A 71760-nucleotide genomic window follows, 5' to 3' on the forward strand; every position below is an offset into this window, starting at 1 on the left:
CTAGTAAATGGCAATGGTAATGGTAAAATCCTTAGTTGTGGTGCTGAGTCCACATGCCCCATTTAAAAGATGATGGAGGAAGGAGGAAGATGATGTACCTAAGGGCATGTTAATAGGAATTTGAGACCAAAAGTCCAAATTTAAGAGTCTTCTCCCAGGCACACATGTGGTTTTCCAAACATTTCTTTCCAGAATATGAGAGTATTATGACAGGACATTTCTATCCACAATATACCCCATCCAAACAGAGTGCCATTGTCCCTACGGCACAACATCCCACGATAAAACTTGGTCCCATTTTCCTTCCCTGGAAGTTTTTCAGGCAGTACAATGGAAAGTTTTGCTTTCAGATTTGTAGAACTTGGGTCCAAATCTCAGTTCTTGATATGATCTATGTGAGTTTGGAAAAGTCACTTCACTTCCATGGGCCTCAGTTTCCTCAGTTATAAAATGAGAGGATTGAACAACTTGGACTCTGAGGATGCTTCAGCTTGTATCTGTGCATCTGTGAAAAGCGGAATGGGCTGGCTCCACAGAGGAGAGTTCTCCCACTCTGGAGATCTTTAAGTGGAGAGTGGCTGGCCATTGGCTTGGATTGGGGTAGAAAGGTTTAGGGTTTTGGTGTAGATTCTCCTGGATAGCTTCTGAAAATACTTCCACTTCTAGATTTAGAACACAAATTCCCTGAGAAATCTGGTTCCCAAGATGCTTGGACAAGTTGCTAAAGTAGCAGAGGGCCGTCTCTTTGGGCCAGCCTGGAGTGGGAAGGGAGGGTTATCCTCATTTGATTTGTCCTAACTGTTGTGTTCACTTCCTGGAGAAGCAAGTGAAGACATTGAGTCAGAAAACCTGGGCACTGGTCTTCTGGTCCTCAGTTTTCTCATCTATAAAATGGAGAGTCATCAGGGTTGTGTCTTTCTCTCAGACTTTTGAGAAATGAGGAGTCACCCCCAGAACAAAGCGTGAGAAGTCCCCTTCTGCTGTCCGTGCTTCCATTCTAGGCAGTGTGCAAAACATCTGACATGCAGCAGCAGTGCATTTATCATCAGCTGGGGCTAGATTGCAGGCCAGTAGAACAGGCCAGATCAGCAGGAGTGGGCGAGGCAGCCGTTCTTCCCACCTAGCTTGGTTATCAGTAGAAAGAATGTCCTGGGTCAGCAACAATGAGTCAATTCATTTATTAAGTGAAGTTTTTGGCGTCAGGGCACTTGGGTAAAACTCCCAGCGTTTCCCCTCATGTAGTGAGGGTGAGTAGTGGATAGAACCATCCAAACCCCATCTCCAACACTTCCTAGCTGTGTAACCCTGAGCAAGTGAATTCTTCTGAGCCTCCACTCCCTCATCTGATAAATGAAGGCACTGAATGGAATGAACTCCAAAGTTTCTTTCAGCTTAGGATATAGGATCTCACAACCTTGTTATCATTCACTCAGTTCAGTTGTACCTGAATCTTCATGACCCATTTGAAGTTTTCTTTTTTTTCCCCCCCCTTTTCTGAGGCTGGGGTTAAGTGACTTGCCCAGGGTCACACAGCTAGGAAGTGTTAAGTGTCTGAGACCAGATTTGAACTCGGGTCCTCTATCCACTGCGCCACCTAGCTGCCCCCATTTGAAGTTTTCTTGCAGATGCTGGAAGTTTGCCATTTCCTCCTCTAGCTCATTTCACAGATGAGTAAACTGAGGCAAAATGGGTGAAGTGACTTGTCCAGGATCACCCCCCTGGTCAGTGTCTGAGGCTAGTTTTCAACTCAGAAGATTGTCTTCTTGATTCCAGACCCTGCATTCTCTCCACAATCTCAGGACATTGGGCAGATGATTTCTCTCTGGTTCTTAATTTCTTATGTGCAAAAAAAAGGAGATCGGACTGGAGAACTTCCAACATGGCTCTCCTCCATCTAGAGATTGATGATCTTACTGTAGGTATAATGGAACGTCCTTCAGTTTTGATTCAAAATTTAAATTACACAAATACAAAATTTTAAAGACTTGTCTTCAGAGCATCCAATGAACAAAGACCCAGGACTTTTAGTTGACCAATAGTATGATCTCGAGTGACGGTGCCTTATAACAAAGCCTTCTAGATATGGACAAGGGAGATCGTGATATCATTATTCTGCCAATTCTGAATTTCCGAACTTGACCACATCCTTATGACATAATGAAACGGGCGGGGGGGGGGGAGGTCTTTGGGCCATGTACTCCCCACATCAAAATAACAAGCATCAGTCATCTGGTGCTTCTGCCTGAAAACACCAAATGGCTCATGAAACATTCGTTTTCCTTCCTCTTCTTTGGCTACTATCAAAACCATCTCAATTTACTAATGGCTGGATTTCTCTGGATGCCAAAGGCCGTGTCCAGCTGGACTAAATGAAGGAATTGGGGGTGCTTGGACTGAAGGGGAAACAGGAGAGTGTCTTCAATGACTGAAGGACAGGTGCATGGAAGAGGGATTGTTCTGTTTGGCCCAGGAGGACAGAACACCCAATGGGTAGAAGCTAAAGAGAGACAGACTTGGGTTTGAGGGGAGGAGAAACTTCCCAACACTGAGCTGGGACTGGGACTGCCTTTGGAGATATTGGATCCTTCCTTCACAGGAAACTACCACTAAGCTACCATTCAACTCTAAGATTCTATGACAGCTCCAGGTAGACCCAGACAGACCTTGGCATCCCATCTTCCTCTATATCTTATCTTTAATCACTGTGGCAAAGTTCACTTGTCTGTGACCCGACGAGAGCTCATTAGCAACTATCTAAATGCATCAGTGCTTGTTAAATAGTCGGCAAGGATTCAAATTTCGGCAGTGTGACAAGTGATACGACGAGCTCGTATTAGCCATGTATTAGGTACCTTCTAGGTCCCGGCCACTCTGCTGGGCACTGGGGACATGGAAATATAGGGAAAATTGTCTCTGCCCTCAAGGAGATTGCATCTGCTGGGAACGCTGCAAGCAAAGAGATAAGTAAATATGAAATAATTCTGGGAGGCTGGGAATGGCACTGCTTGGAGAAATAATAAAATCACTGAGAATATCTCAAGTTTTGAATCCTAGGTAATACTTTAAAATGCTTGCTTTATAAAACTTTCTTTCATTGAGTAATTATCTGCTTTTTGGTGGGTTCTTGCCTGAAAGGGAAACGATTGAAATCATTATTATTTTTAGATTTCCTATCATGAGGAGATTGCCTAGTGCAAGGTAAATATCACTCACTTGCCTGGGATGCCTGGATTCAAATTCTAGCTCTGTTAAAATGAGCTTTGTGTCATTGGGTAAATCATTGGCCCGCTTCAAGTCACAATCATCTCATTATTAGAAAGGGTCTGGGGATTGGGATTGTCTCTAAAGTCTCCTCTGTCTCTGACACCATGTGCTCAGCATTCTTGGTATTGGAGAGGCACAAATAGCATGCTGGCCTTGGAATGATGAAGATGTTTATTTGAAGTCACTTCTCATGAATATTATCCATGTGATCATGGCGGGGTTATTTAATTTCTTCAAACCTCAGTTTCTTCAACTGTAGAATGGGACTAATAGCCTACACTAACTACTTCACAGTTGCTTGTGAAGCTCAAATGTGATAATGTACGTGAAGCACTTTGCCAACCTTATATCACTTCAAAAGTTGGTGGTAATTTCTTTTTTGTTTTGTTTTTCTTTTCTTTTCTTTTTTTTTTTCTTTTTTTTCTTTTTCTTTTTTTTTTTTTTTTTTTTTGGTAATCTCTTAATGAGGAAAAAATATACAAAATAGAGAATAAATACAAAGTCATCTTATAAGGAAATGATCCCAAAGGAGGTCTTTGTAAACTTAGGTTCAGATCCGCTGGGTAAGAGTGACTAATATTTTATTGTCTGTATCCAATTTGAGGGAAGTCCTAAGCAAAGGTCAGCTCTTTCCCCCAGCATTCCCTCCCAATGCTAGTCTATCCAGGTATCTAAGCTGCTATTTTGTTACCCAAATCTTCCCAGGAAACTGAAGTTTGCCTCAACTACAAAGAAGCTAAATGTAGCTAGAGATAGCTACAAATTAAAATGAGGTAGGAAAGTCTATCCTCTGTCAAAATGTTACAGAGTTTCCTAACTGGGGGCTCAGAGCTATTGTGACTGTTTCTATAACTGCTTGTCTAAAATAAAGTCCCTAGAGTCAAAGAGTAGGCGAGCACATGGACTTTAAGGGCCATTCCATTGCTCATTCCTTCTGTCTCAAAATGGGTTAATTATCATTGCAGAGTGTTGCATTACCGATTACTAGTAACAAACAAAATTATGGGATCATGTGGTCATGGAGCTGGAGCTAAAGCACATGTGACTCAATCTCTTCATTTTATAGGTGAAAAAAAATTGAGTTTTGGATGGAGTTGACTTCCTCATTGTCACATAAGCAGGATTTGCACCAGGTGCTCTAGCTCCGCAGCAAGTACACCTCCCTCCCCTTCTCCCCATCATATTCCTCGGCTTCCTGACCACGAGAATGTTTTGAGGAATTCTGATTGGACCCTTGAGGATTTGGGTCCCCATGCAAGCACCCCAAGCAACTGGGTTATTCATTTGGCAAGCACAAGTTCTCTGGCAAGGCTTCTGATCATTCCAGTTTCAGGCTGGCTCCTTCCAGAGCAGCATTCCAGAGGCAGAGCTAGCATGTCAGCACACCTACTCCTGGCCTAGGCTTGTTGACAAGAGGTCCTCCTAGATTGTTGTAAGATAAATACACCCCAAATGGGAGCTGTCTCTCCTCTTTAGTATTGACTACCTTCCTCAAGGAAAGCACACACACACACACACACACACACACACACACACACACACACACACACAGACCATCTAAAATTTAGTCCATGATCCTTGAAAGTTATTCACCAAGACATTTCCCAGGGATTCATTGTGGAGAGGTGTTCCAGAGATTACCCAGAATGCTCTTCAGAGGATCAACACTCAACCCTGTTCCCTACTTTCCAGCTTGCTAGTCCCAACAGGATACTGGCAGAGAAGCCTGATAAGGCATTGGAAGTGGTCTCTACCTACTATCTGCATTTTGTCTTCTCTTCAAATTTAAGCTCCTGGAGGGTAGGAGCTCTTTTTGCTTTTGTGTGTATTTGAAGCACTTAGAATGGTTGGTGTATAGTAGGAGCTTAATAAATGCTCATTGATTGGATTAATTTTACGTGTTTTGATCAGTCATTGAGAATTTATTAAGAGTCTACAATGTATCAAAGATCTGCTAGGTAGTGTAGTGGATGTGGTGCCAGGTTTTGAATCAGAAAGACTCATCTTTTTGAGTTCAAATATGATCTAGGACACTGACTAGTTGTAGGACCCTGGACAAGTCACTTTACCCTGTTTGCTTCCATTTCTCTGAAGAAATGGCAAATCATTCTGGTATCTTTGCTAAGAAAATCTTCAATGAGGTCACAAAGAGTCAGACACAAGTGAATTAAATAAACAACAACAAATAACTTGGCAGGGATTTGTATCCCTAAGGATACACAGAAAAGCAATACAGTCCCTGGTCTCAGGGAGTTTATATTTTATCAGAGGAGACCTAGTGTGCAAACAAAATACATGAAAAACAAATCAAAGGGGGCAGCTAGGTGGTGCAGTGGATAGAGCACCAGCCCTGAAGTCAGGAGGATCTGAATTCAAATCTGATCTCAGACACTTAGCACTTCCTAGCTGTGTGACCTTGGGCAAGTCATTTAATCCTAATTGCCTCAACAAAAAACAAACAAACAAAAATGAGTAAGAAATAAATTAAAGGTAAATGTTGGGAGAAGGGAGGCACTTGTGGTTGGGAAATCAAGGAAAATATTCCTACCAGAAGTGGCTTTTGAAGAAAACAAGGGTTTCTAAGAGGTGGAAGGGAAGAGAGAAAGCATTCTCAGTATGGGGGTGAATCTCAAGGTTAGAAGCTGCCTCCATGGATAGTCATCCTACTGTGACTGAGACCCTCAGGAACCTGGCTGCTCTGAGTGACTCATTCAGGGTCACGTAAGGAGTGTGTGTGTGTCAATGGTCAGATTCTGGTCTCGGTGTCTTGGCCGGCGATTGTGACCCAGCCTGTCTGGTAGAGGACTACTCCAGGAACATTCCATTAAATGTACTCAGACGTAAAGGACTCCCGGGGCGAGAGAATTCTCCCACTGCCCACTGCATCCGATGGTTCAGATGCTTGAAATCACCAGCATCACAACGGGCCGACCGAGCTATCCCAGGCTCCCTAATAATCAGTAGCCTCCAGCTGATTTTTCTGACATAGGTCAGCCAGTTCAGCTGTCCCACTTTTCAAAGAGGTAAACTGAGGCCCCAAAATGAGGGATGATTTGACCAACATCTGGCATATGGGCAGATCAAAGACAAGGTTTTGAACCTGTCCCTAGACCCTCAGCTTTCTCCAGGAGTCCATGAAAGGTCACAGAAGATGCAGAATGTAAATAGCTGGTCAACAAGCATTAATTAGCCACTTACTGTGTGACTGTGCTAATTGTGAGGGCTGCAAAGAAAAGAAAAACAACAGTGACTGATGTCTGATGGGAGATGATGGGGGAATTATACAGAGCCATAGTCTGAGGGAGGAAGGCATCAACAGTTGGGGTGGGGGCAGGAAAAATCTGTCTGTAGAGGGTGAAGTTTGAGCTGAGCATTTTTCCTTTGGCAAGACATGTGGTTTAGTGAAGTACTGGACTTCATCAGCAAGACCTGAGTTTGAATCCTGCCCTCAGACACATGATAAACAGCTCAGAGTCTCAATTTCCAAATCTGTGAAATGGGAATTAGAAGAGTGCTGTCTCTTCAGAACTGTTGTGAGGCTGAAAGGAGAGAGCATATAGAAAGAACTGTAAGGGACTTCAGGGGTCATTTAGTCCGTTCCCCTTCGTCATACATGAGGAAACTGAGACCAAGTTCAAGTGATTCACTCAAAACCACAAAGATCATAGGTCTTGGATCTCCCAGGTAGAGCTGTGTGCTCCCCTCCTCCCCCCCCCCCCACCCCGGTCTTCTCCTGCCTAAGCTGCTCAAAGCATGTTGCAGAACCTTAAGGTGTCCTAGAATGTCACTGTTAATCTGAGTCCTGGATTTCCAGAAAGGACAATAAGATGGGAGAGGTTAGTGTGAGGGAGCGAGCTCTTCCCAGAAGGAGAGGGGAGGGCCAGGCACCGGCTTTATGGGTTGGGTACCAAACCAAGACTCCAGGTGACATCAAAGCTGCTCTCTCCGCCCACCCGCTGATGGCTTGGGGACTGCGGGGGAGACAGCCAAGCCTGACCTAGAAAAGCCTCTGACTCACTCTGCTTCTCACTCCCTTCAGCTCAGTTTCTCCTGAAGCAAGCAACCCCAGCACGAGTTTTGTCTCCAAGATCTGGCTTTGGAAGCCTGCTGAGCTGCCATCTCTCTCCAAGAAAAATCAGTTAGTGCTTTACACAAAAGATCTCTCTCTAAAGCCAAGATTGGGGTCAGATGCTGCGCTAGCCTGGAGCTCTGCTCTGGACAGTGGATAGCTTGGCTCCCTGGGACTAAGATGTGGAGGCTCATTGCTGTGGCCTGGCTGCTCCAAGGACATGCAGAAGCCAGGCTCATCGGGCCCAAGGCCGTGGACCCCGAGGCTTTCATGAACATCGTAAGTTGGACTTGTCCATGATATTCGGGGCAGAGTGAGGGGTTGGGGGCCTTTCTATGTATGTCTGTCTTCTTTGATGCTTGTGAGTGTGTGTGTGTGTGTGTGTGTGTGTGTGTGTGTGTGTGTGTGTATCCGAGGGAGAGAAGAAGAAAGGACAAGAAGAAAGACAAGAACAACAACAAGAAGAAAAAGAAGAAAGAAGAAAGAGGAAGAAGAAGAAGAAGAAGAAGAAGAAGAAGAAGAAGAAGAAGAAGAAGAAGAAGAAGAAGAAGAAGAAGAAGAAGAAGAAGAAGAAGAAGAAGAAGAAGAAGAAGAAGAAGAAGAAGAAGAAGAAGAAGAATAGGAGGAGGAGGAGGAAGAGGAGGAGGAGGAGGAGGAGGAGGAGGAGGAGGAGGAGGAGGAGGAGGAGGAGGAGGAGGAGGAGGAGGAAAAGGGTCCTTTATGACTCCTCTCAACAATAAGATACTCAGGCCAGTTCCAATGATCTTGTGATAGGGAGAGCCATCTGCACCCAGAGAGAGAGCTGTGGGGGCTGAGTGTGGATCACAACATAGCATTTTGCTTGCATTTTGTTTTCTTTTTCATTTTTTCCCTTTTGGATCTAATTTTTTTTGTGCAACACAATAATTGTGAATATATATATGTGTGTATGTATATATATATATATATACATACACATATATAAATCACAAATAAATTGCATTACTTGCTATCTAGGAGAGGGGGTGGGGGAAAGGGGGAAAATTTGGAACACAAGGTTTTGCAAGGGTCAATATTAAAAAATTATCCATGCATATGTTGTGATAATAAAAAAGCTTTAATTAAAAAAAGAAAGGGGTCCTTGTTCATATAAGGGCATTTTTCCAAGGGCACCAGGCCTTTTTAAAGTTTTTAACTAGTTCCCCTAAAATGTTTCACGTCTTCTGCCTTCCTGCTTGATCAGTGCTCCTCCATTCTCACTAGAAATCAGAAGATGTGGGTTGGGATACTGGCTATCTCTGCAGTGCTGGGCAGGCAACATGCCCTCTCTAAGCCCTTGTTCCCCCTCTTTCAAAAACTGTGAGACTAGATGATCCCCAAGGTCCCTCAGCTCCAGGATCCTCCACTCCAGCTCATCTTTTAGGCACATTTGCTATTTCCAGATGCACATGGACTAAGCCCAGGCAAGTGATGCTTATTTCATTCCCAGAATTACTCTAGAATGGTCCAACAGGAAGTTACTGTTTTGTGCTCACAGCCCTGGGGCTAAAGCTCCAACTCTGTTAATCTACACTCTATGACTTGAGGTAAACCTTAAATCTCTGAGTGTTATTGTGAGCTCCATGAGAGCAGGGAGCAGAATGGTTCCCCCCCTTTTTTGTCCCCAGCAAATAGCAAAGTGCTTGGCAAATGTTTCTATTCAATCTTTTTAGTCATATATTGTTCTTTTTTAAAAAAAAATTATCATTTTTATTACACCTTTTTATTTTCAAAACATATACATGGATAATTTTTTTAACACTGACCCTTGCAAAACCTTGTGTTCCAAATTTTTCCCTTCCTCCCCCCCCCCCCTACATGGCAGGTAGTCCAATACATGTTAAACATAGTTTTTAAATGTCCTATCTTATTCTTCATGATCCCAGTTGGAGATACGGGAGGGGTTGGTCATTTTCTTCTCCAGCTCATTTTAAGGTGAAGAAAGTGAGGCAAACAGGGTAAAGTGACTTAACCCACAGTTAGGAAGTTACAGCTAATATGTCTGAGGCAAAAATATACTTGTGCCCTTTATAACTCATGATAGTTTAAAAAAAGCAGCATTATTTTCAAGTATTTCAAGAAATTTATAATTTCTAGGGTTGAGCTTTGGGGTTTTTTAAGATTTGTCTGGTAAACTTAAGATTATAAATCTCAAAGTCCCCCTTCCTACATTTGATGTCACTCCAGTGTCCAGTAGTCATATATATATCATATATATAGATATAGATATAGATGTAGATGTAGATACTTGAACTTTGGATTATGAATCTCTTTGCCTCCAGGACCAGCACTGTATCCACTGTGTCAATTAGTTGCCTTTGGCAAATAGCAATGATAAACTCGGTTTATTCATTCACTCTCATTTAGTGGAGAAAGCTCTGGAGGCAGAAAGATCTCAGTTCAGATTCAATGAGTTTGTGTGTGTGTATGTGTGTGTGTGTGTGTGTGTGTGTGTGTGTGTGTGTCTGTCTGTCTGTCTGTCTGAGAGAGAGGATAAGAAAAAGAAAGAGGAGGAGGAGGAAGAAGAGGTGGTGGAGGAGAAGGAGAAGGAGGAGAAGCAGGAGGAGGAGGAGGAAAAGCAGGAGGAGGAGGTAATGAAGGAGAAGGAGGAAGAGGAGAAGCAGGAGGAGGAGGATGAGAAGAAGGAGGAAGAAGAGGAGGAGGAGGAAGAAAAGAAGAATGGAAGCAGAGAAAGAGAGCCTCAGTTTCCTCTTCTGCAAACTGGGTTCAATAATAGTAATAATCTCATAGCATTCCTGTATAGCCCAGTATAATGTATACACAGTGCTCTGCAGAACTTATGGTGCCATATAATGTAAGCTGTAATTATTAGCCGTGAAATGAGGATCTGTCCAGGGTGATCTCTACTGCTCCCTCAAGGTCTGTCCTAGGACCCGTCTTCTTCCTCCTATTTCTAAAACATTTTACATTTAATAACCCGTGGGCAATCCGATGGCCAAGATGGTTAGAACATTGTCTAAAATCATTGTCCAGGATTTTAATTAGTCTGCAATCCCACAGAGAACAAATGGCCAAGGCTAAACTCAAGTCCACGTCCACTGGCCCTAACGCCAATACACTTTCCCCCTGGCCGGACTTCATCCACAATGGAGACTCAGCCCCAGTTAGAAATGCTGGTGGGGGTTGAAACAAATGCACGGGCACACTCACACACACACACACACATACACACACTCACACACACACACATACACTCTCACACACACTCACACACACATACACTCTCACACACACTCACACACACACATACACTCTCACACACACTCATACACACACACATACACATGTACACACACCAGGGTTGGATTTGGAATGCTACCTGCCACATACAAGCTTCCTATTTTAACTACTCACTGTTGCTAAGTTGCCAACCTTGGGATTTTTAAACACTGACAAAATCTCCTAAATCTAGGACCCTTAAGACAAAGTGCAGATTACCCAACCTTAGTTACAACTCTGAAAAAAAAGAAAGTCAGTTTAATAGCCAGAAAGGAACACAGAGATGTAGTTCAATTTTCCCATTTTGCAGAAGGAGAAACTGAGGCCCAAGAAAGGAAAAGAGCTTCCATAAGGCAGGCAATTCTACCTGGCAAAGGGCAGACCTGTGTCCTCTGCTTTTGAGGGGCATGGGAAAGGTAATTTACAACAAGCCTTAGTGGAAAGTCCTGCTTTCTTTCCACAGAGTGAGATTATCCAGCACCATGGCTACCCCTGGAAAGAGTATGAGGTAGCCACAGAAGACGGCTATATCCTGACGGTCAACAGGATTCCTTGGGGCAAAGACACTCCTGAGGACCCAGGTAGGAGACGCCTCAGATGGTGCCGCTGGGGATGCTGGAGGATGTGAGCTGAGTGAACCGGAGTGTGCTCCCAGAGTTTTACAGAACCAGACAGGGCCGCATCTCAGACCCTTGATGGAGGACATTTAGTCACTGACCACTCTTGCTAAGTGGCATCTTAATGGAGATAGGCCTGGGTCTGGAGGCAGAAAATCTGAATTCAAATCCAACTTCATTGTATCCTGGGGAGAGGAGAGGAATTCACCTAATCCTCTCTACTTCAGTTTCCCCATCTGTAAAAAGGAGCTAGTACCTATCTCCCAAGGTTGTTGTGAGGATCAAAGTAGATATCTATGAAATGTGTAGCATAATGTCTGATACCTAGCAGGTGTTTAACAAATTCTTGTTTCTTTTCTTCCTCCATACTAGGATGGCATCCTTCAATCATTTTGAGTATGTTTGAAAAATATACTTGCGCCCTTTATAACTCATGATAGTTTAAAAAAAAAAAGCAGCATTATTTTCAAGTATTTCAAGAAATTTACAATTTCTAGGGTTGAGCTTTGGGGTTTTTTAAGATTTGTCTGGTAAACCTAAGATTATAAATCTCAAAGTCCCCCTTCCTACATTTGATGTCACTCCAGTGTCCAGTAGTCATATATATATATATAGATATAGATATAGATATAGATATAGATGTAGATGTAGATATAGATTTTTTTTGAAATCAAATTTCACAGGAGTAAATTTAAGTCTCAATCAAGTTCAAAGTCCCAAGTTGGGCTACAATGCCCCTGGAACAGCTAAGAAAAATCAGCTGGATTCAGTTAGGAGTTGTTATTCCTGTTTTTGTTTTTGTTTGTTTGTTTGTTTGTTTGTTTGTCCCATGAAGACACAATCTTGATTCATTTCCCTAAGATTTAAGATGACCTGAATTGCCAGACAGAGTGCACCACAGGCTAAACCAGTAGGGCTTTCAAACTGCAAATTCTAGAGTCGCTTGTCTTGTGGCCCAGCATCATTTCTCAGTTCTCTCATGAGACCGTGAGACTCAACCCTCCCTTACATCCTCCAATATGGTGGCCATTGGTGGCATCTGAACTTCTTTCTCTCCCCTTCTAGGGCCGAGGCCCGTGGTCTTACTGCAACATGGTTTGCTTGGTGATGCAAGCAACTGGATCCTGAATCTCCCCAACAACAGCCTGGGCTTCATCCTGGCGGATGCCGGATATGACGTATGGATGGCGAACAGCCGAGGAAACACCTGGTCTTGCAAGCACAAGACCCTCTCGGTCGAGCAAGATGAGTTTTGGGCTTTCAGGTAGATGGGGATGTTGGGAATAATGGTGGAACATTGGGAATAATGGCAGAATATTGGGAGTAATGGCAGAACATTGTGAATAATGACACAACAACCTACTGGGGAAGGAGCCGGCTAGCTAGCCAAGAGTCAAGCAAGGATCATTGACTTCTCACTTGAAACATTTATATGGGTAGTCCTCATAACCCTACATCAACCATAGTGACTAATAATTTCTATTACCATCTTCTGCCCTCAAGGAGTGTGCATTCTAATGGGGTAATGGTATGCAAATAACTCTACAAACTATGCCTACCCAAAATGAGAAGTCATCTCAGAGGGAAATGAGGGAGGGGCAGTGGAGAGGGTCTCCCCAAGAAGGTGGAATTTGAAGAAGCCAGGGAAGCAGGAGATGAAGATGAAAATGTTCTAGATATGGAGGACTCTATGGCAAGAGTCTTCAACTCAAACAAAATAAGTCATCCTAATTCTAACCTTCAAGTGCCCTAAGAACTTGATGAGTCTGGAAATTACAGAGAAGTTATAGGACAGGGGATTCATGTAGGGTCTGTGAATTTATTTATTTTTGATATTTTGATAGCATCTTCAATAGAATTTTATATCTTATTTTATGCATTTAAAAACGCTATTCAAAGATGGGGTTTCACATGCTTTTCTAGAATAGGACTTCTTAGGCAGCTAGATGTTGCTTTGGGTAGACTGCTGGTCCTGAGTTCAAATCTAACCTCAGATACTTACCACTTCCTAGCTTTGTGACCCCAATTGCCTCAGAAAAAAAAAAATCGAGTAGGACTTCTTAAACTTTGTCTACTTAGGACCCCATCTGTTTCTGGCACTGTTCATGTGTACAAAGTGCTCAGGTTGTATATTCAGAACTAAGGCTCCAGTGAAGCTGTGCAATGCAACATGGGCAAGCACTGCCAAAACCACTTTAGATTCATCACATATTTGGTTTTGATTTAATTTGGGGGAGTTGCATTGTGAAACCTTTTATTGTTGCTAAATTTTTCGCTCCCATTCAGTTACACAACCAGATATGTTTAAGACCCCATGCTGGGTCTTTAATTTAAGAAGCTTTATTGTAGAATACCAAAGGTCTCCCCAGCAGCCATGTGAAAGGCTAAGAACTCTCAGAATATGGAATGTCCTCACCTGTAAACCAAGGAAATTGGTGACCCAGACCCTAGCCCCAGCCCTTATAGTAACAGTCACTACAACAACGCTTTTAGTGACTCTACAGAACATGGGCCTACATCCCAAACAACCAAAAAACAGTCATTTCATCTCAGCCACAAAGTTTGTAGAACATTAAATAATTCTTCATAGTAAGAATTCTGTGACTTATCTTCAGGCTATTTCTTTCTAGACACTTCCAAAAAGATAGGAAAGACAGGACAACAATAACAGCATCCATTTGACATTTTAAGACAATGATATACTCCAGTCAAAATAAGAGCCACAAGAAGAGGTGCTTCCTACCTCGGGGGGGGGGGGGGTATGGTGTGCGCTGTGTAAAAAGTGTCACTGACAATTCATCTTAGAAACTGAGACAAGTTGGGATCTTGGTCAGTTCTGTAGATGGAGCCAGATGCCTGTTCGCTTGGGCCATCAGTTGAGATGCTTCAGTGACTAAGAGCCAGGTCCAGTCCATGAGAACTGACCTGTTCTCTCGTCAATGTGCCTATAAATATCGCTTGTGTTTTGTGTTTAATGATGCTCTGTTCCCAATGCAGGAATGGTAATCTTTACATAAAACTTTCTTTCCCCTTGTAGTTATGATGAGATGGCTAGGTTTGACCTTCCAGCAGTGATAAACTTTATTTTGCAGAAAACGGGCCAGGAAAAAATATTTTATGTCGGCTATTCACAAGGAACCACAATGGGTATGTTGAATGGGGAGCCGGTCTGTAAGTTAACCACCTCCATAGACACATGAACATATCTCTTCTCCTGCCTCATCTCTCCACTCCTTCCTTATGCTCCCCAGTCCATCCTACACAAACCTGTTATTTCCTTAAATAGAGAGGGAGGACAGAAACTTTGTGCAATTCTGCCTGACTTTAATGCAATTCACACACAAGTCAAGGTATCAACCAGTGATATCATTGATCCTCTTATAAATGAAGAATAAACAAACAAAAAAAAAAAGAAACAAAAAAATATTCTTTAAATATAAATCTGAATGGCCACGCCCCTTACTCAGATATCAGCATATCCCAGAGGCCTTTAGGTTAAAATGCAAAGCCTGGAGTTAAAAGCCCTCTGCTGTTTAGTTCCCCTTTGCTTTTACTGACTGAGATCACTTTACACGCTCTTTCACACACTCTCTGTTCCAGTCAGTCTGACCTACTGGATATTCATAAATGACCTCTTGTTCCTGATCTGTACTCATTCCTTATGGACCCATTGGCTTCTTTGGAAGTACAAACAGCTCCGATACATGTTTATGTCAATATAAATCCTTGGTAGTCGTTTATATTTTGTTCTATACTTTTAAAAAATTATTTTGAGGAGTCCATAGAATTCAGCAGACCATCAGGGGGTCTTGCTTACCTAGACCATCACTGCCCCCATTTAACAGATCTACAAACTGAAGCTCTGTGTTTTAATAAGTTTTTGGCAGCTCCCCATGGCTTATTGAGTGAAGTCCGACTCCCACATCGATTATCGGAGGCCTTTGATGATTTGTTGCTTCTGAGACTTTCTGTTCTTACCTCAAATTCTCTTGCCAACACCTTCACTTTATCATGGACAGTGTATCTCAGAAAGGGGAATTGGCTTGCCTAAGGTCAGATATCCATCATGGAGTAACAACAGCTGAGGCAACATTTCCCAATCTCCCCTCCCCTTTCTTCAAGCACCAGGGCAGGCACAGCCTGCTGGTGGTCTGTACACCCAGTTGGGGCTGCCCTTCCCAGTTGGGGAGGATTTGATGTCAAGAGCCCAGAAGCAGTCAGCCCCCCAGGGCAGGCCCCGTTCAAAGCCTTTGCAGCTTGGTCAGATTGTCAAGACACTGTCTCATCTGGCCAAAGCTTCCTGGCCCTGAGTCATCTGAATGCCAGGATGAGGCATCGAGGGCTTAGAAAACCCATTCCACAGGAGTTGCCTGAAGCCACAGAGGAAGGCTGACTGAGCTGGGGCTAAAATTTAAGCCCGAGAGCTTCGCAAATCAGGAAACAAATCTTTTTTTATAGGAGACATAGCCCTGGGTGCCTCAAGCAGAGCCAAGTACGTGGATCCTCTTCTAATTAGCCCCTTTCCCCAAACCCAAAAGTGAGTCAAGGCTTTAATCTTCTCTAAATAGCTTTGTGCCTCAGTTTCACAGCCAGAATGATGGGGTCACCTGTGGGCTCTGCTCAGGTGGGCACAGGACCCTTAATCAGGGCACTGTCCCTGCAAGGAATGGTGAGCATCCAATACAACTATCTCAAAAAGACAGGAAGTCATTGGGTCATCAATATGGAACTGGCAATGACCTCAGAAACCATCCAGTTCCTACACCCCTATTTTACAGATGAGAAAAGTGAGGCCCAAATTGGGAGAAGAGCCTGCCCAGGACCACATAACTGGTATCTGAGGCAAGATTCAAAGAGAGGACTTCCTATTTCTAAGCACTGGCCTCCATCTACCCTCCGCCATTCCTGGGACTGTCTTGAAGCTTACAGTCTATTCCTTTCTGTTGTTGATACTGAAGTCAAGAAGGGACAGTTGGGTTTTGTCTTTGTTCTTTGTCTTGGTTTGTATAAAATGAAGTGGGCAAGAGATCCTGGTGTAGGTATGGGAGCCAATTGGACAAAGGTATGGGCCCTTGGCATATTTCCATCAAGATCCTAAGGCCACCATTCCTTTTCATTAAAGGGGATTTTAGAAGCTAATAATTGGCAGGTGACATCACATCTACGGAGTTAGCCTTAGAGTTGGGAAAACTTGGATTTGAGTCTCCTTTCTGCCACATCCCAGCCATGTGACCATGGGAAAAAGACCACCACCCATAATTCTAGATCTTAGGAAGGTGCTTGGCACATAATAGGCGCTTAATAAATGTTTGTTTGTTTGTTTTTTTTGACTGACTGGGTAACTCTAAGATGAGAAGTTGCAAAGGAGTCTCTTTACTTGGTAGGGAAAGTTATTTCTTAGGAGTTCCCATACTGACAAAATCATGTGTCCAATTAAAAATAAAAAGTTAAAAAGTTAAAAACCTTAAGAATTGTTAAATAGGTCAGCTAGGTGGTTCAGTGTATAGAGCACCAGTCCTGAAATCAGGAGGACTTGAGTTCAAATCTACCCTCAAACACTTAATATTTCCTAGCTGTGTGACCTTGGGCAAGTCACTTAACCCCAATTGCCTCAGCAAAAAAAAAAATGTTAAATAAATCTGAGTCTCATTGATGATACATCTGTGATAGAAATTCTACAGATATTCTTAAGCCTTTCTTATAGATGAGGAAACTGAGGCTTAGTGAAATACGAACTGGGGGTCTTCTGGACTCTAAATACAGTTTTTACTCTCTATCTGACATATGATTGGCTGAAACCTTTATTCTAATTTGCTTCCAATTTCAGCCCAGAATCCTTTGTGAAACTTACCCTTTCATCCCAGACAATTGATCAAGCCAGAGAATGCAAGGGGATGCAAGCTAGCTCATCACCCTGGGGCCCTAACTGTGAGGGAGGGATGGGAGAGTGGGAGCTCCCAGTGCAGACAGGCTAACCTCCCAGGGGCTCCAGGAGCTCCCTCCCCTGAGCCTGAGAGGTGGGACAAGGTGATGGGATCCCATGGCTCCTCCTCACTCATCTCTTTTGCCCCCTCAGCCTTCATAGCCTTTTCCACAATGCCTGAGCTGGCCCAGAGAATCAAAATGTATTTTGCTTTAGCTCCGATTGCCTCAGTCAAGCATGCAAAAAGCCCTGGGACCAAATTCTTGCTCCTGCCAGAGATAATGATCAAGGTAAGTGATAACTCGGCCCACAGTCATTAGGAGGGAATTCAGACAGAAGCAGGGAGCGTCCCTCTTGGGGACAATCTCTTCACACCTGCTGAGACCTGTCCAACTAGAAGCAAGTGGGCAGGCGAGTCTGGCAGGATCCCCCCCTTGGGCCTAGCTCCCTGTCCACAAATTTCAAGCTCGTGTTCCTAAAACACCCAGAGGGTTCCTCCCTTCCTCAACAACATCAGTGGCTCTTTGGGACCCCTAGGAAAAAACTGAAAATCCTCAGGCTCCACAATCTCTTTCCAGGCTTGCTTTATTATTTTCCTCTTCATCTGCCCTCAGTTCCCCTTAACTGTTCTCCAGGAAGGGCATCCCTTCCTTCCCCACTAGGTCTTTCTCTGTCCCTCCCATCTAGAAGGAGTCCCTTTTTGTCTCTCCAGTTTGGCACAGTACCAGGCACATAGTAGGTGCTTAATACATGTTTACTGATTGGTTGATTGACTTGTCCCAGAGCGTGTTTGGCAGGAAGGAGTTTCTTCATCAGCACAAGTTTCTCCGGCAGTTTTTCATCCACTTCTGTGGCCAGACCATTCTGGACCAGCTCTGCAGCAACATCATCCTGAGCCTGGGAGGATTCAACATCAACAATCTGAACATGGTAGGAGGCTGGGCTGAACCGGTTGACAGAGAGTTAGAGACAGAAAGGCACAGAAAGACAGAAAGAGAGAGAGACAGAGACAGAGACAGAGACAGAGACAGAGAGACAGGACATGGCCAACACGGTGGGAATCAGGACCAAGCTTTATGCCAAGCAATATGCGAGAGAGGGGAGACACAAGGATCTGTGATAAACAGTCTGGTCCTCAAAAAGCTTTCATTCTGCTAGAGATACGCTAGATACTGAAAAGATTTTACAAAGATAAAAGAGAGAGACACACACAGAAAGAAAGATAGACAGACAGAGACAGAGAAAGACAGACAGAGACAGAGATAGAGACAAAGAGATAGAGAGAGACAGAGACAGAGAGACGGGACATGGTCAACATGGTGGGAATCAGGACCAAGCCTGCATTTACAGAGGCTGGAAAATGGCTTTTACTCCCATTGGGGCAGATGAGGCATTTCCACAACCATTTCTGTAGCACTCTTTCCAATTGAGCCAAAACACTTTGACAATTTAAAAATGGCTGTTTTAATAAAGAACATTATGAATGCATCATTTAAATAATTAGTAGTACAGCATTCAATAATTAATAGCATTGTTATTACAGTATTCAAAAATTAATAGTATTAAATATTATTTTCAGTGGATCATTCTAGATAGGAAATATAATAAGAAGAGGGAGAAAGAAGAAAAAAAAAAAGAAAAAAAAATCTCATCCTCACTGGCTGGGTGCCCCTGGGCTAGTTCTTTAATTTCTCAACCTTTTGGAGAGATCTGTAAGACTTTAAATTGAAGAGGCCGTATTGGCTGGCAAGGAGAAGGGAGTTTCTCAATCTGGGAGTTGCCTCTATTGATGAAGTCATAAATCTGGTCTCTAATCCAATCATATTTAAGGCATTTACAATCATTATCTTGTCTGTTCCTCTTACACCCCTGCCCTTCCCCATGAGGAATGGGTTGCGGATATTATTCTCCCCATTTCATAGATGAGAAAGCTGAGTTTCAAAGAATGAGAGATGCTTTGCTCAGGGTATACCAACCAGTTCTTGCTAGGGGTAGACTTTGCTTGGAGATCTTTCCAGATTCCAAATCTAGGGCCTTTCCCACCATGTTATACCATTATGCAGCTGGGAGGTGCCACAATGCTCAGAGTACTTGGACTTAGGAAGACCTGAGTTCAAATCTTACCTTTGACCGTTATTAGCTATGTGACTTTGGGCAAGCAATTTAAGATCCTTGACAAACGAGCACTGGAGGACTTCCCCATCTTCAGGGGATGGCTTCTCCATGTGGAGCCTGCCCAGGGTATTCCCAATAGGGTGGCAAACCCCTCAGGTCATCACATGATCCCACAATCTGGCCCCCATTTATGCCTCCCTTGATATTTATAACCCTTGATTGTTAAACAATGGCGTCTCTTTGGGTGCGGTGACCCAGAAATCTGGTACAAACTCAATGGGTAATTAGGACTCCTTGTGGGAAGAGAAATGTTGATACACACTTTGCTGTCCTGAATCAAATGGCTTTTTGCGATCCACAAACAAGAGGCACAAAGGATTGTACGTGTTCCTAGAGAGCACTGCAGGACAAGCAGAAAACAGACTTTGGAGATGTTCAGCATCATGGTAGAGATAAGGAGGCTCAGAGGAGGACTCTGCATGTGAGCATACACACAACATGGAGCAAATTAATCCAAAAAGCCTTCTGTAAAGACTTGCTGTGCTGTGCTAAGCACTAGTGCCATCAAACCACCAATTAAGTTATCCTTTTGCTCAAGGAACTTGGATTCTATCAGGGGTTACCACCTTGTGGAGAGATGTATCTAAAAGTTTTGTCATTCCAGATCTCCGGGGTCTATTCCAACAGCCTCCAAAGCTGCAGCTGGCATTTCCATGCAGAATGGCTGTTGTGAATCAAAATATTCATTATCTACTCATTAAGGATCACAAATTTGGGCCTTGAAGGAACCTCAAAATCTTTCCAGCTCAAATATCATATTTTCCATATGAGGAAACCAAGACACATGGAGAATAAGGGACGATCAAAGGAAGCAAGAATCAAAACATTAAGAACAAAAAGTTTTCATCATCAAAAGTTAGAGAAAGTGAAATAAAAATTGTGAAATCATTTAAAAAAATTGTTCTTAGGCTCTAAAATAGAGGTTCTTTAGACTGAGGTCCAGAAACATGTTCTTCAAAAATATTTTGACAACTGTATTTCAGTGTAATTGGTTTCCTTCATAATCCTTTGCATTTTATCATAAGCAATATGCATGTAATATGTGAAAAATATTACATATTTATTATACTTTGGACCATTATTCCATGAAGATTTCCTGAGGCTCCAGTGCCTAAGATCCCCAGGGGTCCAGGACATATCAAAAAAAAAAAAAAAAAAAAAAGGATAAAAAGCCCTTTGATTTAGGGGGCCTCTTTTACTAATGATTTTCCTCATTTTTCTTTTTGTTTCCCTCTACTTTGATCTATTGCTTCTATTCCTTACCTGGGGAGAGCCTTTCCATACATGGAGATCCTCCTAAGGAGAAAAGAGTAGACCCAGAGATCTAAGGGGCAGGGCCCTTGGCAGAGAGGATCCAGCCCAGCTTCCTGTGCTTGTAGCCAATTAGTCACTTGATGATCTAGCCTTCCTTCCTGCTTCCTTGCAGAGTCGAGCCAATGTCTATGTTGCCCATACTCCAGCTGGAACATCTGTACAGAACATACTGCACTGGAGCCAGGTAAGACTGCCAAAGTCTCCATCACTGCCCCAGGGCTCTGCATAGGCTCTGATGAATGTGTAGGGGATTGAATCAAATGATGGCCTTTGGAGAGCCTGAATATTTACGTATTTCGTATTTCTGTGGACATCCAAAGGAGATGGAAGACACACCCACCATCACATGGCATTAACCTTAGAGTTTTGCCTGGTACAAAGTAATTGCTTACTAAATGCTTAATGCAGATTAAGAGAAGCCTTGTCTCCAGGATGAGAGATGTGTCCATCCACCAGACCCTGCCCTCCGCAGATCCCATGTGGGCCAGGATGACCATTTCTGAGTACCATAGTTTTAGGACATTCTTAGGCCAGAGTATCCAAATGACAGCAGCCATATTGTCGAAAGACCTTGAATTCAGGTTGTACAACATGTCATGGGCATTTAATAAAAACTTGTTGATTGATTAACTGGCTGATTAACCAGTGGTTGCAGCCGGGGCTTTTAGCCCAGAAAAGAAAAGACTCAAGAGAGATGTGATCTCTGTCTATTTGAAAAGCAGTTCAACTGGTTCTGTTTGACCCCAAATGAGAGACTCAGGAGCAGCAATGGAAGGACGCGTTAGAGCAGTCCAAGCCAAGGGGGATGGACTATCTGGAGAGGCAGTAAGTCTCCCTGATTGGAATCTTCACACAAAAACTGGAAAACCAGACAATTGGGTTCCTTTAGCTGGAGGAGTATTTTTGACAAATGGGTTGGCTATTGAGCTTCTATGTGCTAGGAGAGTGGAGCTGGATGTGGTGGGAATGGCCCATGACATGATCCATACATTGGTCTAGAATTGGTTGTTCTAAGACTGGCTCTGTGCCCAGCCCCAGTCCCCTTGCCTTGAATACATTCATGTGAGCTCACTAAGAGTGCCTTGGTAGCCAGCCAGCCATGAAGTACAGCCCGGGACAGTGTGAGGGCCTTTATGGGGGAAGCAATTGTGTGTCTTTGCAGTTCCCATAGAGATGTTAACAAGTACACAATAGTTTTGTACTTGAGCTCCTTTTTTAAATTGTGTTTGCTTCTCAGGCTTCTTTGTTCTCAGTGGTCACTTCGGGTGGTTTCAGCAGCTCAGATTAAGATCTCATGGATCAACAATAGCCTCCCCAGGAGCGCCCTTCCAAAATCAGTGAGAGCCATCAGACCCACTAACATCACTGCCTCTCCAGCCTGTCTTTAAGACTAAAAACATTATTTAACAACAGTAAATTATTAGACACTCTCAATGTCCCTTTCAACCATGAAAAAAAAAGTTGAAATTCCAGCCGATTTTCCATGCAGGTCCTAGCCTGGAACAGAAGGGCTCTGGGACCAAGAGGAGCCCAGGAAGCCCATCCTGTTTGGCCCACTCTAGAATGGTGACCACTGTCAAATTCCCATCTCACTTCTGAAGCACAGTAGGCTTTCTAAAAAAAAAAATAAATACCCATGCAGTGGATAGAGCATTAGCCCTGAAGTCAGGAGGACCTGAGTTCAAATCTGATTTCAGACACTTAATACTTCCTAGCTGTGTGACCCTGTGCAAGTCATTTAACCCCAATAGTCTCAGCAAAAAGAAAGGAAGGAAGGAAGGAAGGAAGAAAGGAAGGAAGGAAGGAAGGAAGGAAGGAAGGAAGGAAGGAAGGAAGGAAGGAAGGAAGGAAGAAAGAAAGAAAGAAAGAAAGAAAGAAAGAAAGAAAGAAAGAAAGAAAGAAAGAAAGAAAGAAAGAAAGAAAGAAAGAAAGAAAGAAAGAAAGAAAGAAAGAAAGAAAGAAAGAAAGAAAGAAAGAAAGAAAGAAAGAAAGAAAGAAAGAAAGAAAGAAAGAAAGAAAGAAAGAAAGAAAGATCCAAGTCATCTTCCTTCCAGGGTTGTGACAAGGCCTCTGAAAGCTCAGGTAACTATCATTCTACTAAACTTCACTAACAAGTGATGGCGAGAGCTCCAAAGTTTGGAGAAGGTTCTATGTGTGTATATTTTGTTCTGTTTTGTTTTCACTTGGCCTCAGATAGGCTCAGGGGATGGGGAGTCAACTTTGGGGGCAGGAAGAGCAGAATTCATGACCCATCACTGATACGTACAGGGACTGAGTGACCCTGTACAAGCCATTTGAGGTCTCTGTCATTCCAGACAGATCTGCAGTTGCAGAGAAGGGGCTGACTTGCACTGCCAAAGGGAGCATCTTTACAATTCCCTAAACCAATGAAATCAAAGGTCAAGGCCCTAATTGTTTTAGCTTTCCCCCAACTCTGGGATGTTGGCACTAAGGATGTCATTTTGCCCATTTTAAAGAGAAAGAAATTGAGGATCATAAAGGTTCCATCCAAGTCACCAACAGTTTCTTTAACCTTATTACCTGTAGAATCAAATATAAATGCTTGTGTTGGAGCATTTAACACCCTTTATGACCTTGGAGCTTTCTACCTTTCCAGCCTTAGTATATGTCACTCACCCTGACACCTCTGGAGATCCGAGGCACTGGCCTCCTTGCAGTTCCTTACAACTGACATCTCATCTCCCATCTCCATGCCTTTGTCTGGGCTATCCTACATGCCTGCAATGCCCTTGTTCCTTGTCTCTGCTCCTTAGAATTTGGGGGTGTCTTTAAGATTTAGCTGAAGTACCATCACCTACATGAAAACTTTTGATTCTCCTAGCTGTAAGTAGCATTTGGTTTCCATTCCTCCTTTTTTCAAGACACACAAGGAAATTAATATGATTGTACAAATGTAACCTCTATCAAATTGCTTGCCATCTTGGGGAAAGGGAGAAAGGAAGGAAGGGGAAAAATTGAAATCAAAATCTTATAAAAGTCAATGTTAAATATTATCTTTACAGGTAATTGGAAAAAATAAAATGTTAAGTGGTTAAAATAATTTAAAATTTTTTTAAATGTCAAAGAATCACAAAATCCAGGAGCTGAAGGCAAGAATCCTATCCATCACATAGCTGTTCTGCCTTTGCTCCAAGACTAGGCCAGGACACTTTGGTACCATGATGAGAAGTCTTACAGGTGTTTTCATATCTTTTACCCATTGTCTCTAGTTTCTTCAGTCAATTCTCAGGTGGTGTGAGTTGGAGGCTCTTTACCATCTCACTTGAAGCCCAGAAAATCAATACCCTTCCTACATGTGGTCCCAGCCCTGAATGTAACAATCCAGGTGTGGCCCAAGCAGGACACAGTGCAAGGGGCCCTATCACCATTTGGTTCTGGACTCCATGGCTCTCCAGCAGGCTTAAGTTTTCTAGCTGCCATCTCACACCACGGACTTTTTTTTGAGCTTGCATTCTGCTGAATTGCTCAGATCCTTTTGAGAAGAAGTATCTATCATGCTTCCTCCATCTTGCCTTTGGGAAATCCATTTTTTGAACTAAAGGATGGTGAGTTTAGATTTTCCGCAGTAGCTTTCACCTAATTAAATTCAGCCTGTCAAATTCTTTATCAATTCTGTGTTGTCTAGCTTTCACAGCTTAGTATCCTCTGTAGATCTGAGAAAGATACCAGACTAGGCCTCTGTGCACAGAGTTGTTAGAAAAAGTGTAGTCTAGGGCCAATGCCAGACCCCTTTACAAGCTGACAGCAAACCATCAAGGGAAGCAGCATTTATGAAGCACCTGTTATGCCCTGACCACCACACTGAATGAACTAACATTTCTATTCATCTACTGTTTCATCTATTCAATGTCAGGTACCCACAGAGGAACATAGCTGAAAAAACTCATGTCCCTCACCTTCAAGGAGCTTGTAACTAAGGAGAGGAAATTAGATCTTGGTTTCCTAGGGGGCAGCTAGGTGGTGCAGTAGATAGAGCACCAGCCCTGAATTCAGGAGAACCTGAGTTCAAATCTGGTCTCAGACACTTAACACTTCCTAGCTGTGTGACCCTGGGCAAGTCACTTAACCCCAGCCTCAGAAAAAGAAGGAAAAAAAAAAGGTCTTTGCTTCCTTATTTTGTTTTCTCTCTTGATCCATGCCTATCTAATAGGGAACAGATCGTATCCCATTTCCAATCCTCAAGGATTTTATGCTGATGTTACTTCCTTCTTCTTCCTCAAAGGCAATGAATTCTGGCGAGCTCCAAGGATATGACTGGGGGAGTGAAACCAAAAATCTAGAGAAATGCAATAAGGTAAGAAAAAAATACCACCACCTGAAAGGATGTCAGTCATCTTTGGAAAGTTATCCAATTGCAAGATCTTAAAGAGAGGAACCCGAAGGAGTAGGGATGCTTTGTCTTGGATTCCAGTGGAACCAGCTTACATAGGACCACTCATCTGGGTTAAGCAGTCTCTGTACCCATCACCAAGATAGACGAGGAGGCTTTGCTGTACTTGGAAGAGGCAGTAAAGAGTAGTATCCGAGGTCAGGATCTTCAACTGTCCAAATTGGAGGGAACATTGGAGTCTACTGAATCCAACCCCATCTTTTATAGAGGAAGAAAATGAGGAACAGGCAATTAGAAGAGACAGGACTGACATGATGTTCCATCCTGGCTCCAGATTCATGGCTCTTTCCACTCTTCCACACTACTCATTGTGAATGAATCCCTCCTGTTCATTTTGTTTTATTTAAATGGGGGGAAAGTCATCCTATAATTAAATACAAGTAAGAAATTCCAGGTAATTGAAGAATCTGACTAATTGAATTCCATCAACTAGTTTGTTAGTCTATCAACTAACATTTATTAAGCTTCTTCCATATATCAAACACCAGCAAAGCATTTGAGATTAAAAAAAAAAAAGCAAAGCAACAACAAAAATAGTCCCTGCTCCCAAAAGAGCTCATTCTATAGATTTAGTCATAATGATTTCTGGAGAAAGCTGATGAGATGGAAAAATGGGAGAAGGAAAAAAAATAGATGTCTCATGAGTTTAAAAATATTTTTAAAGAAAGAAGAATCCATACCCTGAATTATTTTTCCTGTAATTTTTTGTGATGGGTATGATAATTTATAGTCATTTACAAAGAAGTGCATGATGGGAATTAGCAGGGTAAAGCATGGGGTAAATGGAGAATTAGAGAGGAGCTTTGGGGTAAATAATGTTGTCAGAGGAACAGTTGATTTGGGAAACTCTGGGCTGATAATGGGGATAACAGGTGGACAATCTCTATATTTTGACGGTTTCCCTTCAATGAAAAGAGAATGCAAAGACTGCCACTAGCACCTTGGTCAGCAGCCAAGTAAATTTATGGTAGGGCATGGACAAAAGTTGGATGGTATAGGTAGGTGTGAATGGGTTATGACTTACATTATTGGAGGGAAATGTCTACATCATCAGAGTGTTGGATTAAAATTTTTAAAATTATAAATTTACTAAGCTTTATTACTGTTCTTTTATTACTTTTATAGTTTGTGAATGCAATTCGAGATTTTTTCTTTTTTTTTTTTTTTTTTTTTTTTTTGCCTAGTCAACTCCTATGAGGTACCAGATTAAAAACATGACTGTCCCAATAGCAATGTGGTCTGGTGGTCAGGACTGGCTTGCGGATCCTGATGATGTCAGTATCTTGCTCACTCAAATGACCAACCTTGTCTACCATAAGAGCATCCCAGAATGGGCCCACACAGACTTCATCTGGGGACTGGATGCACCCCAGCAGTTGTACCAGGAGATCATTGAGATGATGAAGCAGAAGGAAATGAGCCTCTCCCTGGAAAACTCTGAGAGGACCCCGATGGTGATACTCTGACATGGGGAAGCCCAGGTCCATGGGGAACTACGGATGGGATTGGTGGGGGAGGGGAATTGTAAGAAAAGAGAGGAAGGAGGACTTAGTCTATCTACTTTCCTTGATGATTTTCTCAATTTGATACTAGAACTAACATGAGCATGGCTCTGGTGATAATAAAATTATGATTCGGCTTGGGGGGAAATATAGGAATCCTTGAACTTTGTTATTTTCATCTGCGTGAAAAATGTGGCTGCTCAAAGTAACCTGAAGGAAGAATCAAGCAAAAAACAATAGATCATGGATGAGGGAGGCTGTGTGGTTGCCTCAATTATCTAGATGTTTTAGGGTGAAAATGTCTGGGGGCCCTGAGCCAAGGACAGGTAGGAACTATTTTAAAAATCTGTCTTTATAGAAAAGTGATCATTCTTACTGAATCCATACATTGGGAATATCAGATCAAGAGAAGCAAGTTCAAGGTCACCTCCTCATGAAATACTTGGGCTTCTGACCTCAAGAGGCCTCAGAGATCAACCCATACCTGAATGAGTCCCCATATCTCACCCAACCCAATGGTCATTCACCTCAAGGCAGAGAATTCTCATGCAAATTTGGGCAAAAAAATGAGCAGTTGGGGGCACAGAAAGCTGGACCTGGCATCAGGAAGCCTCATCTTCCTGAGTTCAAATCTGGCCTCAGACATTGACCAGCTGTATGATCCTAGAAAAGACCTTTACCCTATTTGTCTCAGTTTCCTCTTGTATAAAATCATCTGAGAAAGAAATGATAAACTACTTCAGTATTTCTATGAAGAAAACCCTAAATAGGGTCACAAAGAGTCAGACATGACCGAAAAAAAAAAACAAACAAACAAAAAAAAAAAACATTGAACAACAATCCAAATTTGCTTTTGCTGCTATTCCTCCCTGCTACTCCTATCCTGGTTCATTGGGGCCATACAGGACAGTCTGTTACATTCTTCTCATTTTATAGATGAAGAAACTGAGACCCATGGGATAACGTGATTTGCTCAAGACCCAAATATGGCTTCCCTGACTCCATCTTTTCTGTTTTTATTTTACAATGAGGCTTAAACTCTCAAGGATGATTGTTAATACAATAAGCAAAGTACAATAATCATTGGAGACAGAAGCAATCTCTGAAAATGGAACTGATATTAATGATAATCATGCTTTAAAAAAAAAAAGTAAAGTCAATTTTTGATTTGCAGCTAAGTTGTAAGGCCTTGAAGACAAGGGCTTCCACTGCTTGTGTTTCCCCAGCAGATATTTAACAGATCTTTGTTTATCTAACCCACAGAGAGGTCATATGGTATAGTACAGAAGATGTTGAACACCTCAAGTTCAAACTCCATATCTGATGCTAGGTGTCTGGGGTTTCTGGAAATTAGCTCCCTAAGATTGTGTCCTAAAGTTAAAGACTGGTCACGATCTGTGCCAGCAAAGACTATACAGTAGCTTCTACATGAACAAAGTGAAGAATGGAAGCCAACAGTCAAACCTCTCCCCAATCTGGTCAAGTTTGACACCATTATCCAGAAATTTCAAGTGTGTGTGTGTGTGTGTGTGTGTGTGTGTGTGTGTGTGTGTGCATGCATGTGTGTATGTGTGTGTGTGCATGCATGTGTTTGTGCGTGTGTGTGTGTGTGTGTTAGGGAAGGGACAGAAGAGAGACATGGCTGACATTATCCAGGTTAAATATATCATTTCTTTATGTGGAACCATCTGAAGAGGTGAAATTATAAAGATATATTAAAACATGGAAGATAAAAAACCTTATATTCTTCTGAGATTTTGTTCAAAGCGTAGAGAGACAGGAAGTACATTGGTAAGAGCCTGAAGTCAGAGGATCTGGATTCAAATTCCACCTCCCTTACTTGTCTATGTGCACCAGATGATATACATATAAAGAAAGACTTAACAATAATGATAACGATAATAATTGACTCTGCTTTTGAGGAATATCAATAGGAATAAAAGGGCCATTCAGACAGTATCCCAGGGAAAACTTGAGAAAGAGAAAAGACTTCAGCTGTAAAAATCTGGGAAGGACAGAGGGAAAAAGTGATCCTAAGTAGATCCTGAAGGAAGAGAGGAATCTTGACAGGAAGTGATGAAAAAGGAGGCGGAACCAGGAATCCAGGATGTCCTGAGCTAATGCCCACGTGCCAGGAACATCAGGACACAAATAGAAGATGCCAGACAGCCCCATTTGGTTGAAATCTAGAGTGCAAAAGGAGGGGGAACATGAACCTGATTGGGGATGACAAAGCACCTGGTGGAGTGCCTTCAACACCACTCTAAAAACTTCATATTTATCCAAGTACAACCAGGAGTCACCAGATAGTTTTGAGCGGGAAAGAAGGTCAGACCTGGAGACCACTTTTGACAGTTGCCTCACTCTCCCTTCCAGCCAAGCTGGACTTCTCACTCTCAGCTGTGCTGGTCTTGTCAATTTTCCCCTTTGTACAGGCCCTCTCCCCTCCACCACTTAGCATCCCTTGTTTCCTTGGCAGCTCCCATGCATCTCCCACAGGGAACTTTCCTCATTCCTTTAATAATCACTTCTCTCTCCCTCTTCCCTAAATTGCCAGGTATATACTTGTTTGTCTTATCTACCCCAGCCCGCCACCAGTAGAATTCTAACTCCTTGGAACAGATTTTCTTCTGCTTTTTTAGCCTTGGTGATTGAGCAGGAGCTTCAGATATTATAGTGCTTGGATTGGAGTTGAGGAAAGCCATTACAAGGACACCAGTACAAGGATCTGGGGAGAGAGGTGATGGAGGCTAGCCCCAAGATGGTAGCTCCGCGTACAGGGAAGAAAGGGCACGGTAGAGGGAGAATGGTTAGGATTTAGCAGCCGCCTGAATGGGGGTGGTGTGAGTGGAGCATAGGTGGTAAAGTTCTGAAGCTGGGAGAGTCTGGAGATGGTGGTTCTTGATCCAGTTCTGCTATCAAAAATAAGAACCGCATGGCTTCTTGTGAACATGGAGCCCAACGGTGGAGTTAGTTGTGACAGATCATTGTGAGCCGGTCAAATCAGAGTCAGCCACTTGTTTCACACATCTCAATTTATTTCATTAAAAAAATGCTGTCCAGCATTTACACTCAGAACTTCCAAGACAACAAAGTAATAAATTAAGTGAACCAGGGGAATTTGTGAACTGCACATCAATCCACTAAGAGGAGGATGCATCTCTGTGACTCGCACAGAAGTCCTCCAGGACAACTGCCAGTTGCCATGGCAACATCATCATTTAACCGAGAACCAGCAATTAGAGCTAAAAGAGACCTCTAAGAACTTCTTGCCTAACCTCTCTTTTTTTCTTCTTCTTCTTCTTTTTTTTTCTGATGTGATTGAGGTTAAGTGACTTGCCCAGGGTCAAACAGCTAGGAAGTGTTAAGTGTCTGAGACCAAATTTGAACTCAAGTCCTCCTGACTTTAGGGCTGGTGCTCTATATTTTAAGAAGGAAAGTAAGGTACAAAAAAGGGAAGTGCTATGGCTAAGGTCACCCATGTTGCAAGTGAAAGAGCTCGGAATCAAAACCAGGGCTTCTGATGCCAAATCAAATGCTCCTTTTTTCTTTAATATCAACTACTACTCAACAGAAATAGTAGTAGGCATTTATATAGAGAAGTTTAAGGTTTTCCAAAGGCTTTACATACATTAACTTTGCATCCTCACAACAGCCATGAGAAGTAACTTCTATGATTATTCCCATTTTATAGATGAGGAAACTGCTCCACTAATCAGTATTAAAGCAAGGGTAGCAATGCTGATGTAATCAGGGGAGAATCTCGGACTCAGGGTCAGAGGATCACAAACTTCTATCAGGAAGGGTATCCATCCATCTCAGTTTGTAAAGGAAGGGAAAGGAAGTTGCTCAAAGTCACACAGATTTTAAAAAAGTTCTAGCCTAGGTTCTCGCTCTCCCAATCTAGCATTTCCCTCCTGGCTCAGACACTTCCAACTAGGCACCTTTGGGCAAGCGATGGTTCCCAATGTGCTCATCTATATTCCTTACAGCAGCTTCTCTGACCCCCAACAGAAAGTACTTTGTAACCTTTGGTAGATAGAAAACTGTGTCCTGAGATCATTAATATGCCCCATTTTCCTTACTTTGACAAACTTAAGGCCTATCTGGAACCTCAACCAAGAATGGAGAGCTGACTAACAACTAAGGCCAAGGGCATTCTGGGTAATCGGGATGCTTGCTTCTCAGGGATCCCCTCTGACTCATGTCAGGGACTGGTGAATGTTTGTTTGTTCTTGGAGGTTGAGCAGACCATCCATGATTCATCTGGCCTAGTCTGGAGCTGCAGCTGGAGTAAGAGCGGAAACCATAAATTTATGTACCTGGAGCAAGCACCAGGAATGTGCCGGGGACAAGAATCTCTTAAATGGAAAAAGAACAAAAGACCCTCATTCTATAGTGTAAGACAAGAAGCCAGAAAGCCTAAAGCACCAGCATCAGGCCAGTGCTGGAGAGCTGTACAAGGGAGAGTGATGAAGGGCACTTAATAGGGCAAACTAGAGGAGAAACTCACCCCAGTTTCCCATAGAGGTAGCTTCTTATTTTAGTTACTTATTCTTGCCAATCAGGCACCAAGCTCTGTTGTTTCCATGTGCTGAGGAACTGGAAATGTATATGGCACCTTCAAAATCCTCTAAATTAAATACAGTTAAAGCTAAGGTCCAGTTGCCCCAGCCTAGTTACAGCTCTGGCTGGTGGATCTTTATGGCAGTTTGACACTACAGCTGTGCTCACCCTTCTCATAATTTGGTTGATGGCTATTGGGTCTAAAAGACCACGAAAAGGTATCCCCAAGCCGGGTGGCTGTCAGACAATCTTAATACATCTCTTGTATGACATTTTTGAAAGAAAAGCTCTTAGGAAGCGATAGATTTGTAAGCTGCCCCAGATGCCACAAACAACCTCTTTGGAAGACCCTCAGTCTCCTGACAGTGTTCTAGGACTTTGAGTCACAACCTCCAAAGAGCGCTGATAAACTCTAGCTGTGGGAGATGCAGAAGGCAGAGGCAGGTAGGAATGACTACAGCATCTTGTCCACAAAGGGTGGCAAGTGAGGGGTGGCTCAAAGGGCATCACTGGGGACTCAGTGGGGCTGACTGGCCATGGAGGTAGGCGGGCAGGGGATGTGCAATGAGAGAAAAAAGATGCCAGTCCCATTTGTTTGGTCTGTTCCTTTTAGAACAGCTGAGTGAGTAAAACTGAGAAGCCAGCTTCATCAGATAAAATGTGACCTGGGAAAAGCTTGACATTAGTCTTAGAAAGAGGATGGTCACAGTAAATCCTTCAGGGTGAAACATCTGTATGAATAGTAAACATATTATGTTCATCATCCCTGGCGACAAAATATCCCCTTTGTACAGATGGAGAAACTGAGGCACACACACTGAGGTATGACATCAGATAGTGGAACCAGAGATGAACACAGGGATCCAGCCAGAGTCCTTGATCTTGGTCCAGTGTTCCACATTGATGCCAGGACAGTTAGGATGCTTTCCGTAACATGGTTTCAATCTGAGAAAATTTTAATCTCTGCACAATGTCCAAAGCACTCTCGCCATGCTGGGAAAGGGAAAAAAGACAAGCATTAGTTCCTCTCAATGAATCAAAACTACAGTTATTCCTAGCAACAGACATGTACTAAATACCTACTGTGTGGAGGGATGTATTAAGGGAGGAGGGAAGGGGCACTGTGCCAAGTCCAAGGGATATACACATGAAAAATGACCCAGAAGCCTCCTTCCAGCAGTTTGCATCTTTTAGGGGACAGAGGAAACGTATTCAGAAGGCAGTAACTGTCATGGGAGCTGTCCTAGGTGCTGCCCTTGCCAATATAAATATGTCCCCTCCAGGAGTTTCCAAATTAACAAGCATCAGCCCAAGGTCTAAGAGAGCCCATTGATGGTGGGGCTCATGGATACTTTATGATGTGATCTCACCTTGTTCTTTATGGTGGGGTCTGCATGGGCATCCAGAAGCAAGGGGACGATGCTTTGGTTTTTCATTTCACACGCATAGTGAAGAGCTGTGCAGCCAACCTGAAACAGACCCAAGCCATCAATTGGCAACATTTATTAAGCTTGCACAAGACATTTTCTTGGCAATGCAAAGGGAATAATCAAAAGGCGTAGTCCTTTAAATGTACGCTGTCCTTTGAGCTGCCCTGAGAGATAAAGCCTGGACATTTTAACAGCATTTTATTAGAGAAACAACTGAGGCTCTAGACAGGGAAAGTACTCATCCACTTTTTCATTTGCCAAGAAGTGTGAGCCAGGATATGAATCCAACTTTTTCCCATTTCTAGTCCAGCCATCTCTTCATTTGGCCATGTATGGCTCTTTGTATGCCAGCCTCTCCCTTCCTAATCCCCCTTTAAATGAGGAGGCTCCAAGGTCTTCCAAGGGCCTGGGATCCCCAATTCAATCTGTTAAGCAAGCAACAATCCTTTCTGAAGCTCTCACGCCTAGCATCGGGATCCAAAACCAGAAAACAGAGCCTCCCTACTTCCAAGGAGTTTACTTTCACAAAAAGCCCTTTTCTCTTCTGAAAATAAAGAGCAAATGCTCTAATTAATTCAACTCAATTCAATTAACCAAATGCTTAATAAAGACCTATTATGTGCCAGGAGCATTCAGAACATGGTCTGTGGATATCAGAATGATTTATCACCTATCAATACTCTGAAGACAGGTTGACTGGCCAGAAGTTCAGAACTGCTGTACTTGGAATGTATTAGCTTTTATGTGAAAATTCACAATTTGCTTTTGAAATGTCAGCTTATTGGTTGTAAGGATTCCAAATTCATTTTTATTGTAAATGACTAGTCTATGTTTTATAAATTTGCTTTGGGTTTTAGATCACAGGATCATAGATCAAAGCTGGAAGAAACCTTAGAGGCTATGGAATACAATTCTTTCATTTTACACTTGAGGATACTGAGGCCCAGGTAGGGAAGTGACTTGCCCAGGACTAAACAGCCAGAAAGTGTCTTGGGCATAATTTGGACTTGAATTTTCCTTGACTCCAAGTTCACACTTGGACACTAATTGGACACCCAACCACCTCCCACAGAGACGGACCACCAGGGGGTAAAGGTGAAGTGAAAGAGAATTTTGTTCTTAGATAGCACATATTGACAACCCCCTGAGGATTCTGGGGGAAGGGAAGATCCTCTAGGGTCTGGGACTGTCAGGGCCTAAGGGCATTGTCACGGGCCATTCATGTATCCTTCTATTCCTCCTCCATCCACAATAAATCAGTCAACTATTATACATCAGGTCACATCTTAGAGGGAAGAATCTAAAGTTGAAATCCAAAGTAATAACCAAAATAAAAAACTATAAAACCCTAAGTGTAAAAGCCTTTGGGATTAAATGAACTAATAATAACTGTTCAGAGCTCTTCAGTTACCTTTTAATTAAATCTTCCCATGTTCTGGTCTGTTTGGGATAATCATGGCTACCTAGTAATGGGATAAGAGGCTTCAGGCTAACACACTGCAGCACCCAGAGCTCTAGTAACTCAAAAGCCAATTGCTTCAGGCTGGATGAAAGGAAAGGAAGGTCCATTTCCCATCCCTGGACTACAAAGGAGCCCAAGTAAAGCCAAGTGAATTGGGCCAAAAGGTTTTCTCTTCTTTTCTCTCCCCACATCTGTGTCATTTAAAGTCCTGCCTAAAGGTGCCCATTGCTGTGAGTTCAGAGCTCAAGCACACCCCAAAGTGCAAGAACAGAGAGGCCTTCAATGCACAGAAGTTTGCAGGCTTGTGCTCTAACGTGCATAGGGTCACCTGAATTTAAAAACATTACAACTTTATGGCTTGTCAGAATGACCCCGGAGTCAGCACATCCTGTTGGGGGACTCGAAATGACACTTACCTACCCAATGTCCTGGGACACCACCAAAGACTAAGCATCAGAGCAAGGGAGGATTGCCATTGATCAAAAGAGTTTCCTCCCTGGGAGTTCCCCAAATCCATAAAAATCTCAGATTTAGTCCAAAGCATTATTTTTTACTTAAATAAGACCAAGTTTCATAAAAAGCAGGTAAATGGTTTGGAAGGTGGCAGGTAATCTTTGCAAACAAAACTAAATATTAGAGAGATGAGCTCTTCCTACCTACAGCCAATCAGCTTGTGCCACAAGACCCCTTTATTGGGGGCATTCTTTTGGAGGGATGGACTAGACTGCACAGCTTCTGAAGCCCCTCCTTCCTCTGGATTTCTGTGATTATGAATTGCAGAGGGGCAGCTTTAGACCTGACATCAAACAGCAGAAAGCTAACAATAGGGGCTTCCCAGGGACCTGGCTGCCTTCCAGGTGGTGATCATCCTGCCCAGAGACATCCCCAAGGGAAGGCAGGATGACCCTTGTCTGGGATGCTCCAGAGGGAGGGGCTTTCTGCTCTGTCTGGATAGGTTCCAAGGCATCCCCAGCTCTGAGATTCCATGACAAGGGCTCCCAACCTTTTGGCTATTCTTACTCTATTAAAATACTCTCATTAAATACTTGGAACAAGCTGTGTGCTCTGGGTCACTATGGTTCCTTTAGTTCCTGTCAATTCCTAATTGCTTCCTCGGATCGTTTCTGGGGTTGCTGCCTTCCATTTGGGAAATGTGCACTTACATAGTCTGTGGCATTAACGTCCGCACCAGCCTGGAGTAGCATCCTGACGAGATTCTCATTCTGTTTTGTCTTTGATATCTGAGGAACAAAGGATGAGTCAGGATCCATTAATTTAAATGTTTTCCCAGCACAGATCTGGGAGAGGGATGCTCTGGTGTGACATTAAGACATATTTGTTTATAGAAACAATTTAAATAATAGGTTACATCTTCTCATGCACGTGGAAAGAGCTTTGGGGGTAGAGTCAAGAAGAACTGAATTCGAATCCAGATTCAGACATTTACTAGCTTGTGTGACCTGTTTTTCTCAGTTTCCCCACCCATAAAATGGAGATAATAATGGAACTTCCCCCCCCCTAGGGTTATAAAGATCAAATGAGATTATCTAAGCACAAAAAAAGTGCTTAATAATCCTTAAAATATAGAAATGCTAATTGTTATAGTTCCCATTCTATCTCTCACTATCCCTCCTATTTCCCTTTCCCCACTTTTTGGTTGTCATAAACAATAATCCCCATATATAAATGGGGTTCAGATTAACCAAGCACTTTCCCCTCAAGGAGGAGTATTATTACCTCCATTATACAGATAAGAAAACTGAGGCACAGACCCTTTGATTAAGCTGCCCAGCTAATTGGTCCAGAGGTGAGATTCAGAGTAGAATTCCGGATCCCCTAGCTACACCAGGAAGGAAAAGCAGATCCATAAAATAGAGGGAGGGGTGAATCACTCCTCAAATAGCATTGAGACATCAAGCATGTGTAGGGGGCAGGGCACACCAAAGCAAATGAAAAGTCCTGGAGCTTGGACAAAGGCCCAGAGTCCGAGAAAGCTTCGCGGATGGGCCAGCACAGAGCCATGAGGAGCTTCATAAATGTCGTTCCAGTTGAAAACAGAATCATCACCTTATCCCTGACTCAACCAACAGATGGAAGCTTAAAAATGGAATAAATAGCCTCAGTGAGCTCTGTCCAGAATGGAGATGTGCCCATCCCACTTCTGCCGAAGATGGGGGGAAAGTGGGGTGGGAGCAAAGCATCCTGCCGGAACTCCCACCAGCAGCCCAGAGTCAGCAGGGGTCTGGAGAGCCCCCAACTCTGCCTTCTTTCTCCTCTACTCACCATCAGGAAATAGCCAATCAGAAGCACGGGCATCAAGAGAATGATGAGCAGATAATCAAGGAAGGTGAACCTTTTCCTCACTGCATAATGTAGGCTTGTTCTCTCTTTCTAGGAATAAAATACATTTTAAAAAAGAAAATCATCTTCTTGCTATTTAGGGACACCCATTTTCTTCTCATATTTTACAGTTTCTAAAGAACAGATATGGACACTCTTCTTGCTATTGGAAGATCATTGGTCAGCTTTCTGATCTCTGAGCCATGTCTGTTAGCCATTTTTGGCCTTAATTGCAAAAAAAAAAAAGTTTCAATCCCAGGGCCATTTCCCCCTGTTCCCTAGCAGTTGGCCACCTTCTCCAGTTTGTATTCTTAGCAAATGAAAAAACAAAGCAGACCCTGATTAGGGAGATAAACTTGTTACTCCCCAAATAGAGCTCCTGAGAGCAACTCAAAGCCTAGAAGGCTGATTGCAGCCCCATGCACATCCCAAGAACAGGATGTAGAGGAAGCCAGTGATCTCACTCTCCCAGCTTGAGTTCAGATCCTTGTTCTGGTTCATTGACATATGACACCCAAAGAGTGTCAGGGATGGGAAGCTGAGAACAGTATGAGTGTCCGTGCTATCTCCTAATGGAGTGTGGACTTGTGGAAGAGGGCTCCCAGTCTTCTGGGGAAGGCTTTTGGCTATTCTTACTCTACTAAAATACTCTCATTAAATATTTGGAGCAAGCTGTGTCCTCTGGGTCACTATGGTTAGCCTCCTAATTCCTGTCAATTCCTAATTGCTTCCTTGGATCATTTCAGGGGTTGTTGCCTTCCAACAAACCACAAGGATTTGTTTGGGTCCGAAGCACTGATGTCCGCCACAGCCCCCAGGATCCTTGGGACTCCTGTGGAAATGAACCAGAGCAGGCATATGATTGAAGTCAAGAGGGCAAGCTCATTGTCTCTCCCCTGGCCCACTTCCCTGGCTCTGTTATGAATAGATGGCCAGCAACCAGCCTTCAGGCTTGGCAACTCCTTAGATTTCAGCATCTGCTCTTTGGGGGGGGGGGGGAGCAAGCTTCCAAATCTCAGTCCTGCTGCTCTTCTCCATCCCAGTCATCATGATCTACAAACAGATCAGAAATGATCATGGGGCTCATTCTGCTTTACAGTAGACCAGAAGTCCGTGGCGCCAGAACCAGAGGGAACTTAATCCACCTTCATTTTAGAGAAAAGGAAATGGAGGCATGGAGAAATGGTCAGAATTTGCTCATGGGGAATATAAGGGAGAGCCAGGATGTTCCCCGTGTCCCTTGACCATAAAACCAGTGTCATTTCCGCTTTAGTATAGGAAGCCGTGTGGTGATCATGAAAGAGCTCTGATGCTGAAGCCAGCAGGACCTGGGTTCACATCTCACTTTTGATGCTCACTCCCTTTGCATAATTCACTTGGCCTTTGTGGGCCTCAGATCTATAAAAGGAGGAGGAGGAGAATCATAAAACAAGGACCTTGGAAGTCCCCCTTAATTCCAATGGACAATCCCTTCAGCCTAGAGGAGAGGAGCCATTCATCCAGTGACCTTCATCGGGCCCTAGTCGTTCTCACCTGATTTTTGGCATTCACGTTGGCACCCCGTCGTAAAAGGAACGCAACTATCTTCAGGTGTCCTCGTCGGCAAGCGCAGATCAGAGGGGTGTCCCCATTGAAGCTGTCTTGAATGTTCACATAGCTATTATCTTCTCTCACCCACCTCCAGACTTCAGCCAAGTCATTCTGATAAGCTGCTTGGCAGATGGGCTGAGGAAAAAGGGGGGGGGGGAAGCAAATTTTATAAAGTATTATGATCCCAGTGCAGTGCCCTAGATTCCATTTGGAGTCAAATCCTGATCTAATTCTCACCATGCAACAAGAAATTTGGTTTTACATACCTATATTGTATCTAGGTTATACTGTAATACATTTAATATGTATGGGATTGCCTGTCATGTAAGGGAGGGAGTAGAGGGAGGGAGGGGAAAATTTGGAAAAGTGAATACAAGGGATAATGTTGTAAAAAAAATTACCCATGAATATATATGTACTGTCAAAAAATTATAATTATAAAATTAATTTTTAAAATGGAGTCAAATCCTGGGTTCAAGCCAGAGCTCTCCGCTACTACATTCTGGAGATAGAAAGAAAGGCAAAATTTGCCCCTGCATTCAAGAAGCTTTCATTCTATTTAAAGAGACAACATTTAATACATATGTACATAAAAGATACCTACAGAACAGGAAAAAAGTAGCCTTAAAGGAGAAAGCTCCAGAAAGACTTGGGAAATTCCTCTTCCAGAAGGTCAAACATGAAGGAAGCCAAGGATTCTATATTTAGAGTTTGCAAATCTTGAGGCCACCCAGCCCAACTCCTTACTTTACAGATGAGGAAACTGAGGTGCCATAGGTTTTCCTACTCAGTAACTTCCATAAGAAAATGGACTTATGGAACAACAACAAAATTGGAAAAATTTAATTTGCATTTAAGAAATGAAAGGAAGCAATGCTTTGTAAACTACTCAGAAGCTTTATGTCTGTGAATCACGAGTATTTTCTTCAAGCAAAGTCTTAGAAGGCATAAGGAAAGCTGAGAACTGACCAGCATCTTCAAAAGCAAATTAATACTTGTTCCAATGTACAGGAACTGACTTAGGAATCATTTCAGAATCAGGAGGAATTGTTTCAGAATCAGAAGTCTGACTATACAAAAACTCACCACTGACTAGTTGGAACAAGGGTCAAAATCAATGCCGATTTACATGAAAAGGAGAAAATGGCATCATGGGCAACTAAAAAGGAATCAACCTGACTTAGATAAATAAGTTTGACTATGGAAAGATGAAGAAAGGGTTCAAATAAATTGATTCTCTCTATCACCATTTTTCAAGAAGTTTAATCAATTGCTGCAGCAAGGAGGCAAAGTAAACCAGAGAGCATACCAACCTTCAAATACTCAGTCTTTACAAGGAGAGAAACATGTCAATCCAAGGGCAATCTAAGGTTTAACAGATAAGGTCGTTGGTAAGATGGTGTGTAGAAAGGTTATACAGTATTGACTCTTAAATAGCCAAAAGCTGGATGAAGAACACTATAGAAGTTAAGATATAAGACTCAACTAAGCCATATAAGCTATGGGTAAAGAACTAGGCAAGAAAATTCTAGATACGATTACGGTGTTGGTTGGATTTGATTCCCTGGATTTCTTAAGGTTCAGGAGAGGTGAAGGGTCTGTGAGGAATTGACTGAAATGTGAGAAACAGAAGGCATAGCTAATTTTTTTTAATAGAACACATTGGCAAGGAAATGCTTGCCAATACTTTTTAGAATATGAATCACCAGTGCCATGATTATTTTCTGTGACTTTCTCAAAAGTAACCTTTGAACTTACTTGTTCATGTATTCTAGGAAATGGAATCCATATCCCACAGTCCTTTTTTTCTCTCTGATGATTGTCAGACCTCATTCTTTTACTCTGAAAGTTTATTTAGACTATCAATGACAGTCTTATAAGACCTCAAGAGGAGGACTGCTTGTTGGGTAATAAACTGGACAGTTTATGGCCAGTGCATTTGTCTCTGGGGCCTATAGATATGGAAAGTGGGAAGAGCTAAATGAGAATTGGAGAAGAAAAGAGGAAGATTAGGGAAGGCAATGGGGCTCATCTTTTGAATGGATGAAGGGGACGAGTTGGATAGAAGTGCTGGTACCCTAGGATGCTGATCTCCAATGTCCCTTCCTCAGGACGATGGATTGTGTGTTTGGAGCTAGAAAGACCTTAGAAATCACCTCACCTGTCTGCCTCTTTTTGCAAAGGAAGAGACTGAAGACCAGAAGAAGGGAAGCAGCCTGTGGAAAGCGACCTCGCTAGCTGTTGGCGAGCCCTCTGGGGCCAAAGCCAGCATCCTTTCCTCCGCTTGGCATTGGCTCCCATGGGCTTCCTGGTCCCATGACCTCCGCTCTGACTCATGGAATATAAGAAATGACTTGTCACGGTCTAACTGAGAAATGTCTGTGACTTGTTTCCCCCTTGCAAGCTCTACTACAAAGGGGTTAGATTGATGGTCTCTGTGCTCCAGCTCTGACACGTGGGTGCTTGTAACAAGCCATGCAAGATTCACGGATGGCCACCAGGGGGCAGCTCAGCCCTACAGTTAGTCCTTCTATGTGTCTGGCTCTGGAAGAGGACCACAACATCAGTAAGGTGATGCTAATGAATTGGATGGGAGGGAGGGAGGGCTGTTCGAGGGCCCCTGCCTCACTTTCCCCTCCAGAGCCATCTGGGTCCAGGGGCCAGAGAGTGATCAGAATGACTGAAAATAGTACTGAGTACAGTGGGAAGCTAAGGTCTTCTACAGGACTCCCAGTGACTGGGGGCAATGTCCCCTCAGTGGTTAAGGCTAAGTAAGAAATGAGGCAGAGAATGACCTCTTTTACCTCGTGAAAAAAGGGAAATAAAACCAGTCTAGGAGGGGAACACCCACAGGGCTTGGGCCAAAGCATAAACAATTACTATTTGCTTTCACTCTGAGACAACCGGAGCCCAAAAGAAGACCAAGTGAGGATTGACTGGGACGTTTTCTAGGCAACCAGAGCCGAGTAATTTGGTTTTAAGGCAGGATTTTTAAGAAAGAAAGCTCCAAGATGTCTTATGAGGTTTTGGCAGTCAAAACTTACATCCCTTTGGGCAGAGCACTTGAAGAAAAAAGAGAGCGACATACAGAGACAGAAAGAGGAGGGAGGAAGAGAGAGAAGGAAGGAAGGAAGGAAGGAAGGAAGGAAGGAAGGAAGGAAGGAAGGAAGGAAGGAAGGAAGGAAGGAAGGAAGGAAGGAAGGAAGGAAGGAAGGAAGGAAGGAGGGAGGGAGGGAGGGAGGAAGGCAGGGAGGGAGGGAGGAAGGGAGGGAGGGAGGAAGGAAGGAAGGAAGGAAGGAAGGAAGGAAGGAAGGAAGGAAGGAAGGAAGGAAGGAAGGAAGGAAGGAAGGAAGGAAGGAAGGAAGGAAGGAAGGGAGGAGGGAGGGAGGAAGGAAGGAAGGAAGGAAGGAAGGAAGGAAGGAAGGAAGGAAGGAAGGAAGGGAGAAAGGAAGGAAGGAAGGGAGAAAGGAAGGAAGGAAGGAAGAGAGGAAGGAAGGAAGGAAGAGAGGAAGGAAGGAAGGAAGAGAGGAAGGAAGGAAGGAAGAGAGGAAGGAAGGAAGGAAGGAAGGAAGGAAGGAAGGAAGGAAGGAAGGAAGGAAGGAAGGAAGGAAGGAAGGAAGGAAGGAAGGAAGGAAGGAAGGAAGGAAGGAAGAGAGGAAGAGAGGAAGGAAGGAAGGAAGGAAGGAAGAAAGGAAGGAAGGAAGGAAGGAAGGAAGGAAGGAAGGAAGGAAGGAAGGAAGGAAGGAAGGAAGGAAGGAAGGAAGGAAGGAAGGAAGGAAGGAAGGAAGGAAGGAAGGAAGGGAGGGAGGGAGGGAGGGAGGGAGGAAGGAAGGAAGGAAGGAAGGAAGGAAGGAAGGAAGGAAGGAAGGAAGGAAGGAAAAGAAAAAGAAGCTAATCACCACCAGGGGGCAACCTAGCCCTAGAACTGGCACTTCTACATTCTAACTAGAACACCATCTGCAGGACAGATAAAGTGGTACTTTGCTAGAGAGGGAAGGCCAGTACCAGCAGGGACATGCCCTGATCCGTCTCCAGTTTCTGACAACTACAGGGATTTGATGGTTAAAAGGCAGCAAGTCAAGAAATCATTATAATAATAACTGTTATTTAATTGAATTGTTGAACTGATACACTGTACCTGCCATCTTCACTTGCTCTGCTCCCATTCTCTTCTTAATCTATTATAATCTAGGTTCTGCCAGAGCTATTCAATGGAATCAACTCTATTTAGGGTTATCAGTGATGTCTGGCCTCTTTAACAGCTGATACAGTTGTTGGAAAATCCCCTTTAGATAATCTTGTAGGGAGCAAAGAACTGTGTGAGTGTAAGTGTGTGTGTGTGAGAGTGTGTTTGTGTATTCATCAAGATAGATAATGGAGGTCTGTTCTTGTTTGAAATAACTCTTTGGCCTCCATTGGGATGCAGATGTTGCTGTCTGTAGAAGACATAACTCAGGTTCCCCAAGCCTCAGAACACCCTATAACTACTTGGAAGAAGTCCTCAGTTTAATCATTCACATGGAGGGACCAAGCAGATTAAGAATATCTTTTGTCTCCTGCATTAATGTGGCAAGTCACACTTTCCAAATAGCCTCTGAAGAAATCATTTTAAAATTAATTGATTAAAAAATAAATCTGATTGAGATATTATGTTCAGGTACAGGTAAGATAATATTTTTTCTTTCAGGGGTCTATTTTATGTTTACTATATATGGATATTTCCCCCTTATTAGAATATAAGTCCCTTGAGGTAGGAATTATTTAGTTTTTGTCTTTGTATCCCAAGAATCTATGGTACATGATGTCTGGAACATAATAAGAGCTTTATAAATATACATTGATTAAATGATTAAAAATTAAAAAATTAAAAAGATATCTGTTGTCCTGATTATGAAACACATTTAAAAGGAAACTTTTAGAGCCCGTTGAGCAAAATTTAGGGACAGACGATACAAATGGACGGCAGGTTAGGCCTGGACTTGAAGAGAAGGAGAGAGGACTCTCTTCCCTTGGAGAAATTGCAGACTTCCTTTAATAATAATAATTCCCAGAAGAACAGACTCTTTTTTCAAGTTTGCCTCTCTTTGTGTTGCTATATGACAATAAGATGTGGAACACAATTGACTCCAAAGAATTAAACTTGATGGAAAGAGGTCATTTGTGAAGAACTTCCTCTTTCCCCTCCTTCATCCCACCTCACTCAGATGTCTTTCCCATGATCTGCTACTTCACCTCGATACACACGAAGGGAGAGCGCTTCTTGTCAGGTCAGCCCTGTAAAGGCATCCTTCACCTCATCTTATCCCTGCTTCTCAAGTAAATTTTCCCACCATTCTCTACTTATTCAACAATCTTCAATGGCTCCCTATTAGGGAAGATTAAATATAAAATCCTCCTTTGGCTTTTAAAGCCTTTGGCTCTTTCCTTCATTTCTCATCTTCTAAATTCCAGCCATACTGAGCTCCCAAGGTGCCAGTCCTCCCACAAGACACCCCGGCACCTGACTCTATGCTTTTTTGGGACCCTGGTCATTCCAATATCTGGAACTGATTCCTCATCTCTACTTTCTGGTATCCTTCAAGCCGCAGCTAAAAGCTCATCTTCATCATCATTTTTTGTCCCTCTGATTGCTGGTGCCTTCTCTCAGCTGATTATCTCCAATTAATCCTGTCTGTACCTTGTGGGTACAAGACAGACGCTGTTTAATCAACTCTGAGCTCCCTGAGGGCAGGGACCATGTTTTTTATTCTTTGTGTCTCCCAGAACTTAACACTGTGGTACAGTCAAAAGTACAAACAAAAGTTTGTTGACTGACTCTACTCAAGACTCCAGAGGTTTGCCAAGAGAATATCATAATCCAGATATAGAGGCACAGTAGGACATGAGAGTCCCATGCCCAAAAGCTGAGTCATGAGAGATGCAGCTTCAAATATTGCCTCAGATATTGGAGAGCTATGTGTCCACAGAGAAGGAATTTCACCTCTCTGGATCTCAGTTTGCTCACCTAGAAAAGGAAAATAATAATATCTATAGTACCAACCTGGCAGGTCTGTCTAAAGATCAAACATTAAACAAAGATAGAGGCAGGCCGATGGGAGGTCTTTTTAGCATTGGGTGCTGTGGGTCCAGCCCTGCAGGGGAGGAGTCTTAGGACTTTTGAAAAAGAGTTTGCTAGAAAAGGTGGCGAGTCAGGTGGGAAGAAGGGCTAAGGAGGGAGCTGACAGTAAGGAGAGGGGGCAATGGAGAGAGCTACTTGTTGGAAAAGTCTGGAAGGGAAACATGAAAAGGAGGGAGGAAGGAAGGGAAAGAATGAGTCAAGCAAAAGTGTGTGTGTGTGTGTGTGTGTGTGTGTGTGTGTGTGTGTGTAGGTGTGTGTGTATGTGAGTGTGTGTGTGTGTGTGGCTGTGTGAGTGTGTATGTATGTGAGTGTGTATGTGTGTGTATGGGTGTGTGTGTGAGTGTGTGTGTGTGTGTGTAGGTGTGTGTGTATGTGAGTGTGTGTGTGTGTGGCTGTGTGAGTGTGTATGTATGTGAGTGTGTATGTGTGTGTATAGGTGTGTGTGTGTGAGTGTGTGTGTGTGTATGGGTGTGTGTGTATATGAGTGAGTGTGTATATGGCTGAGTGTGTGTGTATGTGACTGTGTATGTGTGTATGGGTATGTGTGTGAGTGTGTGTGTATATGTGAGTGTGTGTGTGTGTATGGCTGTGTAAGTGTTTGTGTATGTAAGTGTGTATGTGTATGGATGTGTGTGTGTTTCAGAGTGTGTGTGAGTGTGTGTGTGTGTTCACCAAGATAATGGAGGACTGCTCTTGTTTGAAGGCAATAGGGCTGAGTCACCGGAGAGGGCCATGAATGGTGAGAATTCGGCAAAGTCTAAAAAGGGGTTCTAGGAAGAAGCAGAATCCAAAGGATGAGGGGAACAAATAAGTCTAGACCAAAAAGGGAAAAAAAAGGAGAGAATTCCTTCCTCCAAATCTCTGAGGAAGTAGGAGAGGATATTCAAGGCAGGGGAAAGATTAGCTCAGCAATGGCCAGAAAGATTGTCTCTGGAAGCCAGGTGGTCTGCTGAGAACCCATTCTCCAAATCTATTAATGGCCAGCCCTGCCCACTGGACCGTATTAAGCCCTAGAGATGTGAAGGACATCTGCCCACAGATTGAGGCCTCAGTGGAAATAGAGTGGATGATACTGGGGCTTTTAGCCCAGGGAGGGAAGTGAAGTCATCTTCAAATTTCTGTGGTAAAAGGCTTAGTCATATTTTGCTTGGAACCAGAACATCTGGGAGGAATGGGGGGAAAGAAGTAGATCTGGGCTATGGTTCCCCAAAACAAGGTCTGCTCAGGCAGGAGGTAGATCCCCCACTTGGGTTCCAATGTTACATTTACTTAGTAACAATATTTACCCCCATGATCCCTCTTAGTCCTCATAGCAATCCCACGAGGACTTAGATTGCTCATACAAGAGTTATTATTTCTGTTTGATTAATGAAGAAGCTGAGCTTGCATTGGCTAAGGCATGTGCCACCCACAAGCAGTTTCCAAGTACCTGAAATGTCCTTCTCACTCCAGACCCAGGCCTCTCAGCACCTCACAAAAGCCTGGTTTGCTCTAAAGCAGAGGCTCTTTCTCTACTGGGTCCAGACTAGATGGACTTTTAAACTCTGAGATTCAGACTGAGGTGACTGACCATGGCGCCCAAAATGGACAAAGTCCAGTGTAGACAACCGGTGGACTGGATGAAAAAAATGGGAGTCTGGGATACAGAGGTTCCAGGGCAGACTCGATAGATGCCAAAATGTGGCAGATAGGGGGATGGTGAGAATACCAAGTTTTAGGTCTTAGAGGTACAATCTAAGGCACAGATATGGTTATTCAGTGGCAACGAGTAAGATTCATCTTCCTGAGTTAAATCCGGCCTCAGACACTTATGGCCTGTGTAACTCAGAGCAAGTCACTTAGCTCTGTTTGCCTCAGTTCCCTCATCTGTGAAATGAGCAGGAGAAGGAAATGGTAAACTGTTATGGGCCAAGACTCTGAACTTGACACAAGGATTCTTATAAGGTGTTAAGTCAGTGGGATTGATAAAGACAATGGGTATCTAGTTTAGCTTGGTGCTTAATAGTTCTCTAGTTCAGGACGTGTACTTAGTACTTAATATAGTTCCACAAGATTCACTCCTATGGTAATGGAGCATATAACAGCCAGCAAGGACTGGCCGAGAGTCATTCCATCTTCGGTCAGGCTCTTGGCTCTCCTGGGGAACCGAGAGGCTCAGAGCCGGAGCCAGAGAAGAGAAGAGGACTAGAGGAGGGAGCTCAAGCTCTCGGAGCCAAGGAGAGAGATTCATTCCATCTTCATCAGCCTTGTGGAGGCTGGCCTGTCCTCCTGCACTTCTCCACTGAAACCAAGACTCCTGAAAGGCTCTCAAAGCTAGCTGGGCCCCAGGCAAGGAAACTAGGTGGTGAAAGAGATGATAAAGGATTTGAACTTTAACCCCTGGCTGTTCTTGTGGTGATTACTGAACTGAAATGAAGGCTGCTCCAAGACCTCTACATAACAACAGGAACATTACAGTAAACCTTTCCAGTGTCTCTGGTAAGAAAAGCCAGATGGGGTCATGAAAAGTTGGTCAGGACTGAAACAGGTGAACAATTGGTTATGCAATGAGCCAGCGGGCTGAGGATCACTCAATGGGAGAGCTAAGACTCTGAGGGCCAATGAGTCATTACCATAAATGCTGATGTCAAAAGAGATTAGAGCAGGCAAATACAGAAGCTTTTTGAGAACATAATTATAGCCAGATCCAGCAGGGTGGAGGGGGGAAATGTAGCCTGGTGCTGAAGTCAGTGGGACAGGTGGACATGGGCTTGGGAAGTCAGAAAGGAACCAGTGGGAAGGATCCCCAGCTTGGAGGGGGCGGCAAGGGGTTGGGAATAAGGAAGAGAGTAAAAGGCACAGAGAAATGGTCCCAAGCCACAGTCACTCAGGCAGGAGCTGGAAGGCACCTTGGAGGCCATTGAGTCTAGCCCTTCCCTGACAGGACTGACTGCTCCAGCAAGCTTGACAAGTGGCCAGCTGTCACTTACAGCTCTTCTCAGGCTGTCCCTTCCTATCTCTCCAGGCTGCTTTCCACACACCCGATGGTGACCCATGATGCTTCTTTGCTGAGCCTCATCATACATGATGTTCCATTTCCGGGCTTGCACAGGCTGTCCCCACCTCTGGAACTCTATATAGGCCTCTTAGAGACTCTAGCTTCCTTTAGGACTCAAGTCGAAAGCCACTTTTTCAGGTGGTGTTACCTGGTCCTGTCCAGGTGCCCATGATTTCCACTTGTATCAACTTTTTATATATTTTATGTATACTAGGAGAGGAAGGTGGGGAGAGGGAGGCTGGGAAGACTACTGGAAGGGCCCCAGGCCTTGGAGCTTCTGCCAACCCTCAGAGATTATGTCTGACCTAATCCCTGCTGACTGCCTGCTAATCCAATTCCACAAGCGTGCCCACCAGACTCTCCTTGATTCTGGCACCATGGGGTCACTGTGAATGTCCAGGAAACCGCCAATGATTGATTGTTGTCCTCTTTCCTATAATATCCAAGTCCTGTTGTATTTTCTATGATAAAGGGATCTGAGGGAAGGGCCCTGGGGTGAAGGGGGATGATGAGGTAACCATGAGGTCCAGAATCTCAGATCTCATGAGATGGAAGAGAGCTCAGGAATCCTCCCCTGAGCCAGAAGCCTTTCACACAATCCCCATGGGGATGGATCTACTAAGTGGGAACCACCTGCCCTCGCCACGGCACTAACTCCTCTTTCCAGCCACATCCAGTTTAAACTCCCAGCCTGTTAAGACCCTCTGAGACTCTCCTTCCTCCTCCTCTCAAGTTCCTGCTCTTCACCTCCAGGCCCACTGTCAAGCCTGCTGGAGCGGCCCAAGTTCCTGCATCCTGCTTCACTGCTGCTGACCACCATTATCGCCCCTGTTTCATCCCCAGCCTTTCTTCAAGTTCCAAGAGGTTACAGGGAGAACATCCAATCTGCTGCCCTAAATCGCTGTCCCAGATCCTAGAAATGTTAGAAGGTGGCAAGCTGCTGGAGATGGAGCCCTTCTCTCCCCTTCCCCACCAACACCCTTGGCTTTCCATCTCCTGGGCACACTGTGCTCCATGAGGAGGTGATTAGGGATTGCAGGGCAGCCAGTGCCACTAATGATTAATAAATGAAAAGGGCTGTGGATTTTCAGCACCTGTGTTCAAATCCTGCCTCTGCCCTTCCTGACCAGGAGACCTCAGGTAAGGTCTTTCCCTTCCATCTATGATTGAAAATGGCCCATATAGCAGCTCCAAGGATGATGGCTTTAGATAATCATTGATGGTATTCTCTGCTCTAGAGCCACCATCCTATGGTCCACCTTAGTGATCTTAATGTCCCATTATCTGCCCCCATCACGTGCTTTGAAAATGTGAGACTGGGCAGATATGGGTGCTCCCCAGCCCAGTGCTCCCTGTGAACCTCTGCCACTTCAATGCAGGTGATGGGAGCTGGCCGTCACTGTAGCTAATGCACACCTGAAAAGCCCATCCATGAGTTTTTCCAGGTACAATCCTCTTCTAGAGAGGCTTGGTCTTTTATTTGGAGGAAAGGAGGGATCTTCTGGATCTGACCCCAAAGTCTAACGTGGCCTGGGTGGTCAAAGACTTCAGGCTCAGGCAAAGCTTACTTTCTGGAGCCATGGACTTGATGTCACAAGACCAAGAACTTTTCCTGAAGGTCCTCCTACAAAATGTCTAAAGATAGAGCTCTTCGATGTAGAACCTCAGTCTTGGAAAGGCTCTCAGAGGCTTGTTGTCTCCTCAATAGAATGTGAGCTACTTGAAGACAGGGACTGTCACTCTTTGAAGAACCAGTTTTTAGCACAGTTATTGGTATATAGTAGGCACTTAATAAAGGCTTCCTTTTGAATTGATTGGTATTGTCCAGGTTCTACTCGACAAGAGATTTCTTTACAATATGTTTGGCAAGAAGAGATTTCTCTACAATATGTCTGACAAAGTATCAATTAGCTTTGGCTTAAGAATCTTCAGAGGCCTGTGAGGATTCTGGGAAGGTGACAGAATAGGTCAGTAAATTCCAAACTCTCCAGATTTCCCCCACAAACAGAACAAATTTGTGCCTCAGGGGAACATGGACTGGTGAAACACAAAGAAGACTTGGGTAGAACAGGGGTCTTTCTGAATCTTTGGAAATGTATAAAGAAATAAGGGAGAAGGAAGAGAAAGGGGTGGAGGAAGAAGACAAAGAAGGGATGCATAAGTAGTGGTTAAGTAATAGGAAGGCAAGTTAAGGAGCAGAATTAAAATAGAAGAGTTAGCAGGCATAGAAAAGAAGAACTACACAAACACTGCAACAAGGATCAGGAAGAGAATTTAGTAGGAAAAAAAGAATGTCTAATAATCATTGACTTTAGATAAAATCAGTCTTAAGGATTCAATTAAGAGAGAAATCTCCATTATATGTCAGCCATCCTAATATTATTTTAGCTGCATGTTGACATGTGGGTAAATGCCTGTGTCTGAGAATATGTAAATATGTATGCATGTTGCTTTATGAATGTGTGCATGTAGCTATATGTATATGTGAGTGGGTCTACGGGGCTGTGTGAATATATATATTTATCTGTGTATGTATCTATCTATGTATGTATAAATATATCTGTGCTTCACTAGCGCTTCCTTGGGAGAGCTAGGGGGGAATGAAAGGGGAAAAAATAAAGGTTTTAAAAAGTGCACAGCAGAAAACAAAAGAACAAACTATAAGGAAACCAAAAAAAAAAAAAAAGCACACTCATGAATCTAATTTCTTCTACTATTATACAGCTTTTCTTGAACTAATAATTTGTGTTATAGATTTGAATCCTCTCTGATGTTCTATTGGGCACGTGACAATGTTCTGTTCTGTTCTGTTGTGGTTTCTTTTTCTTTGTTTCTTTTTTCTATTTTTTAATGAACAGAAAACAAAAAAAAATAGAAAAAATTAAAAGGGGGGGGCAGCTAAATGGTGAGTGGGTAGAGTACCGGCTCTAAAGCCAGGAGACCCTGAGTTCAAATCCAGCTTCTGACAAAACTTCTTAGCCAATAACTGAAATACATAAACATTTAGTTTTAAAAATAATAAAATGAAGGATTTCAGCTAGTGGTTACTTTCCAGATCTAAATTTGTAGTCCTGGGATTTGCTTTGGCCAAATCAGAGCTTTCTAAGCTGGCCAGGAAGCCGTGTGACTAAGGGATCATCTGAATTCATGCTTTGGCAGACATTCCTCCGCACATGTTGCCTTCTAAGTTAGATGATTTCCCAGGAAAACAAAGCCAAGGGTGTCAAGAAAAATGTCCTAAAAATGGGAAGGAGCAAAAGGCAAGAAAGCCTTGGGAGGTCGTGAGTTCACAGTCACTGAAAGTATTGAAGCAGAGGACCTCCTATAGGAGAGGATTCTGATTCAGGCCTAGGTTGGACTTGCTGGTCCCTGCTATTGCTCCGAAATCTGAAATTTTGAACTATTTGATTATTACTGGGGATGGTTTCAAGAAGTGAGTCACCAGTGAGCAGCCCCAGGGGAGCACAGAATGAGTGTGGCGAGGCAATGGGTGGATTCCAGTGGTTGGGAGAGGGAGGGGGCACCCAGAAATCCACTCAGGGCCCCCTTCCTCTTCTCTCAGATCTGATGGGCTTTCAAGGTGCTGCAGAACAATGGAGACCCTTTCCAGTGAATAAATTTTTTAAACTCTACTCAAATATATTTAAAAGATTGAATTGTGTGTGTATAGGGGGGGGTTCAAATCCTGCCTCAGACACTTACTCAGACACTGTTTGACCAAGTCATCTAACATCTGTTGCCTCAGTTTCCCCATCTTTAACATGGGATTAAAAATACCTACCACCCAGGGTTGCTGTGATGATATAGGAAAGAATGATGGGGAAGTGTTCAGCACAGTGTTGGGCACAAAGTAAGTGCTATACAAATATTACTTTATTATTGTTATTATTAATTCCACCATCATATACACTGGAGCATCACACACACATACACACCCAGCAACACACACTCACACACACAGAGAAACACACAGAATTGAATGGAACCATTCACCTGAGTGGAAGTTTCCCCTTTGTCCCTTACTGGCTGTATGATCTTGGGCAGGTCTTGAGTCCTGTCAGGGCCTCAGTTTCTCCATATGTCAAAAAGGGGTTTGACCCTTGGGATTCCTCCCAGCTCTGACTTCTGTGATCCACGATCATTACAGCATAACAAATATTACATGCCCCCCAAACAGCAAAGTTCGGCCAAAAGGGTTAGGAGCCGGCCCGTGGTTCCTGGATCTAGCAAGGAGCTCAGAGACCATCTTGCCCAGCCCCCTTCCTCTAGAGATGAAAAAACGGAGAGCCAGGAATCGGGTCCCACAAGCTGCAGCACAATTTGAATCCAGATCCAAGAGTTGAGATTCTTCCCACTATTTTACTCCACAGATGGCTGGCACACATGAGCACACACAGCCCCCCTACTAGGGGGTTCATGTTCTTAGGGGTCAGGAGCTAGAGAACCAACAGCCATCACTACGGGGCAGGGGGAGCCAGAGGAGACAAAACTGGCATCAGGGAGGTCACTGATTCTATCCCTTGGCCTTTCTTATTCCTGCCTATTCTTGGCAACACTGGCACTGCCCTACCAGGCAACCCGTTCTTCCAGACATTCCCGTCCCTCTCCTCCTCTCCTAGTCCCTGGGATTAAGCCATCAGCTCCCAGCTTTCCAGGGTGCTGACTCATTACCTAATCAATTATACTACAGTGTTAATGATTGACAAGAGGTTACTGCATTAGATTTGGGAGGAGGAAGGGATTGTAGTTGTCTTCAAATATAATAATAGCTCTCCTTCATGTAGCACACTAAGATTTGATTCTCAGAACAACTCTGTGGGATAGGTGCTATTATTATCCCCATTTTACATAGGAAAAACTGAGGCTGAGGGATTAAGTAATAATAAGAGCTAACATTGCCCTTTCAGATTTCCAAAACCATTTACAAATATTACCTTATTAAGCGTCTGCTGCTGGGATTTGAACCCAGGTATCTCAGGGTCGAAGGGGTGATGTTCTGTGTTCTACCCACTGCCCCATCCAGCTGATTCAAGACTCTGGGAGGAAATCTCATAAATGTGTTCTGCTCAGTCATAGAGGATAGAATTGGGGGGGGTGAAGTGGGGGGCATGTTAGAAGAAATGGGGCCAGGATAAGTTTAGGGACAGATGTCCATTGAGAGAAGGGGGAAAAACCAACTCAGCTTGAAGATCAGAATCCCCTAAAAACGGACCTGGCGGCTCCTTACAGTCTTAAAGCTGAGTCGGGATCTGCTGGGTGGGTGATGGAAGAGCTTTTCACTTGGACCCAAGGCCCAGAAAACAGTATTATCTCCCTGGGGTTTTGACCCAGGGATGACAAGTTAATGGGATTGCTTCCAGTCAGGCAACGCCCCTGCTGGCCAGGCTGCCAGCCAGCCTTCCTTTCCAGGAGGCTGATCCCTTCCCAAAGGGATCTTTGGGTGGGTCAGAAGGGAGACTTCTGGGACACAGTCCCCAGTGGGCAGAGGCAGGAAAGGGAGGCTGATCTCCCTTACAGAGGTCACGATGCTCTACCCCTCCCTCCAGAGCAGGACACCCAAGTGTAACTGGGGCAAGCTCAGCCTTTTGGTCTCTCTTCCTTGTGAGAGCCTTGATTTGGCAAAGGGCCTCTCTATCCCTGGGAGTGGCCCCAAATGGCCGGCCTGAGGCCAGAACTTAAGTCCTGACCCTTTCCTTCCATCAGCAAACCTTTATGTGCCAGGGTCAGAACCAAGGCGGCCGGGCACCTGCCCAGAGAGCCCCCGCAGGGTCCTGGCTCTGACTAGGCCCTCAGGTGCTCTTGGCCTTCGGCCTCTCCCTCAACCAAGCGACCTCACAGGGACTTTGGGAGGGAAACTCTTTGGAAGCCCCTGTGAATATGGTAGACTGTGATTGTGGGGTTCCCCCCCATGTGTGGGGAAGGGAACACACTCTGGATCAGTGTCTCCTTCCCTCCTTTTTCATGCCAGTATCTATTGCAATCCTGGATTTAGAGCTGGGGGTGGGAAATGGGAAATGTCCAGCAGAGGAAGGGAAACAAACAGGGAAGCAAGATGGTGCAGTGGATAGAGCATCAGTTGACAATAAATTGACAATGGGCAAGTCATTTAACCCTCATTGCCTCACACACACACACACACACATACACACACAAAAACCATAACTTGTCCCACAGCAGCCATTGCCAGGTCATCATCGACCTCTTCCTCCCAGACACACCAACCTCCCTGTTCTCTTTCACCTGCCTTTCAGCTCCTGCTCTTAATCTTTGAACTGTTTCCTTTTCCTCTTCCTAAGTAACAGCTCCTCTCAAGCATCCAATTAGCGGCTTTGTAGACCCAGCCCAGAGAGAAACAAAAGACTTTTTCTGGAAGTGACCTTACAGGTCAGCGGCCCAACTTCCTCTTTATACAAGTGAGGAAACTGAAAGATCTTAAGTGGGAATTCAAACTCAAGACCTCATTCCAGAAATGGAGCTCATTCCATAGCTCTTCATATTATTTGGAGGACACGGCTGGGAGTCAAAAGACTAAGTTCAAATACTGCCATAAACTCTCAGTAGCTGTGTGAACTTGGTCAACTCACTTAAGCTCTACCTGATTCAGTTTCCTCATCTACATAATCATAATAATAGTAGCCTCTATCTTACAGAGGTATTGTAAGGATCAACTGAGATAATACATGTAAAATCCTTTGCAAAGTTTGAAATGCTATAGAAATGCTATAGTCCCTCAGCTAAGAGAGGGACAAGTCATTGGATGTCCTGAGCTGGCCACTTTGGGGGTGTAAAACACTTATTTGGACTAGAAGTAGTGAGCAGAGAGGATGTGGACAGCAGGAATTTTGCAGAAGACAAAAAAAAAGTGAATTTTTCTCAGGGGGAAGAGAGACAGAGAGAGGCAGATACAGAGAGAGACAGAGTCAGAGACAGAGATGGTCTTGGAGGCAGGAAGGCATAAGTTATAGAAAGTGAAATGCACCAGTAGATGGAACTTTCTCAATTACAAGTTGCTTCTACCAAAGGAACTATACACTCAATCCTTGTTCCTATCATTCCTCAAATTTAGCAACTGGATTGTCCATGGAACACACATGATCCAAAAGAACATCATGCTTCAGTCTCTCCCTACCTTCTTGAGAAGCGATTGTCAGCTCTATTTTGTAAAATCTCAAAGCTTCCTCAAAATAGGAATAGCCAAAGAACAATTCTCTAAAGAAAAAATAGGAATTATCAACAACTATACTCAAGAATGATCCAAATCACTAAACATAAAAAATGCAAATTACAACAACCTTGAGTTTTTAATTCATGCCCACATAAATGGCAAGATGATAAAAGCCTGAAATGGTCACTGATCCAATAGGACAAGCATGCTAATACATTGTTGGTGGAACTGCAGATTTTCAAGAGATTATATGTTAAGAGTTTAGAGGAACATCAGAGGCTGAGTCCTACTTTCTTTTTTCACAGATATGAAACTGAAATGTTAAAAGAGTAGGTGATTTGGGAGGGTGAAATGAAATAATATGCATAAAATATTTGGCAAACCTTAAAGTGTTATATTTTTGTAGTCTCTTTCTCTATATATAAGATATATGTATATATAATATATATGGGAGTAGTAATAGTAGTAATAGCAGCAGTATGAATAGCAATAATAGTAGTAATAGTACCAACAGCAATAATAGTGGTAGTAGTAGTAGTAGTAGCAGTAATAATAATAGTAGTAGTAGTAGCACCAGCAGCAACAGCAGTAGCAAGTGCAGTAATAACAGTTGTAGTAAATATCTGAAGTAGAATCTGAACCCAGTCTTTCTGACTCCCAGTACAGAATCCTAATCATGCAGCCTGGAAAATGATTTGGAGCTATTGAAGAAAAGGCACCAAACTTTACCTGTGCTTAAATTCAGTGATCCCATTATTGGGGATCTAGGTTCAAAGACAGAAAGGGAACTCTCCCACATCAAAGTGTTGGCAAAACTGGAGTAACAACAAAACCAGAATGAAAGGGAGTGTCCGTTGACCCGGGGGATGGCTGGACAAACAATAACCTCTGAATACAACAGAATACGATGGCACTTTATGGAGTAGCAAATATATAAAATTCAGAGAACTATGGGAAAGACACTTTTATGAAATGGTCAGCCAAGAGTAAAGAGCCAAAAGAACACAATTTACCCAAGGTCTTCAATATCATAAACAAAAAGAAATCTGACCAGCAACAGAACTGAGAGCAATCACAATAATCAGAAGATACATGAGGAAGTATATTTCTCTCCTCTTGGAAGGGAGGTAGGAGACTATTGGTGCATTATGCTACCTTCACTGTGTTCATTATTTCTTTTTAAATGTATCATTGTTGCTTCTGTTTAAAAGGGCAACTTCCATAAGGAAGGGACTCTGTGTTTGGAAATGTATATTTGATAGCAGTATATCAAATCAAAAGCCTCAATAGAAAACTTTCTTCAAGTTTTATTTTTTCAAATGAAGTGTCTTTATCAATTCAGACTCAATTCCCTTGAAGGAGAATACCTTTATTCTTCCATGGAGGTTCACTCAAAGTCTTGTTAAAAGACCCAAAGAAGGGGCAGCTAGGTGGTGCAGTGGATAGAGCACCAGCCCTGAAGTCAGGAAGACCTGAGTTTAAATCTGGTCTCAGACACTTCACACTTCCTAGCTGTGTGACCTTGGGCAAGTCACTTAATCCCAATTACCTCAGCAAAAATAAATAGATAGATAGATAAAAATAAAAGACCCCCCCCAAAAAAAAAAAACCCACTTAGAGGCTGTTGGTGACATCCTCTTTATAGAGAATGTTTGGGAAAATAACACAAACCAATAAAAGGGGATTAGTGGGCTACATTCTGCATTTTGGATGGAGGGAATCCCAACAAGAACAATACGGGAAATATTGAAGAACAAATTCCTCAGGGCTAATGAAAGAGAGATGTACCACCTTCCATACTTAGCCAGGACCACACTTAGAATTCCTCACTTCCTCTGCTCACTCCAAAGCAGCACTGGGTCTGCTGTTTCTATTGTTCAATGAACTGTACACTAGAAAAGTACTTCTATTTCGATGCTCTGGGCAAAAAAAAATAAGAATAATCATGGAGCAGAGCACTGAAGAAAGACAAAGAGACTGGGCCCTGTTGTGACCCAGATAGGATGTAAATACAGCCATAGAGAACAAGCCTCGGCCTCTGGAAGGAGGCCCAGCGCTCTGGGCCTTCTCTATGTATCTGCAATGCAATGTGGCCAGACTGGTTGGGGGACTAGCTCAGGCTGCAGGAAGGGAGGAAAGCCTGGCTGATAATGAGGACCAGGTGCCCTTTTTTGTTTATCTTCCTATCTTCTCATTCAGAGTTGTCCTTGGGACATTATTTCTTTAGCTTTAATCCATTTTTCTAAAGAGTTAACTTGTATTTCAAGAAAAAGTCATTTGAATATGGTCATTGAGTAATTCAGACAGGGGAGACTGCTTTCTGTTCTTCAAGGAAGGATTGAGGATTCTGGCTCTAATCTACTAGTGAATTTCTGCATTCCTCCATGGACTCCCACTAACCCTCTTTTTAAAGAATTAAAGGGAGACAAATGTGTTGACATTGTGGCACCCCAAATCCAGATAGTCCCAGTACTCAGAAGGAAGATGAAGAGTTCAGACAAGCCTCCAGAAGACATGTCACTACTGTGTGAAATACCTGGATATTAAACAAAGTCCAGATGATCCCCTTCTCCCACTTCTGATAAGGAGGGCAAACACCCTGGAATCTATGATTCCACAATGATTCAGAATGATCTCTGTGATCAGAATGATTCCCAACTACTTTTGGGTAGCAAAATTTAGCATAAGAAAGCTCACTGGTCAGGAGATGTACACAGCTAATCCAATATTTGACAAATGAGGAAACTGAGATCCCAAAAGAGGTGAAGTGACTCCAAGGTCCATGTATCCCCATGGATAAATTTCAGGGAGATCTATAAACTTGGAGAGAAGGGGGAAATTATCTTTCAGGATACTTTAATTAAAGTTCTGTGCTAGCACTTCGTGCTAGCACTTCATGCACCACATGATTTAATCTATATAGAATATAGCAGATGGAGAATAGAAGGAGATTTAAAAGAAAAATAAATGAGGAAACAGGTAACAGGAACCTTTAAATAAAAGGAACCCCCATGGATAAATTTCGGGGAGATCTATAAACTTGGATAGAAGGGGAAAATTATCTTTCAGGACACTTTAATTAAAGTTCAGTGCTAACATGTTATATACCAGATGACTTAATCTATATAAAATATATCAGATGGAGAATAGAAGGAGATTTAAAAGAAAAATAAATGAGGAAACAGGTAACTGGAACCTTTAAATAAACAGGAACCCCCATGGATAAATTTCAGGGAGATCTATAAACGTGGATAGAAGGGGGGAATTATCTTTCAATTTTCACTTACCTCTAACCTAAATTTAGCATTTCTTTCAATCGTGAATATTCACAACAACCATTTTTCTAAGAGCTCCCTAAGTTTCACTGAAATACAGAACGCCCCGTCTCACACACACACACACACACACACACACACACACACACACACACACACACACAAGGGTGAAGAACCTTAGTCTCCTTCAATATCCCTCTAGTTGACACAGAAGGAAACTGAGACCCAGAGAGGTAAAAGTCACTTTGCCAATTTCCAGTAATTGGCAAAGGTGAGATTGGAACCCAGCCCCGCTGGCTCCGGAACTCGTCTCTCTGCATCTGTCCCACTCCCGAATAAACAGAAGAGCAGAGCTGACTTCCCCGAAGACACACAGTAGGAGCTTGTGGGTTCCTAAACCCACTGCGCTTTTTCCTTTGGGTGACACGATGCAGGAAGGGGTCGGGTAAGTTTCTGTTGTAAAAAGTAGCCAGATGAATAAAATCCGGAGGCTTTTTGTCAAATCTGACATTAATTCCCAAAGTAAAAGGAGACAAAGTAAGAAGAGAGACGGCCCCCAGGGGCTCTGACGGACGGAGGGGAAAAGGGCTCGCAGGGGGCTTACCTCGGAATACAGGATGCCCATGGCGCGGAGTCTGGGCAGCCGTCCGGAGAGCTCCCAGCTGCCCTCGGCTGTCTTCCCCCGGGTGCCTTTGGCTGGCTTCCCTCGTCTCCCAATTCACATTAAAATCCTCCTGCGGAGATCGCGCCCAGAAGGCGAGCAGAGGCCCGGGCTCCGTGCGCACCGTGAGTGCTTTCCCAATTTTGCGCACAGACAGAGCCCCACGCCCTCCTCCGCCCAGCCCAGCCAGGGAAAAGCCAGCGGTAATTCAGCGCCGAGAGCCGCAGCCCGGCCGGGTCCTGCCCAGAGGAGCCGGTTTCTGAGTCATCCTCAGCAGCAGGGATGGCCGCCTGCCTCAAGCCAAATACATTTAGTGGGAGGAGAAAAGTCTTCACAGTTAGGGAGCATGGGAGAAAGGAGGCTAAGGCGACACAGCCGAATTGGTGCCCCGAAAAATGTTGTACTTGTGACTGACTAGAATCTGCCCTGGCTCCCTAGGGCCTCGGAATAAAATGATAACTTGGATAAAATGTAATGAGAGGAAAATGCTTTGCAAACCATAAATGCCTTTGAGATGCCGGTGTTGTGATGATTCCTGAAAACTAAAATACAAACTGGGGACTGGCATCTCACCCTACAAAATGCTTCAGCCTGGCTTTCTCCTGATCTCACGTTAATCACATTAATATTTCACATGTAGCCCTTCTCAGGTACCTCTAGGTTCCTGTTACCTGTTGCCTCATTTATTTTTCTTTTAAATCTCATTTTATTCCCCATCTGATGTATTCTTATATAGATTAAGTCATCTGGTGTATGAAGTGCCAGCACAGAACTTTAATTAAAGTGCCATGGAAGATGACTATAACAATTACATGAAAAGAACAATTAAACAGTTTAATGGGGGTGCTTATAATGTTTGCAGAGAAAAAATAAGGAGATGGTCCTCTCTTCTTTCTTTAGAAATAGTTTTCCCTTCTTTCATTAGAAAGATGGAGGACTCTGGGTATAGAGAGTTGCCTATTCAGTAAAACTAGATTGATTTTGTTTATCTGCTTTTCCTTATCTTAAGGGAAGACTTACTGTTGAAAGGATGGGGATTTATAAGAAGCATTAAAATGTGACATTAAAATGCATCAATAAAACTTTAAAATTAATTCATTAAAAATAGGACACTGAGTCAGATTATTAAAAGCTCTTAGCATCTTTTCACAGATGACTGTTACACTACATTGGTCTCCTGGAGAGAAGCTATGTCATCTTCCTATTAACCATTCTTGCTCTAAGAAGCTTGTAAAAAGTGATTCACAGGACAGAGTATTGGGAAAACTCTTTGTGGTTCTTAAGAAATGTTGTTCTCAACCGAGAAACTAAAGGTTAGGAAACACTGGTCATCTCAGCAGAAGACTGGGCTTCTTGGCCTGAGTAACCAGAGCATCCCTAGAATTCTGTCTAATGACTTTATTCACCCTCATGGTTAGAGTCTGCACAAGATACCGGGTCTTCAGACATAACTACCACCTTCTATTTGTCTCCAGTAAGAGCTCATCCTTCTCTACCCTGACTCTTGACTTCTAAGTGCAGTCCCCAGGGTTTTTTCCCAAACTTCTACATTTGAACAGTTCTCATGTGGCAATTTCATAAGCAGTCTTCTGAAGGCTCCAAAATGAGCATCGTTTCTGAGCCTCATCCCACTCAAACTGGACATTGAAAGCTTCTCAAAAGCCTGCCTGATTTCACCCTGCTCACTCCTGCCTAGAAGCCATCACCTAGGCTCCTGGGGCCACTCTAGGCCTGGAATGCAGATTTGCTTCATGTTTGCCTGTTAAAATATCAGCTTTCTCCAAGAAATCTCCAACTGGAAAGGTATTTTTTCCTTCTCAAATTTCTCTATCTGCTTCTGTCCTGTGTACCTCCTTCTACCAACCCACTTTCCCAATAGATTGTAAGTGTTTGAGGAAAAAAAAAAGAAAAAGGATCTATTTGTACAAAAATATTTATGACAGGATTTTTTAAATAGTGGCTAAGAATTGGAATCAAAGGGATGCCCATCAAATGGAGAATGGTTAAACAAACATATGGTTTTAATTAGATATCATTTTGCTGTAAGAAATGACAAATAGAATGATTTCTGAAAAACCTGGAAAGAATTACATGAACTGATGCATAATGAAATGAACAGAACCAGGAGAACATTGTACACGGTAACAGCAATATTGTTTGATGAAGAATTATAAATGTCTTAGCCATTTTCAACAATACAGTGATTTAAGACAATTCCAAGAGACTAATGCTGAAGCATATTATCCACTTCCAGAAAAATAACTGGTATTTATTGAATACAGACTGAAACATGGTTCTCTTTCACTTGCTTTCTTTTCTTCAAGTCTTTTTATACAATATGACTAATACAGAAATGTTTTATGTAATTTCACACTTAACAACCAATATTTGATTACTTATCATAGGGTTGGGGGGAGAGGAGAAGAAGGGAGGGATAGAATTTGGAACACAAAACATTAAATAACATTTAAAATTATTTTTATCAACTAATTAAATTTAAATTTTAAAAATTAATTAATTAAATTTAAAGAAAACTTTTTAAAAATAAGTACTTGGAAATCAAGGGTTATGTTTATTCATCTTTGCATCCCGCCAGCACCTACTACGCTGCCCAGAACAGAGTAAATACTCATTAGATATCTATTGGGTGAATGAACCTATGAATAAATGGATAGGCACGAGTTAGTTTTTTCCTCTAAAAGACAAAAAAGACACATTTATTAAACCCATTTATTACATTTATCATGTGCACTGCGCTAAATTCTGGAGATACAAAGAAAGGCAAGAATCCCTCAAGAAGCTTAAAATCTAATGAGGGAGAGAAGATGCAAAAAAATATATACAAAATAAATAGGAGATAATTTAAAGGAGGAAGGCAAGAATTAAGAGGATTTGGAGAAGACTTTCTCTAGAGTCTAGAAAGTAAAGTTTTAGTTGGGTCTTAAAGTGTAATGTCTCAGTTTCCCTGAAATGTACTACCTCAGTATCCTTGCATTAGTTTCCCTGAATTATATCTCAGTTTCCCTGAGGTAGTATGATAAGTCCAAGCTCCTTTCCCCTGTTTCCTGGCCATTAGGACCCAGAGAATTGGGCCTCAGACCTTTGGCTACTCTACATTCCAAAGAGCCATAAAACTCCAGCTGGCTTATCTCTAATACCTACATGACCCCATTATTTTTTCTGGTCTCAGACTTCCTACCTCTACCTTCTTCACTTACTAGAATTTATGATCTTTCCTCCATGCCCCTGATGCTGTTTGAGTGGTCTAGATTCCTGGTGGTCTAGGGGTTAGTGGCTGTAAGAGAGTAGTTAAGAATCCCCTTTAAATTGATCACAGGTTTTAGGAGTGAAAGAATTAACTCATTCCCAAATATTAGTTGCAAAAGGAAAGTTTATTGTTAGATAGAAACCAGTTATCAAAAGATTGACTTCTAGAGTGGCAGATCGATGGAAAATCGAGTTATGCACTGAGAATGCAGTGGGCAGAAGGTCCTGGCAGAAAAGGGAACTGCCAAGTTCCATCTGCCAAGTTGATGGAAGCTTATTATATTGGGTATCTTGGTGGGGACTGGGACAACCAGAACAGATCAGAACCAGTGGGGGCTAAGAGAACCTACATTGGCTCAGACCTAGTGGGGGCTGGGACAAGTCCGGATCTCCTATTGGAATTCAAAGGAATGCTTTTTGACCAGGATTTGTAATTGAATCAAAGGCTCTGGCATCCTGGAAAGACAACTTGTCTGGGGAGCATATGCCTATATGCCGGGAGGGGCTGGGAATCTGAAAGGAATCACAGATCAATAGGAAACACAGTTTCTTAAAGGGATCACAACCTGCTTCACTCCCAACCTGTCAGAACTGAAATTATGGTCCTTTTCTGGAACTTCTATCCCCCCAGTGCTCTGGCTTTGAGACAAGAGTCCAATTCAGCTGACTAGTCCAAGCTCTCCATTAGTAAAATATTAAAAGATTCTAATCTTTGCCTTGCCTCAGTTTCTCTGGCATTGCAAAAGGAATCTGGGAGATAGTGGCTGGAGATAAGGAAGGAAATCATCCTAGGTCTGGGGAGACTGGAAACCAGATCTCTGAGTTTTTCCCCCTGTCATTGGACAATGACAAACTTGCCTGGATTAGAGAATTCAGATCAGGAAATCACAAGGTAATTAGAAAATTGAGTTTGCATAAGGACATGTGTGTATATATATATATATATATATATATATATATATATATATATATATATATATATATATACATATATATATATATGCATATATGCATATATATACAGTATTTAACTTATACTTTAACATATTTAACATGTATTGGTCAACCTGCCATCTGGGGGAAGGGATGGGGGGAAGGAGGGGAAAAATTGGAATAAAAGATTTTGCAATTGTCAATGCTAAAAAATTACCCGTACATATATCTGGTAAATAGAAAGGTATAATAACAAAAAAGAAGAAAAAAAAGAAAATTGAGTTTGAGTTTTAGTACTGGAAAGGAGCTGAGTATTTTGCATTGGCGAGACTCTGTAGGTAGAAGTAGTTAGATTTTTTTATTTGTATGGCCTGATGGAAAGGCAAAGATTACCAAAAAATTCCAAAAAACACAAAGTGTTGGAGGTTTTCCCTCAAGTTCCATTTAAGGAAGTTTGTTTGTGGAGGGCCAAAGCTATCAAGGCAAACAAAATAGTTCAAATAAAGGAGTCAGAGTGGAGAAAATGGAGTTCGGAGACAGTGTCACTCAGGAGAGAGTCTACTAGATTTGAAATAAGAACTGAGTTCAAATATTATCTTTAACACTCAGAAACTGTCACTCTTTATTTTTTTTTCTTTTTTGCTGAGGCAATCGGAATTAAGTGACTTGCCCAGAGTCACACAGTTAGGAAGGGTTAAGTGTCTGAGATCATATTTGAACTCAGATCCTCCTGACTTCAGGGCTGATGCTCTATCTACTGCACCACCTAGCTGCCCCAGAAATTGCCACTTGTCTAAAATGGGGTAATGATTCCTCTGGTACCTATTGCATTCAGCGGTGTGCTGCCAAGTATTCTCTGGAAATAAAAGGCATTTTTAAGTTTGCCTATGTTTTGTTCATTTGTAAATGTAGACTATCCATGAATTGATCTATCAAGCCGTGATTTGGGGCATTTGTTAATTTCTGAGGTACAAATGCAAATTTAACAATTGGCTTCAGAAACACACCTTTGGCACCATAACCTTGCACTGTCAGCCCGAGGGATTCTGGGTTCATAAGTGAGCTTCCTCCTAATCTTGCCCAGAACCAGTCTTCCATATTATTTCCTCACCATTTGTTAAGCACGTCACTACACGTCAGCCCTGAACTTGGTCCCCTTCCAGCTCTAACTTTTAGACGTAGTTTCCTGACATTAAAGTGTGATTTCCTTGAGCCTACAGGCCCAGTTTGAGTGATTTGCTTGCATTTGGGTCTTTTCCCCCTTTGCTTGTATTTGCAGTATCAGCTCTTGGCACAGTGCCTGGAATTTGTAGGTTCTTATTAAATGCTTTCTCCCTCCTTTTCTACCTCTATCTACCTACCTATCTACCTACCTATCTATCTATCTGTCTAGCTATTCATCCATCTCTCTCTCTCTCTCTCTCTCTCTCTCTCTCTCTCTCTCTCTCTCTCTCTCTCTCTCTCTCTCTCTGTCTCTCTCTCTGTCTCTCTCTCTGTCTCTCTCTCTCTCTCTCTCTCTCTCTCTCTCTCTCTCTCTCTCTCTCTCTCTCTCTCTCTCTCTCTAACAATCTGAGTAACTGACTTATGAAATAAAGAAATGGGGCCAGGCCTGCCTGGTTCTTTGACTACTCTTCCGGAAAGACCATGATGGCAATAGGAAGTGAAGCTGTAATCACGCTTTCATAAGTCACAGAGGGTACAGGGGTGAACAGGAACAGAAAGTACAGGGCTAAAAGGTGTGTTTGTGGTGGGGGAGGATGCAGAAGTAAGATGGGGTGGGGATGAGGGACTCGATGGTGAAAGCAGGAAGGCAGTGATGGGAGTGGGGGAGGCATCGAATTTCCCTCACATAACCTTGGACTAGAGTTGGGGTTGGCATGAACTCAGACAGACCAAGAGGACTTAAGGGGTGGGTTTTGAAACCTTATTTTTATAGAACTTTTGTGAGAGAGCAGACTATTTTCTGTGCTGCTTAAAGGTTTGTTCATTAGCATATCCACATCCTCACAAATCATCAGTAACATTTGGTATTCAGCTGGTCTCACTGCAGATATCTGATGTTTATCTGAAGTTTACAGAGCCTCGAAGCAAAGGGTTAAAAGCATGGATTATCAGGATGCAATGTTTGATTAACACAAGATACAATCCTTTGATCTTTGAGACAGTCTCTGTGTGACTTCTAGGCTCCCCAGTAAAATCTTACTTCTGGTCTATTGTCATTTTACACTGACCACTTCTCAACTTACTCCACTGACTAGAAGAGGGCAGGGTAATTGGGGAACCAGACAAGATACAATTGTAATACTTATACATCCATCCATTTGCCTAATTACCTATTATCTATGAATATTTCTTTTTTTTTCTTTTTTTTATTAATTTTGTAATTATAATTTTTTGACAGTACATATGCATGGTTATTTTTTTTTTACAAGATTATCCCTTATATTCACGTTTCCAAATTTTCCCCTCCCTCCCTCTACTTCCTCCTCTAGCTGACAGGCAATCCCCTACATTTTACATGTGTTACAGTATAACCTAGATACAATATATGTGTGTAAATCCAATTTTCTTGTTGCCCGGTAAGAATTGGATTCCGAAGGTATAAGTAACCTGTATAGAAATACAATAGTGCAAACAATACAATTCCCAGTGTTCCTTCTCTGGGTAGCTGTTTCTGTCCATCATTGATCAACTAGAACTGAATTGGATCTTCTTTATGTTGAAGATATCCACTTCCATCAGAATATGTCTTCTATCTATGAATATATCTATCTGCCTATCATTTGTGTATATATGTTGACTTTTCTGTCTATTCATATATTTATCTTTCTAGCTTTCTACCTGGCTCGATTGTATTCCAGGGCTCAACACACTGTCCCAGAGCAATCTCTCTGTAAATGTTTTCGTGGTTCATTCATTCAGGATCAAAGGAGATTCCCTGATCCCCCAAATCCTGAGTGTTACTTCTCTTTTCCCAGTTGTCCTTGTGCTACACTTCCCTGTGTACCTGTTATGTCCCCTCCTACAATATAAGTTCTTTTGAGTACTACCTTTATATCCCCAGCACTTAACACAGTGCCTGGTATAGAGCAGACATCTTATAAATGCTTGTCAAATTGAACTGAATTATTGAATGATCATGGAACAAAGCTCAGAGCTTCAGCTGGGGGGTTCCACCCCACTCATGATCTCAGCAATGCACACGGTTAAATCTTAAGAGAAACACTTGTTAATCCTTGGCAATTATTCCTAAGCCATGTCCAGCTAGTCTATAAATGTTTCCCTTGGAGCGCTTGGACATCTGCTGCATTTTTGAACTCCCTTGAGTTTTCTCACAGCCTCACCTGGATCCTTTATAGTTAGGTTTGGCGGCTGTATAAGTTAATGCCAAATTTGAATAGGCTTGGGATGAAAAGTGCCATCCACATCCAGGGGACAACTATAGCAACTGAATGTGAATCAAAGCATAGTATTTTGTACCTTGTCTGTTTCTTTCTAGTGATTTTTTTCCCTTTTAGTCTGATTTTTCTTGCACAATGTGACAATTATGGAAATATGTTTAAGAGAATCACACATATTTAACCTATATCAGCTGGCTTGTTGTCTTGGGGAAAGAAGAGATAAGAGGGGAAGGAAGAAAAAAATTGGAACAAAAATGAATATTGAAAACTAGTTATACATGTATTTGAAAAAGTAAAATCCTAATGAAAAATGTAAAAATCAATCAATCAATCAACTAATGCCAAACAACAAAAGCAGAACAAGGGGGTGATCAATGCAGTTCCAATAGTAGACATTAAAACAACTAAAAAAGACTCATTAATTTCAATGGTCAGTTTTGGTCTCTGATGAAACAGGTTCCCCCCTTCTCAGTTGAGAGGTAGAGGGCTACCTACATGAGTGAAATTATATATACATATATATATATATAGTCAGTTTGTCAGTTATAACCACTGGACTGGTCAGTTATTTTTGATTTTGAGTTTTTTCCCCAGTTACATAGAAAACAATTTTTATCATTCATTTCCTTTTTTTCTTTTTAATTGATGCAAAGTTTTTATTTTTTAAATTATAGCTTTTTATCTTTAAAATACATGCAAAGACAGTTTCACTCTTCAGCCCCCAAAACCCCATGCTCCAAATTCCTCTCCCTCCCTTCTCCCATCCCCTTCCCCAGACAGCAAGCAATCCAATATGCAACATTTATTTTCTAAAATTTTGATTTTGAAATTCTCTCCCTCCATCCCTCCCTTCTCCTCCCTCCCGCTTTAGATGGAGAGCAATTTGATCAAGGTTTTGCCTGACATTTATTCACATGTCCCCACTACATTCCAGAAAGCTCCACCAAGAGCTTAGGGCTCATTCTCACCTTCCCTTGAAATTGCTCGGGTGCCTGAATTTGGATTTTTCTTCTTTATAGCCTATTAAAATTAAATTGTATTTAAATTTAAAATGAATCTTAGGAAATTTGGTCCCAAAAAAGGAAAAACAAAGGTTCCCCTTCAGTGAACATCTGCTACAAATGGTCACTTTACAGGAGGGGAAGCAGAACCTCTGAGAGCGTAGGATGGGCTGACAGGGATGGTAAGTGGAACTTTAATTCTAGTTCCTTGGGTTGATATTCCAGTGGTCCTTACATCATTATGTATTTTCATGATGTTCATATGGTATAAAGTGAGAAAGACAGAGATAGAGATAGAGACAAGAGATAGAGAGATGGAGAGAGAAAGAAGGTTCATAGGATCCAAGCTTAAATGGGAAAGAAAGTCTGACCCTCCTGCCCATTTTACAAATAAGGAAACCGAGGCCAGAAAAGAGAAGTTCCTTGCCCAAAATCATGCAGTCACTGGCACTCTGAAACTCCAGTGTGTGAACTATTTAAAGCATAAATTTACCTGAGCTTCATCACTACTGAAAGAAAGAATTCAAGCTGCAAACTGCCATTTTCTTCTGGGGATGTTAAAAACTCATTTGGGTAACAGCTTGAGGATGCAGCCACACTCTTGAGACTCCAGAGTCTGCTCCTGGTGTTCACTGATAGCCTGCTGGTGGTCTTGTGCCTGAACAACCACTTGTACCATCTTCAAATAGAGTGGGGAGTTCTTTGGACTGTCTGGGCTCCCTTAGGAGGGCTTTCTCCCTCTCTCCATGAAGCTTAAAGGACACATTTTCATCTTCTATCCTTAAAGAGATTAAAGAAGGTGTTTTCCACACTCATGCCCAGTTGGAATCCAGGAGATGTAGACATCCTCTACTATTTGGCGGCGTGAAGTTGGGGAGGAGGGGGTGGGGTGGGGAAGAGAGAATGGGGGAAGATCCCACTGCTCCTTGCTTCTGACTGCCTTGTAGGTGCTCATCTCAGCCCAATGCAGAGTCTCCCAATGACCATGGTCCAATCAAAAGGCTGCATGAAGGCACCTGTTCTGCTCTTGGAAAGTGAGCCTGTTCCAGCTTTTGCTCTGTTTCTTCTGTTCACCTCTCACCTTTTACAGGACAAAGCCAACGGCATAGCCCAGCATGTGAACTAGGTTATGAACATAATCCCCTCCAGCATGGAGGAGGAGGAACGACTGGGCCCGACTCCTCTAGGAGTACATTCACTACAAACTTTAAACAGGCTAAATGGGCAAGTGGTGGTGAGCAAGTGAATAAATAGCAATGTGGCCACGAGTCTTGGAGTCAACAAGACCATGTGGCCTGTGGGACCCCAGCCAAGACATTCTATTCCTCAAGCAATTCTCCAGAACTTGGAACATAGTAGGTACTTAATGCCTGCCCCTCTAAGATCATGAACTGCAGAAAAGTGAACACTGCATGTGAGTGTGTGATAGAATAGCACAACTGCAAATATAAACAATGTCAGCAAGAAAAATAAGGCTCCAAAGAGCAGCAAAAAACACACTGAAGGTCCAAAGGACCTGGATTCGAATCCCAATTCTGTCATTCATGCCCATGTGAATTATTTAGCTTCTCTGAGTCTCATTTTCTTTCAAATAGCAGGGTCAGGATGAAGGACTAAACACTTCTCCAGCCCCCATCCTCTCTCCATCCTCTCCCAAACAAAAATGAGGTACAAGAGACCCCCACCATTTGGTTTCCATCTATCTTTCTTTTTATAAAGATCTTTTTTATAAATACTATTTTCGGACAAAATAGACTCAGCACTTCACCTTCTGCAGTCCCATACTTCAACAAGTCATTCCCCAAGATTGGAAGGTGCCAATGTACTCACCTCCACCTGTCAGAATTTTCATCTTTCTTCCAATGCCAGCACTGAGGCCACCTCCTCCAGGAAGTCCTCTCTGAATCCTCCAGGGGCCAGGATTCTGCATATCTCAATTCTCTTCCCAAGGCTGGAGGAACTGGGGTATGTTTGTCACTCCAAAAAGGGATTCAAAGCAATACTACTACATACCTGTAGTATTGGCTAAGATTGGCTAAGATGACAGAAAAGGATAATAACGAATGCTGGAGGGGATGTGGAAAAACTGGGACACTGATGAATTGTTGGTGGAGTTGTGAATGGATCCAACCATTCTGGAGAGCAATCTGGAATTATGCCCAAAAAGTTTTCAAACTGTGCATACCCTTTGACCCAGCAGTGTTGCTATTGGGATTATATCCCAAAGAGATTTTAAAGGAGGAAAAAGAACCCACATGTGCAAGAATATTTGTGGCAGCCCTCTCGGAAGTGGCCAGAAACTGGAAACTGAGTGGATGCCCATCCATTGGAGAATGGCTGAATAAATTATGGTATATGAATGTCATGGGATATTACTTTTCTGTAAGAAACAATCAGGAGGAGGATTTCAGAGAGGCCTGGAGAGGCCTCTGAAGAGAGCCTCACCATGAGCTGCTGCTGAGGGAAATGAGCAGAACCAGGAAGTCATTATACACTTATACCCATTATACAAGAATATTAAACGATCAATTCAGATGGACGTGGCTTTCTTCAACAATGAATTGATTCCGACCAGTTCCAATTGTCCAGTAATGAAGAGAGCCCAGGGAGAGACTGTGAGAACTGAATGTGGACCACACCACATTTTCACTCTTTTTTTTGTTTTTGTTTGCTGGCATTTTTATTTTCCTTCTCAGGTCTGTTTTTCTTGCTAGAGCTGATTTTTCTTGTGCAGCAAGATAACCGTATGGATATGTATACATATATTGGATTTAACATATATTTTAGCATGTATTGGGCTACCTACCATCTAGGGGAGGGGATGGGGGGAAGAAAGGGAAATTTTGGAACAGAAGGTTTTGCAAGGGAAAACTACCCACGAATATATTTTGTAAATAATAAAAAAGGAGGCTATCAAAAAAAAAAAGGGGGGGGGGACTCAGGTCACAGGAGTAGCCCAGTGAAATGTAAGTCCCCAAAGGACCGGCCTTGTTGGGGTTATCTTTGAGTCTCAACCCCGAGGACAGTGCCCAGCCTGCTGCAGAGTCTTAGTAAACATTCATTCATTAATAACTGACACTCACACCCTCCTCTAATGTTCCTCTAGGATTTTATCTGTCTCTCTCCTCTGTCCCTATAACACTCCCCCCAAAATACTTGTACCTCCTCTTCCACAAGCCCACTGTGAAGAAATCCCTTGTAAATTTTGAAGGACTCCCCTTTATTTAACAACTCATATGTCTCAGATACTTCCTACTTGTGCAACCCAGACAAACTACTTATCTTTGGTTTGCCTCGTTTTCCTCACCTCTAAAATGGGAGTGATAATAATAGCACCTACCTGAAGAATGTTGGGAAGAATGAGGTAATATTTGTAAAGCACTTAGCATGGTACCTGGCACAAAGTCGGCATTATGGAAATATTAGTTAAGGTTATTAATGATAATTTTACATAATTTTACATAAAATGTCAAGACATTCAACATAAATATACAATTATGGTATATATGCAACATAAGTATAAAATTATGGTTATTAATGATAATTTTATATTTATGTCAAGACATATTCAACATAAGTATAAAATTATCATTAATAATCATAGATAATATTTCCATATATATGAATATACATATTATATATATATATTTATATACCTATTATTTCCCCCAATTAAATGCAAACTCTTAAGGGTGAGAATTGTATCCTTCTCTGCACCTAACAGAATACTTGCTACTCTGTAGGTGCTCAATAAACACTTGTCGGTTGATTGCTGTTGCTGTAGCAACATGTAATTGTTACTGTTTTTTCACCAGCATTATTCTTTTCATCTTGTCTTTGACAGAGGTTAGATGGAAAAGGTCCAGGAACAGATTACAATCTTACTTTTTTGTATTTGACTGAACAACTCAGGTGGATACAATGACTTTAATATTCAGTGAACTACAGTTCAGGAAGATACAATCACTCTCTTGTTGCTATTCAGTTGGAAACAAAGTTTCATAAATTGTTATTCAGGTGGATACCATCATTGTAATGGGAAAAGTTTCCAGAAGGAAGCTCACTCTCTGTAGAGACACTGAAAACATCCTTGGACAGACAGCTCCCAAAGCTTATACCTGGGGAGTGACCAAAGTGTGGCCTTTGAGTTGTGCTATCTCTTAATTGTTGTTCTCAAATATTTTATGGGTCAGCATCATACCCAGGTGGTTGTCAGTAGCAACCTATGGGAGACAATGATGCTGTCTCAGGGAAGACCTGTCAGTGACCATGTTTCACCATCTGTTGGATTCTTGAGGATATTGGGGATTGGATTTATAGTCTGGGAATCAGTTGTCAGTTCATGAAGGATAATGAGTTCTGGATTCAGAATTCAGTCACTAAAGTCAATCTTTTTAGCTATTCAGTCAAGGCTGATTCTTTTTTTTCCACCTGTGGTGATAAAAATAGATTTCTCCCATTTTATTTTATTTTTCAGAGGCAATTGGGGTTAAGTGACTTGCCTAAGGTCACATAGCTAGGAAGTGTTAAGTGAACTCAGATGCTCCTGATTTCAGGGCTGGTGCTCTATCTACTTCGTCATCTAGCTGCCCCTTTGTCCCATTTTATTGAAAATTCTACATCTGTCAATAAGTCTGAAAGTCTCTAAGAATGACCTTTCTGTGGGTCAGTATCAATGAGCCGGTCTGACATTGCTATCATAAATATCTGTCTGTCAACAAACAAACCCATATGACTCAACCTTGTCACTTGTCAGATGCTTCTATGTTGACACGTTATTATTATTTTTATGACTGGTTATTATTATATGGAAACTCCCTTCGCCAATGCAGATTGCCACTTCATTCATGACTCCATACTTAGAGGATTGCCTGAGGCTCGAGTGACTTGTCTGTTGTCACACAGCTGGTAAATGTTAAAGTTAGGACTCAATTATAGATCTTCCTTCCTCCAAGTCCAGCTCACACCTGGCTGCCTCACA

The 71760-nt window shown here is 42.7% G+C and overlaps 2 protein-coding genes across 2 annotated transcripts; one reads left to right on the forward strand and one right to left on the reverse strand.

The window, feature by feature from the left end:
* Window positions 1-7260: 7260 nt before the first annotated feature.
* Window positions 7261-26681, forward strand: LIPM (lipase family member M). The gene is made up of 9 exons (XM_074297097.1): window positions 7261-7612; window positions 11055-11172; window positions 12274-12472; window positions 14246-14355; window positions 17285-17421; window positions 17915-18061; window positions 20733-20804; window positions 24864-24935; window positions 26216-26681. Exons 1-9 carry the CDS (start codon window positions 7514-7516, stop codon window positions 26495-26497), a joined length of 1236 nt encoding a protein of 411 aa, XP_074153198.1. The 5' UTR covers window positions 7261-7513; the 3' UTR covers window positions 26498-26681.
* A 2869-nt stretch (window positions 26682-29550) lies between these two features.
* On the reverse strand, window positions 29551-58496 carry ANKRD22 (ankyrin repeat domain 22). Its single transcript, XM_074297098.1, has 6 exons — window positions 58121-58496; window positions 37865-38056; window positions 36275-36382; window positions 35155-35232; window positions 32470-32568; window positions 29551-32092 (listed from the first exon to the last, which is right to left on the reverse strand). The coding sequence occupies exons 1-6, from the start codon at window positions 58139-58141 to the stop codon at window positions 32015-32017; spliced, it is 576 nt and encodes a 191-aa protein (XP_074153199.1). The 5' UTR covers window positions 58142-58496; the 3' UTR covers window positions 29551-32014.
* Window positions 58497-71760: the final 13264 nt, after the last annotated feature.

This window comes from Sminthopsis crassicaudata, chromosome 2, assembly GCF_048593235.1.
Source record: "Sminthopsis crassicaudata isolate SCR6 chromosome 2, ASM4859323v1, whole genome shotgun sequence".
Classification (NCBI taxonomy): domain Eukaryota; kingdom Metazoa; phylum Chordata; class Mammalia; order Dasyuromorphia; family Dasyuridae; genus Sminthopsis; species Sminthopsis crassicaudata.

Coding starts and splice junctions, on each gene's coding strand:
- LIPM (XM_074297097.1), top strand. CDS start 7,514: ATGTGGAGGCTCATTGCTGTGGCCTGGCTGCTCCAAGGACATGCAGAA. Junction 7,613..11,054: donor CCGAGGCTTTCATGAACATC/GTAAGTTGGACT, acceptor TTCTTTCCACAG/AGTGAGATTATCCAGCACCA. Junction 20,805..24,863: donor ACATACTGCACTGGAGCCAG/GTAAGACTGCCA, acceptor TCTTCCTCAAAG/GCAATGAATTCTGGCGAGCT.
- ANKRD22 (XM_074297098.1), bottom strand. CDS start 58,141: ATGGGCATCCTGTATTCCGAG. Junction 32,569..35,154: donor ACGTTAATGCCACAGACTAT/GTAAGTGCACAT, acceptor GGTCTGTTTCAG/GTTGGCTGCACAGCTCTTCA. Junction 32,093..32,469: donor ACCCCACCATAAAGAACAAG/GTGAGATCACAT, acceptor TCCCTTTCCCAG/CATGGCGAGAGTGCTTTGGA.